Source organism: Ambystoma mexicanum, chromosome 6p, assembly GCF_040938575.1.
Source record: "Ambystoma mexicanum isolate Mex_15411 chromosome 6p, UKY_AmexF1_1, whole genome shotgun sequence".
Classification (NCBI taxonomy): Eukaryota; Metazoa; Chordata; class Amphibia; order Caudata; family Ambystomatidae; genus Ambystoma; species Ambystoma mexicanum.
In genome coordinates, this window is record NC_090935.1 from 443,888,046 (window position 1) to 443,960,134 (window position 72,089).

The following is a 72,089-nucleotide window of genomic DNA, read 5'->3' on the forward strand; positions in this document are numbered from 1 at the left end:
ACAGCAGCAAAAAACTCCAGAAGATCATCTCCGAATTCATGGAACCCGCTTGCACCTCCAACCAATCCACTCCCACACAATCACTCTGTGACTCCCTCTCGCTACAGCTCTACAACATCGCAATTGACCGGACGGCAATCCTTCACTCCAAACTGTCCTTGCTGATACCCTACCCTACCCTACACTGATGCTTCCTGACCCATTGCCCCGACGCCCACTCAACCAATCTTTTACTCTTTCAAACCCATCTCAAGAGATGAGTTCCTTGACCTACCAACAGCCAGCAGACCCTCCGGATCATCCCTCGACCCTTGCCCCGCCTTTGTGCTGAAAGAAATATTCTCCTCCACTTGCGCAGGAGAACATGCAAGAGCTATACTTAACGACTCCCTCCCCTCTGGCCTCTTCCCAGGAGCCTTTAAAACAGCGCACGTCAAGCCACTTCTAAAAAAGGCATCCCTCGACCCACTTGAACCCAGGAATTACAGACTGTTCTCCAACACCAGATTTCTAGCAAAACTCATTGACCGGACTGCATACTCCCAGCTCAACTGCTTACTCCCAGCTCAACTGCTTTGTAGAATCAAACAATCTCTTTGACCCTGCACTATCTGCCTTTAGACCTTGACATGGAACAGAAACCACTCTGATCTAGATCTGGGATGATCTCAATGTCACAGCAGATTCTGAGGGATCTGCAGCACTGATACTCCTCGACCACTATGCAGCATTTGACACCATTTGACACCATTAACCATTCAATTCTCCTTGACCGCCTCCACTCCCTAGGAATCCGTAGCTCGGCATTCAAATGGATTGCCCCTTCCTCAGCAACAGGAAAAAACCAGTCTTCCTTCCCACTTTTGTCGCAACTGCTCGCCACATCAACACTGGAGTACCCCAAGGTGCATGCCTCTCTGGTCTCCTCTTCAATCTCCATCCAATCTACCAGGAATCATCTGCGTGCAACCTCTCTTGCTACAACTATGCCGATGATACCCAAGTTATCCTAAGAAACCCCAAGACTAACACCAACCCATGCCCTGACCTTGAGGCATCTCTCTGTGATATTAACCGATGGTTGACTTGTAACCACCCCCTTTTGAACCCCGATAACACCAAAATCATGGTGTGCAGCAATACCCTTCTCTCATAACCGCTCCGATGGCCCCCCTCCCTCGGCCCACCTCCCTCCGATATAGCCAAAAACCTACGCTGCACTATGGACTCAGGCCTAACCCTCCTGGTGAGATCAATGATTTCTCAAAATGCTGTCACTATCACCTCAAACTTCTAAGACACATTTTTCCTTACCTCCCCTACCCCAACAGACTCGCCACTGTTATGTCTATTGTTATGTCGAGACAAGACTATGCCAACTCCTTATACCTGGGAGCACCAGCATACCAACTCAACAAACTACAAAGAGCCCAAAACACTGCCGCCAAACTCCTCCTCGTCCTGGGACACAGAGACCACATCTCTCCCGCTCTTCGAACCCTCCAATGGCTCCCAGTCGGACAAAGGGCCACCTTCAAGACCCTATGCACCACCCACCGATCAGTGAACAAGACCGGCGCAAAATACCTACAAGAAAAGATAAAACCCTACCTCCCATCACGCACACTTAGATCAATCTCTGCCCACTTTCTAGCAATTCCAACCTCCAACTCTGCCAGGTTCGAAGGATCCGCATTTTCAACCTTAGCCCCTACTCTCTGGCACTCTCTCCCCGCTCATATTCGACACACCCACAACTACATGGCCTTTTGCAAAGTTATAAAAACCTGGCTCTTTCCATAAGGCTGAATATGACCATCTAAGACTGCTGAAACCTTGCTACCGGATGACAAATGTTCAGAAATCGTGAGCAATAACGCCACTGAAGACAGCTAATAAATTACAAATAGGTTTACTCTGAATGCTGCAATTGCAAACGCAGTCCCTTAATTCCGGAACAGCGAGCCCGCTAGATCAAACCCTCCTCCCATACACTCACCTCGCATATCGCTACACTCACTCTCTTCTCTACACCAACACGCAAATAGAATGCAGTTACACCCCTCGATCAATTTCGGCTCACATACGAACATAATCTCATGAACACCTCAACACTTTGATAAAACGCTGATATACCCCTCGAATTTGGTCTAGCTGCACACATAAGTGTCCTAAACATGCCTAGGGCAGGTAGAACCCAGTCCTGGTCACCATTGCGCTGACTGTGCACATTCTACCGATATCAAATGCCACCACACCTAATGCTAGGATGCAGCTACCATCGCGCAGTCGCTTCAGTTGCACACATAATAAGTGCAACCATGCACCCAGTGCCACCTTACTCTCTCAACTGACTTGAACCCACGGATCCCGAGGGCTTTCAACCTACCAGCGCTTTGAGGTCATACCAATGATATATAGAGCACTATATAAATGCAAAATAACATAACATAACATTAACAAAATTGTCACATCCTACATCAATTTTGAAAATGTATCACTATATATACACAACTCGATATATTGCCCAGCACAACATAGTTTGGCCTTCACCATCCTGCAATAGCAGTTGTGCCAAGGCTGTATTATCCAACGGCTGTCTCAGATCAAAACAGAATGCTATGGGAGGAAGGCAGTATTTCATATCTTGTAGGAATAGTGAGGGTGTGGGAAATTATTCTTATGGAAAGGTACACTGAATTATAGCCCAGATACATTCAAAACTGCACAAAAACACTGCAAATCATAAATGTGCTCTGTGACGGGATCAACATGTTTTTAATTGAAAAAATAGACAAAATCCGAGAGACCATCGAATCAACCTCTGACAGCATTAGTATCCCCTGCACACTGCTACGCACACTTCCACTTTGCGCCAAATTCTCTCCTCTCTTTCCCCAGATCTCCTAAAAATGATTGCCTCCCTCAAACCTACTTCTTACTCTGATGATATAAACCAGTCTCTATCATTAAACAACTGATTGGCCCAGTGCTCAACACGCTCAACAGCATCATCAATGCCTCCCCGCTCGAAAGAACATTCCCTCACGACTGCTCTCATACAACCGCTTTTGGAAAAAGAAACCTTAGATCCAGACAACCTGGCCAACTACTGGCCCATTACAAACTTTCTGTTTATTGACAAAATCTTGGAAAAAGTAGTTGCTGCACAACTACTCACCAGAACTGGACAACAACTCCACCTCCTAAATGTATTTCAGTCAGGGTTCTGCCCCAAGTGTAGAATCGAGATGGCCACCATCCAGGTGGTGGATGATGCCCTCCAAATCATGCATACAGGTGACTTTTGCCTCCTCATCGACCTCTTGGCTGCATTTGACACTGTCGATTCCCTCATCCTTCTCTCCCTCCTCACTGACAGGATGGGATTCCCTGAATTGGTTTACAACCTACCTCTCAGGCAGACACCAGGCTGTCCATTTGAACTCATTTCATTCTAATCGACTCCAGATCTCCTGCAGTGTCCCCCCACCGCTCCATCCTCTCACCAATCCTTTTTAGCCTTTACATGGAGCCTCTGGACACTCTACGCAAATATCCCAATATCCCAATATAGCCTTCCACCAATACGTGGATGAAACTCGGTTGTACATTAGAGTGAATAGCATGCAGGACATCATTCGTCACTGGAATTACCTAGCTATCATCCAATTCTGGATGTCGACGGTCTACCTCAAACTAACCCCATCCAAGACAGATGTTTTCCTCAAGGCTCAGTGATATGCGCCTAGAAGGGTTTTATCCACATATCTAAGACTCAGGACGCATGGGCCACATCAGTGGTGCGGCCGGGTGAAAGTGTTGGGCCAGCCCTGTAGAAGAAGAGCACCAGAAAGCGGCAGAGCCACTAGTGCAGAAGTCCAGGGGCCCACTAAACCAATCAGAAGCTGGTCCAACCATACCATACATTTATGGTATGAGATTTGTCTCAGATCGAGTAGATTTGGATCCAAAATGACCCACTGTACAGAGCACAAGAGCTGCTATCAATAGTATTCACAGAGCTTCTTATACTAGCGGTGACCCAAACTTGTAGGGTCATGATCTGAAAACAGTAAAAACTCCTTTGTCAAAGTTGACCTCATAACATCTACTTACCTTTAGAAAAAAGTACAGATTTTACAATATGTAGCCACGCCTTTGCCCTCCCAATATTTAACCTGAACTACTCAATCACGTCTTCAACTAGAGTTACCCAAGGAATGCTCATGGGATGCACTGTACCCATGTGTGGTACAGTGAGTCTCTCTCATCCCATGAGCACTGGATAGAGACATCCTAACAACATTGCATTATCCCAGTAAGCCATCTATTATGCAATGTTTGACTTTCTTTAAATACTTGCTTGGATTCTTTGGTTCCAGAAATGATCTGAATTGAAAAGGTCTTCTTAACAAAGACATACAGAAAATGATGTTCTGCTTTGGAGCAAATGCTATATTTACCCTTCAGTGAAGGTGTGGATTAATGTCACGGTATAATCAATAGGTAGTAAGTTTGCTATATGGAGTTCAGATTATGACAATAAGCAGCAGGAACAATTTGGAATTTAAAAACATTTTATAAACGCTATCAAGCCCCATTAACCTCTACACATTTTTGGGAAAAGGTTTTGTTAAAAACCAGGCAGGTAGTTTAAGACTTCCAAGACCTCACTTTGAGCTTCACCTTTGCCACAAAAGGTTCTGTTCAATGTTGTCAAGCCGCAATATTTGTCATTGTCAACTAGGAGATCCATGGCAGCGCTATCTGCTCTCCTCGCTTTTGCTCCCTCTATAGGTTATCCTTTGCTAAAGAATGCTAAAGTATGCTGCAGAGAAGAAACACCTGTGGCTGTAGGGATAATCTTTTGCTCGTTGCAAAGCGCAGAAAAGTAACAATGCCTTAAAAAGGTAAGGAATTCTAGTCAAAGTTGTGGTAAATATTACACATTCTCTAGTGCATACGCTGAAGGTGCTATCAAGTGATTGCAGGTATGACATTATCTCCACATTGTGAAAAGAGTGCTGGTAAGGGACTTGGTCTCCAAAGATAGCGGTTAAGGAAAATGTTGAGATCAGTATGTGAAAAGGGAGACAATCTTGATGCCAATGGGCCTCACTATGGATATACATTTGGATTCTTACCTCAGGGCCAATGGATGAGTTCTCTGTGGATTTATGAAGACAACCGGGGTCCCACCAACATTGAAGTGGGCATTGTTCTGTTCCTGACCCCTGCAAGTGCCATAAAGTAAAAGAGAGTAAAATAACTGCCTCCAGGAGGTGCCTATATCATGGTAATGGATATTTGAATAATATGGAATTCATGCTGGACTGTGGCAGAGTGGCGGATGGATGGGAGGGAATCTTGGAAGAAGATGTTATGGCTTACTCGCATCTGGGGATAGGAGGGGGGTTCCTAATGCTTGTTTTTAGGGTTTACTGATGCACACTACAGCCAACCAAACTTCTTGCTCACAGTTATCCATGCCAAGACAGCTTCCAAATTTCTCCACTCAACCAGTTTTTTGTATGGTTTTAATTTTGCTGATTCACATTAACTTTGAAGTCCCTACTAGTCCTGACTCATGCTAGCAGCTATTCAACATACAGAAGTGAAAAGCCACAGCACTTATTGAATTCACAATGTTGCAGTGCAGCCCTCAACTCAACTCAGTGCAATCACATAAGGCCCAGCTCAGGCAGCTCTCGATCATAAACGTAGCACTAAAAGGCTCATCTCACTGTCTTACCTGGACTACAGTTGTTGGTAATGTGGCACAATGGCAGGTTGCAGCCACCCCTAGGATATGACATTATGTAGTTCCACCTTCAGTTTCGGTACTCTCCTTTGCAGGAACAGAGAGAAAGTTCAAGATATAGGCAGTGGCATTGACAACAACACAGCATGCATGTAAATACCTTTGCACAAATCGGTTGAAAATGGAAAAGTGTCCGTTAGGCATTTTAAAGGGAGAAGCCCAACACTGCTTCTTACAACACAAATCCACAAATTAGTGATGTTGTAATACTGCCCTTCTCGCATTTTGGGCTAATAGCCTTGGTTCATATCAAGATGATTTACCTGCAGTGCTCTCAGTAAGTCTACTGTCTGCTGAGGTAGTTGGAACTACATGGGTTAGAAGGCATACTTCAGTGCCATGTACAGTGTTATTGAAATCTGTTTCAGTAATAGTTTGTCTTACTCAGCCCATCATTGTATGCGATCTGCTGAATTACAAGTTGGTGTTTTCTTCATTTGCCCACTAGGAACGCTCCAGGTTTCTGCATCTTTGCACTCTCAACTCTCACTGATTTCTCCAAGGACACGTTGCTCTCGTTGTGTCAGGTGCCAGTCATGTTATGGCACTCATGCAGGACACTGGATGACATGCCAGTGATTCCATCACTCTACTTCTCCTTTACTTCAGGTTCAGCAATTTTCATACTCCAGAACTATCACCATGTTGTGATTGTATCCGTGTAGGTTGGGTTATATGGGGGGCATTGGTTACCCACTATCAGGCAGGTATGCACCCCTTACTCCACATCTCTGCATACAATAGGAGAAGGCAAAAGCATTCACTTACATCGTCTCTTCTAAAAGCGGAGTCTCAAACGAAGAGAGATTGCAAAGTCAACATTTACCACAGCCCTAAATTACATCCACATATAATGTCCAATCTTGAATTTCAAAGCATATGCATTATACCATTTTAGCACAGCAAAGTTCTTATGAGCCATATAAATGTTATCGAGAGAGAAAGAGACATAGATTGAGAGATAGAAAAGGAGACTTCCTGGGTGGTAAACAATTGAAAATAATGTCTCTTACAAAATTATTTTAGGTATGTTGCCTATACACTTTTGGGAAACAAAGATGTAGAGGTTATGCCATATATTATTTGCACAGTACCTCTTCTTGCTGTTGGATCCACTGCAATTGTTTGGATATGATGTGGTGACTGGGACTGTGACTGATTGAGATGGTGCAAGGCCGCCTCAGTGACCAGTGCACACGCTCTGTGCTTTAGAGTAAGAACGCAGGTTTGGCTGGGCGCCATGCGGAAGGAAAGCATGCAGCGCTGGACAAGCCCGTGGTGGTGCATGGAGAAGCCTGGGATGCGCGCGTGATGGTCGGGGAGTGGTGTGGGAGATTTTGAATGAGGCGACTTGACAGCTCTGCTGGAAAGCCAGTTAATCCAGAATTGAAAAAAGAGCAAAGCGAGTACTCACTTTTACCAGTGCTTTCTACTTCTACCCAGTGGGTTGGAACATGCAATGTGTGCGCCCTTGCTCTCTAGATTTCTGTGTAACACCCTATCATTTATGAATATAGATGTATTTATACATTGCACCTGGGAAAGAGATCTTTGCAGCAGATGTATTAACAGGCTCAACTATGCTATTCGGAGGTTACACATACATAACTTCACCCATGGCATCAATACATGTAGCGTAGTGGGATGGGAATATGTCATCTGAATGGTGCATAGCAGTCTCATTGACAGGTTATGTTATGTTATGTTGAATTATATCACAGACCACTACCACCCAAGGGCAGTCTCCAGGTTCTCATGTGGCTCTGCAAGAAAGAGGACAGGGTTGGTTAGTGAGGGACAAGTGATAGGATAGGTCCAAAACCTGGAGAAACTGGCATCTGTGTGTTGGCTTGCAGGTGGTTGGTTGCTTGCACTGGCTTTTTGTATCATATGGGTAAGGTCCAATGCCTGGGTTGTTTCTATGTGACTGGTTGTTATGTAGGAGTATGTCGGGGGGTTTTATGTGTAGATTTGATGGTAATTCAGGATGTGTGCACTGGCTTGTATCTTTACGGGTATGGTCCAATGCTTAATTTTTTTCTATGTGACTGTTATGTAGGAGTGTGTCTGTTTGTTTTATGTGTAGATTGAATGGTCTTTCAGGTTGTGTGTACTGGCTTGTTGTATCCGTATGGGTAAGGTCCAGTGCCCAGTTTTGTTGTTGTAAGCTTTTGTTACTTGTGTTGAGTGTGTGTTAGTGTATAGGTTGGCTAACCCAGTGGCAGTGTATAGTGTTTGGTGGTGTGTTGGAAGAAGCAGGAGCGGGGTGACAGTAGATTGGCATCTTACTAAGTTATTCTATGTGTCTAATCTACACAATTGTATATAGTGAAACGGGCAGTTAATTTTACAGTTTAAGTGTGACACGCGGCCAATCTTCACAATTCTATCTAAATGTGCTGCATGGCTAATCTTTACAATGCATGGCTACTCTTCGCAAATCTATCTGAATGTGACGTGTGGCTAATCTTCACAATTTTATCTAAGTGAGACACATGGATGTTCCTTACAATTGCTAAATGCAGAGTGTGGCTACATGACACAATTTGGCTAACAGCAGAAGATTGCTACATGACAAATTTGGGCTAAATGCATAATTTGGTCAGCTGGCGCAATTGGGCTAACTGAATGTAGGCATATGATATTAGTTAATAGGCGAGGTGACGTTTTACAAAAATAGGTTAAGTTTGAGATATGGTTGACTAACATAAATGGGCTATAAACGAGGTGAGGCTACCCTATACAATTAGGATAAATGCAAAATATGGATACCTTAGACAGATAGGCTATATTTATAATAGGTAATAAGAGTGGTGAGGTTTTAATGAAGTACAGTAATGGCTGTACTCCCCGCCCACACCACACTTACCTTATCAGCTGCTTTTGGTTGACGGCGGCAGGCTTCCCAGGCAAACACAGACTGGAGCTGCATCTTACGGAGCCGCCCTTTGTATTGTGGGCCTTAGCCAAGGACTGCCCTCGGAGGGTGTCTTATAAAGAAAATAGTGGGCCAATCACAGGGTGGTGGGAGAGCTAAGAGGTGGGAGAAGTGCACAGTAAGGAATCGGTTGGGAAAAGGGGTCAGGAAGGTGCAAGAAGGTGCCTGAGAGCGCGCCGAAATACGCAATTTGCTTAAATATCACTCTCAAAGGGAGGTGGGCCATGGATGGATAAAGGCAAATTTACCCATCGCACCTGGAGCAAAGGACTGTGCGCAGGGAGATGCTGAAAGGCCTGCACCTTTGCTGGGAATCAGTAGTAGCAGGCCAATCACTGGGTGGTGAGAGGGCTAAGAGGTGGGAGAAGTGCACTGGGAAAAGGGGTTGGAAGGTGCAAGAAGGTGCACAAGAGCACCAAAATACACAATTTGCTTAAATATCACTCTCAAAGGGAGGTGGGCCACTGATGGATAAAGGCAAACTTACCCGTCAGCACCTGGAGCAAAAGACCGTGCACAGGGAGTTGCTAAAGGGCCTGTACCCCACTCCGAGTCGTCTTGCAATAGGGTGACAATCACGGGGTGGTGGCAGGGCTAAGGGGCAGGAGAAGTGCACAGCAAGAAAGCAGCTGGCAAAACGGGTCCGGAAGGCACAAGAAGGTGCACAAGAGCACCAAAATACACAATTTGCTTAAATATCACTCTCAAATGGAGGTGGGCCATGGATGGATAAAGGCAAACCTACCCGTTGGCACTGTGGGGAGTTGCTGAAGGGCCTGAACAATTGCTGACAATTAGCCTGCAATAGCGGGCTAATCACGGTGTGTTGGGAGGGCTAAGAGGCGGGAGAAGTACACAGCAAGGAAGTGGCTGAGAAAAGGGTTCCATAGGGCACACAAAATTGCTGAAGTACACAATTTGCTTAAATATCACTCTCAAAGGGAGATGGACCATGGATGGATAAATGCAAACTTACCTGTCAGCCCCAGGAGCAAAAGGGCAACAGCCATTTTAATATCCTTCATGGGTAATAGTGCATGTTATGTGCAGATCCAATCCTTGCAGCTGATACATTGACCTGCTTATGGGTTGAACTCATACCTTTTACAGGTTACACACAGAGCTCCAAAACATGGGCTTTCCCCAATTAATTTCTTCTGGTGACTTTATATTCTGCACGTTTCACCTTTTGCATAGCAATGATTTCATTTAAGCATGTTCAATCTTTCTGGAAGGCAGGCAGGTCGTTCATCACTAACCTTGATCCTTCTATTATCCCTTATCCCCGATGTCCCTATAACCCCCATCACCTCTCTGCTACTTTTCACAGATTTAGGTTTTATACTACTCTACACTTTTCTGTCTCCCCATGCTTCAGTTGTTCTGCTTCCTTCTCTCCCCATTCCCCAACACTCCTTTTCCAACATCCGCCAAAAATCTCACAATCAGTCCCACACTTTGCGTTTTTCTGAATACATACCTCCAGTTGAATTCCCTATATGTAAGCCCCAACTATGCAATACTTTTCCCTTACCCCCTCCACTCTCCATTCCTTTCACAATAAGCTCTTTGTGGTCCTATAGGACTTCTGAAAGAATCTATAACCATCTGTAATGCTTTTTCAAAAACAAAGATATATCCATTTAAAAACTGATATAGAATGTATTTTCCCAGCATATAAACCAAAGAGCAGTCAGCTACTAGGGACTCAAAGCATTTTATGTGGCCAGACATTTAGCACATTAGCATCCTAAACTTTGCAAAAAGGTCCCACTTCACCTTTTGATACTAGCGCCAGGAGTGGATTGGGAACCAAAAGGGGCCCTGGAAATCATTTTAAAAGTGGTCCCATTTTACCCATTTTCAGCAAGCCCATACCTTTTTGGAAATACCACACAAAAGAGGCCCAGGGTGCAGGGGCCTACCCGGAAATCTCCAGAGTTCCCTATGGCCCAGTCCACCCCTGACTAGCGCCCTAGACATTTCAAGTTTTATTTTAAGAGTGACATTTAGCAACTGCATTACTCTTCCTGTCCATCAAATGTGCAAAGCAAATTGCATACAGTGGCACTGGGCAAGCAATAAAAAGAAATATAGAGGGCACAGCATACTGGTGTTTTTGATTAGTCATAAAAAAAACATACAATGTCACAAAAACAGAAGAATCATGACTCACTATGTCTGCATGCAGGGCTAAAGAAAGGAAACATTATTCAAACATGCTCGTCATATTCTGTGCTTTTTTGAAGCTTTTCAAGTACCCCCTTCCTACCATACTCTCCCATGCAGTGTCTTGCATTAATGCTGGCCTGGAGTTTGTGGACTGTAAGGATATTTGGCGTGTTACAGCACAGAGTACAGCACTACTACACAGGTAGCAAACAGCACAGAGTACAGCACTACTGCACAGGTAGCAATTTTTTTTTTGCAGCACCACCACAGGGGTGCGGTGCATTGCTATATGTGTTACCAGATTAACAAGGAAAGACAGGCCATTCAGTCAAAAACGATTTTAACATATAAGATGCAAATCTATTTTTACAGTTAAAAGTACACGTGCACATTCAAAAATGCACACTATTTTTCACCTGAAATGCCTATGGTGCGAGAGACACATTTGAAAATAATAACTAACCTTACTGACAACTAACCTGACTAATGAAACATAATCCACTAATAAAAATGTGTCTCCACTGCAGAATTAGGCCTATTCTGAAAGTGAACTTTTAAACGCACATCCATTTTTTTTTTTTCTGTTCTCTCTGCTGCCCTGTCCATATAACTACAGGAAGCAAATGGGCTCGAAAGAACAGGAAATCAGTTGGTTACAAAGTATTACTATAAAAATGAGCCATTGTGTAGAGAAGGAGGAGGTGGCGTGATTAATTCTGATTGGATCAGCATCATAGCAAGTATCATGCTAGAGGGAGTGATCAGGCTTTTTGCTGGGGGAAGTTTGAGGGAGGAGAAAGGCAGTCAAGATTGGGGAGAGCTGAAAGAAGGACCTTTCCCCTGGCTGAGGCATTCCTATCTGCAAAAGCTGAGAATTCCAGGCAATGACCCCGGTTTGAGAAGGCAAGCGTTCCTTTTTACTGGAGTTAATCTTCAAGGGAGCCACATTCAGAAAGAGAACAGCCAAAGAGAAAAACTAAAAAGATAAGGTAATTACAGAAGTGTGGGAGCTGAGTGTGTACGATAATATGCAGTCAGTGTAGGATTCCTGTGCATGCCTTAATCAAATGCTAATGTTGCAATTTGAGTTCTGTTCTCCGCCACTCTCTTTGCAGTGTGTCATAGACAATGCTTTTACTGTACCATTTTATTTATTTCTGTAAAGAATGAGATCGTGTTTAATTGCAACTTTTATAATACAGAAAAATATTTGAAAACAGACGGGTGGTGTATTTACTATTTACCATTACAATGCTGATGATGTGGGGAGATTTTAAACAGTGCAATGGTCATTTTAAGACAGATGTGTGCATGTCAGATTCAGTATGAACAGTTGTGAGTGACTGTAGCATAGCTCGTTGGAGGTACATGAGCCAACGGGAAGAGAGACTCTCTGAACATAGCTCCCTACCGTATATAAGGTAGTGGAAATTACCATAAGATTACCATATATAGCTCTCTGTCGTAAATAAGTCAGTGAGATCGCCCATGGTGGCACACTAACACTAACACTGAAAAATGTGGTATTCCTAAAATGTAGGTCCGAGGTCTCTCTAGTGATTACACGAAAAATCTAAGCAAAGATAAGGGATTCTGGACATTGGGGCCACAAATAAAACAAGGGAATTATGCTCACCAAAATACCACCAACCACGCCTACCACCCACGCATACCAAATATGCATGCCTGAATAATGCGTGTTCACTGTGTATTTAGGGTATTTTGTGGAGATTTGGGGCCTGACGGTATTTTCTTACCGCCGAAATATAACTTAGCAACAATCACTCCTTGTATTCAGATTGGGCCATGTACAACAATAATACAGTGAACATGCATTATTTCAGCACCCAGGCATGCATATTTGGTATGCGTGGGTGGTAGGCGTGGTTGGTGGTATTTTGGTGAGCATAATTCCCTTGTTTTATTTGTGGCCCCAATGTCCAGAATCCCTTATCTTTGCTTAGATTTTTCGTGTAATCACTAGAGAGACCTCAGACCTACATTTTAGGAATACCACATTTTTCAGTGTTAGTGTTAGTGTGTCACCATGGGCGATCTCACTGACTTATTTACGACAGAGAGCTATATATGGTAATCTTGTGGTAATTTCCACTACCTTATATACGGTAGGGAGCTATGTTCAGAGAGTCTCTCTTCCCGTTGGCTCATGTACCTCCAACGAGCTATGCTACAGTCACTCACAACTGTTCATACTGAATCTGACATGCACACATCTGTCTTAAAATGACCATTGCACTGTGTAAAATCTCCCCACATCATCAGCATTGTAATGGTAAGTAGTAAATACACCACCCGTCTGTTTTCAAATATTTTTCTGTATTATAAAAGTTGCAATTAAACACGATCTCATTCTTTACAGAAATAAATAAAATGGTACAGTAAAAGCATTGTCTATGACACACTGCAAAGAGAGTGGCGGAGAACAGAACTCAAATTGCAACATTAGCATTTGATTAAGGCATGCACAGGAATCCTACACTGACTGCATATTATCGTACACACTCAGCTCCCACACTTCTGTAATTACCTTATCTTTTTAGTTGTTCTCTTTGGCTGTTCTCTTTCTGAATGTGGCTCCCTTGAAGATTAACTCCAGTAAAAAGGAACGCTTGCCTTCTCAAACCGGGGTCATTGCCTGGAATTCTCAGCTTTTGCAGATAGGAATGCCTCAGCCAGGGGAAAGGTCCTTCTTTCAGCTCTCCCCAATCTTGACTGCCTTTCTCCTCCCTCAAACTTCCCCCAGCAAAAAGCCTGATCACTCCCTCTAGCATGATACTTGCTATGACGCTGCTCCAATCAGAATTAATCATGCCATCTCCTCCTTCTCTACACAATGGCTCATTTTTATAGTAATACTTTGTAACCAACTGATTTCCTGTTCTTTCGAGCCCATTTGCTTCCTGTAGTTATATGGACAGGGCAGCAGAGAGAACAGAAAAAAAAAAATGGATGTGCGTTTAAAAGTTCACTTTCAGAATAGGCCTAATTCTGCAGTGGAGACACATTTTTATTAGTGGATTATGTTTCATTAGTCAGGTTAGTTGTCAGTAAGGTTAGTTATTATTTTCAAATGTGTCTCTCGCACCATAGGCATTTCAGGTGAAAAATAGTGTGCATTTTTGAATGTGCACGTGTACTTTTAACTGTAAAAATAGATTTGCATCTTATATGTTAAAATCGTTTTTGACTGAATGGCCTGTCTTTCCTTGTTAATCTGGTAACACATATAGCAATGCACCGCACCCTTGTGGTGGTGCTGCAAAAAACAATTGCTACCTGTGCAGTAGTGCTGTACTCTGTGCTGTTTGCTACCTGTGTAGTAGTGCTGTACTCTGTGCTGTAACACGCCAAATATCCTTACAGGACCCTGGGATGGTGCTGGCCAGCGTGTTGCTCTGTGAGTGAAAGATGGAACTCGCCTCCATCCCCTTAACACTTTGGAATCCTGTTCCGAGCAGCAGCAACGACTCTTCCCTCGGCTCCTTCCTTTTGATTTGTAACATACAGCGCATGTCTTGCACATGCTCAGTAGAGACGACAAGCAGCATGTAAACATAGGAAATAGCTGTCTGTGAAACCAAGCTCCTGCGTGTATATGAGCACATGCAGTGTAGCAAGGAGAGCAGAAGAGCCTCTTTTACTTGTATAACAAGTAAAAGAGGCTCAATGCCGTTTAGATTCTTCTGTTGTAAGCAACACTTAATCCAACGTCTAGCAAGAGGCATATCAGCAAATTGCTTTCTTTAAAGTTTTAGTTTGTAGAGACATTCATGTGTTAATTGTATTAAAATATATACAATCTTCCTTTATCATAAAGGCACATTTTCGACAGCAGAGTGTCTGTCCACAGAGCCACAGCTAACAGCTTGTAATGTAAAGGTATAAAACAAAGTGAGCAAATGAAAGATTGCAGAAGGGTGGAACAACAGAAAGGCTGAACCATCCTATGTTATGTACCCTTCCCCTCAAATTCCAATGCATTTATTTAATCTTACCACTAACATAGCTCTCAACCATTTATGTTGCAAAGGTGGGTGAAAACACCCGATTTTATTTTTGGCGGGTGAGAGGCCATTGAAACGAATGGGCGTGAAGGTGGCTTGGCGGGTGAGTCAGCTGTTCGCAAGGCGGGTGTTACCCGCCAAAAGCTTGTGAGTTGAGAGCTATGCACTAAACACCTGTAATAGCAAGCATTGGCAAAGCCTACAAGTCTGCCTTTTTTTTTATATGTGTTAGTACTTATATATGGATGAATTGATGGTTAAATGGGTGAGTTTCAGCAGGACGGATTGTTGGGTGACTAGTGTAACTTTTTGGATGGATATTGAATGTCCCTGCTTGAATGGATTGGTGGACGTGTTGATGGTGTTTTGTGCAGCACATGGCAGTTCCATCACACTTTGCAGACGATGGATATCCTGCACAGGGTTGGATTGTGTAGGGGAGAATGAGGCAATCAGCATAGCTAGCGTCTTGGCCCCGGACAAGCCAAACAGGTTTTGCATGAAGGTGGGAGTAAAGGTTCAATGGCACATGGCACATGGTGTGGTGTGTGTGGGAGAGAAGGTGGCTGTGTTGGGGCCATGCAGTCATTCTATAGGTGGTTGTACATACAGGGTGTGGGCATGCTGCTTGAGTGTGTGTCTATATATGTGTGTGATTGGGCAAAAGGACATGCTGCATTGTAGACCAGCGCAGCAGGTAGTGTTTTTATAGACTCTGGGGACCATATGAACTGAACTTGGTCTCATGGTTGACCCTAATCCTGATGTTTACTAGACCATGGATGCTTGCAACTGAAGACTTCGTACACTGTGTACCTACATTCCACTACACATAAACATCTAGATACCTATCTGCAATAAGATATCATTTCGATTGGCTAATAATAGTGATGCATGTAAATATATCCTATGTAAAGTGCTTTAGATGAATGTGCCATATAAAAAACAAATTATTATTAATATAATTTAAAAAGAGGTTATTGCGCCACTCTGCAAGAAATAACACGCATGATAACTTGTTCTGTGGGAATGTGCTCACTCAGAGTCCGCAGCCACATCTTTTAGCTCGCTGTACCTTTCACAAAGGAGTAATATTCATTTGTAGATCAATCTTTGTCCTGCCTACTTCAGCAGTCCAGCACCAAAATGCTATGGCAATCCTCCTTTGATGGAGCTTAAAGAACCCAAAGCCTACCTTTATGGGTAGAAAACACATGCGTCAGAAGAAGTGAATTCCTTGCCCCGGACACACAATTGTTGAATTGTTTGCTTGGGAAGGGCAGGAGGGGGGATTAGAACTTCTGACCCATGTGTTTTCTATTTATGCTCTGTAGCTCAGCAGCAGCCAGCAGCCACACACCATCCTGATTCATGAAGTATGGCCCTCTTACTTAAACATGAATTACCTATATAAGTAAATTAGGGTGGCATGGAAAGCTGAAAGTAACATGCCACTGCTGTGATTAATGGCCAGAACATTCTAATGGCCCACCTGTATCAAAGGAACTTTCTGTAAACTTCCATACAACTGACACTATCACCTACTCAGTTTGCAGGTTTCTTTATAGAAGTTATTTCAACAAAGAGAATCTTTCCAAATGATGAAAAAGGTTCTATGTTCATTCATCCCGGTTTTTTTCACAGTTTTTTGGGCTGAAAATGTGATGCCGAATAAAATCATCGAAATAATGGTGGTTTTGGTCCCCCCAAACCACCATTTGCCTATTATTTATTCCCAATACTCCACACCACCCCACCGCTTATATGCCCTTCCCCCACTCATTTCTTGCACATTTTTTGCAGCTTAAAATGTTCAGCAAAAAATGCGACAAAAAATGCAGGCCATGAATGAACGTCGTACCTATTATGAAAAAGCATTTAGTCCACATCTACATAAAGGGAAATAACACACTTGCATATTATATGATATGATATGTTATGGCATTTATAACACGCCTATATACAAATGTTTCAAGGTGCAACGAGGCAAGGGAGGAGGAACAGAGGGAAGGCATAGACAACGATTTTTCTAGGCCCGGTGACATTGAGATCATGCAAGTGCAGATGAAGGGGGAATGGGGAAGGGTGAAGGGGAAAAGTGCGGCGGGGGGAGGACGGGCAGTGCAGTACATGATATCGACAGTGAAAATAAATAGAATAAATAAACCAAAAATCAAAAGTGCAGCCTGCTGGTGGCAACTGCAAGGGTAAGTGCAGACATCAGCTGTCAAGTGCTGGTAGGGGACTGTAGGGATACAGAAAACAGTTCCCAAGTGTGGAGGTTGCCAGGGGGGCAGTGCAGGTGTGCAACTAGCGGGGGAGGGGACCTGGGCCCGAGATCAGAGTGTAGCCAGGTGACCAGTGCAGTTCAAGTTTCAGCCGGGAATTCACCAGGAGAGAGGAGGAGAGAAAGCAGAAGCAAAGAGGAAGATTTTGAGGTGCTTCCAGAACCAGTGATGCTTCTCCTCAAGATTCAGGGAGGCAGGGAATTGTTGTTCCAGAGGGAGGCACTAGCCGAAGAAAGAGATCTACCGCCATTGACCCTGAGGGAGTTGGAGGCGGATGAGCAAAGAGCTTAAGAAGGAAGATATTTAGGAAGAGAGAGTTGGAGGTATTGAAGCCCGGGCCCCAGAAGGCCTTGTGGACGATGCAGAGGGTTTTGAACATAATCCTCGCAGCCACTGGGAGCCAGTGCAGAAATGTCAGTCCTTGAGAGATACGGTCCCTGGGCTTGAGGCCAAGGACAAGTCTTGCAGTCCTGTTCTAGATGAGTTGCAGAGGGCGAAGCATAGAAGAAGGCAGATTTAGAAAGGGGCTGTTGCAGTAGTCAAGCCTAGAGATAACCAGAGCTCTGGAGACAGTGAGCTTCTGGGGGAAGGAGAGGAAAGGAAGAGTACCTCTGAGGAGGTGCAGCTGGTAGTTTGACTTCTTAGAGACGTTAGAGATGTGTTGAGAGAAGGAGAGTGTGGAGTCTAAGATGACCCCAAGGTTTTTAGCCTCACAGGTGGGAGCAGGAAGAGGGCCAAGAGAGGCCAGCCAGAGAGTGACAGGAAAGGAGGGAGCAGGTGTGCCGATGAGGAGAATCTCTGTCTTACTGGCATTAAGGCAGAGATCATTAGCAGCACACCACTCCTGAATAGCAGACAGACAGTCAGAGATGATAGAGGGAGAAGAAGTGACAGAAGTGTGCCTGAAAATGAGTTGAGTGTCATCCGAATAGCACTGAAAGTTGGGGCAGAGAGCAGCAATGCGGTGGTCAAGAAGTGCCAGGTATTGGTTGAACAGCCAGAGAGAGAGGTTATACCCCTGGAGAACACAACAGGTAGAGGTAGAGATAGAGAAGAGGAAGGACCCAATTTGGACCTGCGAGGGTCGATCGGAGAGGGCAGAGGTCAGCCAAGCCAGGGCCTGATTGGTGATACCCAGGTTATCATGGATACAGTTGAGCAGGATGGCATGGTTGACCGAGTCAAAGGCAGAAGAGAGGTCAAGTACAGGGGCTGTTGGAATTGAGGTTGGAGGGCGGGTCTTCATCGATGTTCAGGAGAGCAGTTTCCGTGCTTCTGGCAGCTCTGAAGCAAGACTGATGGTCATGGAGACAACCAACAGATTCAGTGTGAAGATTAAACTGGGAGATGGTCAGCTTTTCCAGGAGTTTACCCAGGAAAGGAGTGATGGAGATTGGGTGATAGATAGCAGGGCAGGACGGGTCGGTAGAGGGTTTCCTAAGAAGAGGGTGCACAAGGGAGTGCTTCAGGGGGGAGAGGAAGACTCTGGTGACGAACGAGTGGTTGCAGAAGTCAGCCAGAGCTGGGGCCAAGGTGTCGATGATTGATGGTTTTGAAGGAACAGGGGTGAACCTGTTTTGACAAGTCTTTCATAGATCTGATTTGTCTAGAACCCTTGACTGGGGAGAGCAGGGGAAAGGCAGAGAAGGTGGGAGGAGGGGTGGCCACAGAAGGGTCAGAGGAAGAGTGGGGAATAGAGGGAGGAGGAGGAGAGGAAGAGAGAGAGGACAGGATGTCCTCAGTTTTAGAGATGAAATGAGAAGCCAGAGCCGTGCAGAGGACCTCGGAGTGAACAGGAGAAGTAGCGACTGCAGCAGGATTGGCCAGCTCCTTGCAGATTTTAGAGAATTTGTCCGAGTTGTTAGATGCCGCAGAGACGCGGACTTGGATGTGGGCTCTCTTCTTGGTGCGGACAGAGAGCCGGTAATGCCTTTGGAGCAGGCGGCAGGCCAGTTTATCGGAGGAATGTACCAGAAGAATGGCATTGCCTCCCTGCCACCCTGTAATTGCATTTAAGGGTGGGGAGGTCTGAGTCGTACCAGCAGTTACACTTGCCTTTGGGCTTCAAGCGGATTCTCATGATAGGGGCAAGAAAATCGAGAGTATCAGATATGGCAGAGTGGAGCAGAGAGAGGGCTGTGTCAGGGTGTGAGTCAGCTGAAGGGTGAGGGGGTGAGAAAGTGGTGGCGAAAGCTTCAACTGACACATGCTTCATGGGTCGGATAACCGAGAATGTAGGTGGCAGTGCTGGGGTTGGCTTGGCCTGAGAGGTGGAGAGAGTGAGCTGGGAGCAAAGGAGAAAGTGATTACTCCAGGAGAGAGGAGTGGTGAGAGGGATAAAGAGGGGAAGGTCTGTAGAGATCAGAACATTAAGAGTGTGCCATGCAGAGTGAGGCGGGCCAGAGGGGAGGATAGAGAGTGAGAGAGAGTCACAGAGGTCACGAAAGAGTCCAGAGGAAGGACAGGAAGCATCCAGGTGAATGTTGAAGTCTCCAAGAAGGAGGAGTTGAGTGGTCGAGAACAGGAGTGAAGAGGAGAGGTCCGCCCACTCAGAGAGGAAGGAGGAGATCTAACCAGGTGGCCAATAGATGATAGCAACAGTAAGAGAATGGCCAGGAGAGAGAGAGAGAGCCTGCAGACGAGGCCTGCGTAGGAATGACAGAGGCAGGAATCCACTCTGGGAAGATCAGAGCTACACCCCATCCGGAACTGTTGGACCTGGGCGCAGAGAGGATATTGTAGCTGTCAGGGATGTGAGTGTCAAAGGTTGTCACAGAGCTTCCCATGAACCATCTGTCAGTGAGACCAAGGACATCGAGGTCAAGTTCTTCAAGGAGGTGGCAGATGTCACAGGAGTGTTTGACAGCTGAGTGAGAGTTAAGAGTGGCAATATGCAGAAGGTTGCCATTCTTGAAAGACTTTCAGGGAGGGTTACAAATCAGAGGCATGCCCTGCAGAGGTGTAGAAGAAGCCTGAGGGGGGACAGAAGAGGAAGGAGGAGGGGGCAAGGTAACCAGGGAGGAGACATCAGGGGGAGGCAAGGAAGCCGTGGAGGGAAGAGAGGGGACAGCAGGAGAAGGAAGAGAATTGATGAAGTGTGGGAAGCATCTATCAAAGAGGAGAAGATTGGCCTGAAGGCCTTGGACCAAGACGGTACCATTCAGGTAAACATTAATGATGACCTTAGAGGAGTCTAAGGAGGCCAGGATGGCCTCCAACCGGGTGCCCCCATTAATGGGAGAAGAAGAGAAAGGAGAAAGCACAGAGACCATATGAAGAGTCCATAGGTCTGGTGAAGGAGCGACAAAGTGGATGTCGGTGAGGGTTTGCCTAGAGGAAGCACTGGTATAGGTTTCACCGATAGGGAGGCCTGGGTTGGAGACCAGTATGTCCTTTTTAAACTTCTTCCTACCAGATTTAGTGAGGAGAGCAGGATAGTCGATAGAGAAGCAGTAAGAAAAGACAGGAGAGAGAGTGCACCATAGAGTAGGTGGGCAGAGGAGAGTAGAGGGAGGGAGAAGGGAGCGAAACTAGGGAAGGACGCAGGGAGGGGTACAAGCAGACGAGACAAGGAGAGACAAGACAATAGTAGATAATTGAACAAAGGACGTGGACAGTAGTAGAACAGTTTACTAAAGACAGCACGACTTTCAAAATGTAATTTAACACCGGGGCAGCACACCTAGGTCTAAGAGTCCTGTATAGTGGAAGAAAAGACCTAGGTTTCACAATGCAATTTAAATACTTTCTCTTTGCAAATAAAGAAAAACACACTTAGGTCTAAGAGTCCTGTATAGTAGGAGAAAAGGCCTTGGTTTCACACTGAAATTTAAATACTTTGACTATGCGATTAAAATACCACAGACAGCTCAATTATTATAGTGTAGGTGAGGCTGCTATGTGGCAGGATTTTGAGGGTAGAGTGATGGCTCTATTCTGCAACTGGCCACTCCTACCTTACTAGTCGCTGATGGTTGATGGCTGGCCACTGGCTTCCGCTGCTGACACCTGCAGACACGATATAGAGCTGACTCTGTAGGAGCTGGCCTTTTCCTAGGGGCCCTTAGCTGCAGGGGCTGCCGGGCAGAGAGCTGCCCTGGAAAGGTCGGCTAAGAGTGGCATCAGGGGAGGGGGGAGGGGGAAGACCTGGGAGGCAGGAGCAGGGAGGGAAGGAGGAAGCAGGCGCGGGCTGGGGGCCTCAAAAAGATTTAACAAGTGCAATTTTACAAGGCCCAGCAGGGTCTAAAACAAAACTCACTCACCTCAGTGATGCCATGAGCAAGTGGCAATCGCGGGCAGGAGCCACCCACAAGGCCAGGCACCAGAGGTGCGCCCAGCCTATCAGGGGAGAGGGAGGGCTGGGAGTCGGGAACAGGGAGCGATGGAGGAAGCGGGTAACAAGGAGAGGGTCGGGCCGCATGGAAGCAGGCGCGGGCTGGGGGGCTCAAAAAGATTTAACCAGTGCAATTTTACAAGGCCCAGGAGGGTCTAAAACAAAATGCACTCACCTCAGCGATGCCACGAGCAAGTGGCAATCGCAGACAGGAGCCACCCACAATGCCAGGCACCAAAGATGCTTGCAGCCTATTCAGGGGTGGGGGAGGGCTGGGCGGCGGGAGCAGGGAGGGAAGGAGGAAATCTTGGATCGTGCAAGTGCTGAGATATGAAGTTGGAGAGGGGGAGGAAGGGAAGTGAAGGAGGGGTAGAGAGTAGAGAGGTGCAAATGCAAGATAAGTTTAAAACAAGTGCAAGTACAAGTAGGTAAGCAGCATTGTGGGGGGAAAAAACAGACTGCAAACACAATGGGCCTCATTCCGAGTTGGGCACAAAGGGATTACTGGTAAGGACACCCGGTGCCGGTAAACCCTTTGCGCCTTATTCCGAGGTCCCTTAGCGGGTCCCTCCCTTAATGCCTGGTCGGACTTCGGAGCTAATAACGCTACCACAAATTGGTTATTAGCTACTTCCCCATTCCCATTGGGCTCAAATGGGAATGGGGAATGGAATTTTCAATGGGGACTTACCAGTCCCACAAAGGTCAGACAACACCGGTAAGTTCCCATTGAACCAGGTCGGAGTCGGTACCGGTATGGAAGGTAGTCATGGCGCAAATAGCGCCATGACTACCTCCATACTCGGAATGAGGCCCAATGTCTCAAGGCATGAGGGGCTACATCAGGCCAGCAGACAAGTAGTTATGCCTAGACAGGTATGGCCGCATACAGGCTGGAAAAGCCGCACCACGTAGAGCGCGGGGGTCCATCCGGTGTAAGGTTACAAGTCATTCAGTGGTTGTGGGTAGGTGAAATGCAGGGCACAGCTAGGTTCAAGTCATTCAGTGGTTGCAGTTAGGTGTAGTGCAAGGCACAGCAAGGTTCAAGTCCTACAGTGGTTGCAGGTAGGTGAAATGTAAGGCAAAGCAAGGTTTCAAAGTCAAACAGTGATTGCAGGTAAGTGGAATGCAAAAACAAAGCAAGGGCTGTGCAGAGACAATCCAGTGCAAATGATGGACATTTGTAACACAGAGCAAGGATAAGAGGAGTGAGCACAGTGGTACAGGGGTGGCTAAAGGGAACAAAGTGCAGGGATGGGAAGGAACAGCTAAGAGGCTGTGGGAGGCTGGGAGCACATTAGGTAGCTGATTGGACAGAGGCGGCGAAGGAAGAAGCAAGGGGGAGTGGAAACATGAAAGAGGAAGCACCACAGACGAGGTATATCGAAGAGAAAGGTTAGGTCAAGATGTAGCAGGGAAGTAAATGCAAAACATAGTGCAGGGAAGGTTAGGCCAGAGTTGAAGAAGGTTAAGGAGAAGCACAGCTCAGACTGCGAAAGACAGATCTGTAAATTGCAGGCAGGAAGCAATAAGTAATGAACATTTTGGCAAGCCACGTCTGAGGGTGCGGAGGAAACCATAATGTGCAGACTGGCAAGGGCACAGTAGTTAGGAACGGAAACAAGCAATGCCTCACCAAGAGCTGGACAGACTGGTGCAGGGGAAACGCTGGGGACCACCAGGTGGGCCGGTGAGTTGGTCTAAAGTGGCCCACAGAGGGCGGCGTAGAGGAGAGCCAAGGGTCGCCAGCCAGCATGGCCTCAACCAAAGGCTCAGGGCAGCGCCAGCCACCACTGGCATAGTGAGGGAGAAACGGACAAGGACAAGGATAATCCGAGGCAGATTCTACGGTGGGCTGCAAGCGGCAATGAGCATCAAGGAGATTGTGAAGATTAAGGAGACAGGGGGAGAGGGGTAGAGAGGAACGATGAGGCAGAAATAAAGGAGATTTGAGTCTTGCCTACCTAGTGTGACAACATTACCAGGATAGTAGCGAGGCAGTCACTCCAGCTGTTGCCAGAGAATGAGTGCAGGGCAGTGCCCCTCCAAGCCCAGACAGGCCCATGACAGTGAAGCAATACTTTCCCTGGGATCCTTTACACACGGGCCTACTTTTGCTCGCTGGTTCCCCGCCAGTATATGTTTCAAGAAGTCATCTGCCAATCAGATGCAGGAACATGATCTGAAACGAGCCCTTTATTTAGAGCGGACACAACATCTGCCATCTTGGTGGAGCAATCTGCTCCAATGAAGTAGAATGGCCACTGCAGGACCACAATCAGGGCAGCTCCACCACCATGAATATGGATGATATGTAGCCGCGTGCTGGTGGAGCTGCGCAGCAAAGCACAGTCGTGTGCAAAAGTCTTTAGGAAAATGTTCACTCAACTTCTGTGGAAAAACAAATATTGAGTTTGACAAACATTTTGAACATTGTACTAAAGTGCTGTAAATCGTGTTTTTGTGGTTTACAAACCTTGGACAGAATTATAAACCTTGTTTTACTATGGTTTATGAATATGCAAAATATTGTAAACATAAGTTATGTTTATTGTTTGCATCCATGTAAACATTTAGTAAACACAAAGTTCACTCATCGAAAATGTGTGTAAACATCAAGTAAACATCAAGTTTGCAAAGAGTTTGCAACATTATTGTAAACAGTTGTAAATCTATGGTTTTGCTATGGTTTAGAAATTTAGAAAAATGTGTAAACCATTGTTTTCATGCAGTGTGCTCCAGTAAAGAATTGTTTTTGTTTGAAGAATTTTTATGCACATTCATTGTTTTATTCATCCATTTCCGAGTGTCAATTTTAGCATTGCCAGGGTTTAAAATCAGTTTTTCTCTCTTGTTTGGGGAGGGAAGGTTGGATTTTAATTCTGTTTTCCATTTGCCATTCCTGCTTACCTGCTGCTTCTGGTTATACACTTAGAATTGATTATTTGTGGGTTGAGGGAACATTGCATGGGGAAATTCTAACTCAAATGCTATTTTAACTAAAATCAAAAAGTGCTCCTATTCCCTGGTGTTTTGTGGTTGTGTCAATAGACGGTTAAACTAAATGCATTGCTTACATTCCTATTGTTCTTATCACCCCATTGGTGATTGCTGCCCCATATTAAAAATTGTATTTCTTTTGAATTTTAAAATAAATTAATATTAGTTTTTTATCAACCAGCCTGGTTTATGGTCCATTGCGACCCAGGGTATTTGAAAAGGGGGTGTGATATGAGTGGTGTACCATCTCAATATTGAATCTAACATAAAACATAAGCATTTCAATCACGTGCTGCATACTGGGCCGAGACTAAGGTGTGTGTCACCTGATTGAAATCCTTAACACATATCTCCCCCAGAGCACAACGACACACATGAAGTGCTGCCATACAATTAGCGTGATGATGGCAGGGAGGGCCGACTGGAGTGGCACGCATTGCTAGACAATGGGCCTAATCACAAGTTTGGCTGTAAAAAAGTGCAATTACGGCCGGGTGCAAATAGTGTTACTGCCGGGCTGTACAGGGCAATTAGTGCTATATCGCTGCCTGGCGTGCAGGCGCTGCCGACACCGACAGTAACGCTATCAATGCCAGGTGGTAATTGTGCCAGAATAAGGGCAACCGCCAAGGTTGCGATGCTAATAGCACTACCACCAGCACACCCAGTGCTATTAGAGCCGACTGAAATTGCGTCATCACCGGAACGGGAAGCATTGTGGTGGCCATTTTGAAAAACACAATCCATTGATTATCTCCAAAACGTGCAGCCATCTGTTTTTTTAAATCTGCAAATATGTAACAGGAGAGGCTACGAGGCAAGTGGGCTGAATCGCCTGAGAAGGCCGACATTTAGAGAGGGGGGGCTTGTGGTCCTCACAGATGAGGTGGTGGTCCACTGTGAGTAGCAGTACGGAAGCAGGCAGAGGAAGACCAGTGGCCAGCGATGGATAGTAATCTGGAACACCATTGCCCAGAAGGTGTCAGCAGTAGGCAGTGTAACCTGTGATGGTTAGGACTGCCACAAGAGGAGGAACGACCTGAGGGTAAGGGTAAGGGGACTGCTGTCCCAACACCACTGTGAGTCCCTGGTGACAGGAGGAGGCACCATGAGCCACTGGCACTCACCGCCTGGGAGGAGAAATGCAGCACAGTGCTGTACCTTGATGGGATAGAGGGAGTTGGCAGTGCAGATCTAGTAGTCAACAACCAGGAGGCAGGAGGTGAGTGACTTTCCCCGTAAGAAATGCATGTATAAATGACAACCCAGCATATGAAGCCAAAGCGGACAGGGACAAGGTCAGCAATATGTCACAGGAGAGGCTATGAGGCAAGGGGGATGAACATCGCCTGGTAAAGCTGATATTTAGTGGGGGGGTGTTTGTGGTCCTCACAGATGAGGTGGTGTGGTGGGCCACTAAGATGAGCTGTACGGAAGCAGGCAGAGGAAGACCTGTGGACAGTGGCGGATAGCGATCTGGAACACTATCACTCAGAAGGTTTCAGCAGTTGCCAGTGTACCCTGTGATGGTGATGACGGCCGAAAGAGGTGGAATGACCTAAGGGTAAGGGTACAGGGTCTGCTGTCACAACACGACCATGAGTCCCTGGTGACTGGATGAGGCACCATGAGCCACTGGCACTCACCGCCTGGGGGAAGAAATGCAGCACAGTGCTCGAACTTGAGGGAAAAAGGGGGTTGGCAGTGCAGAGGTGGTAGCCAGCAGCCAGGAGGTAGGAGGGGAGTGACTCCCCCCTAACAAATGCATACATATATTACAACCCAGCATAAGAAACCCCAGTGGACAGGTACACAAGTCAGCAATGTGTCATAGGAGAGGCTATGATGCAGGGGGCCTGAAAATCACCTGAGAAAGCTGGAATTTAGTAAGGGGGAGCTTGTGGTCCTCACGATGAGGTGTTGGCCCACTGTGAGGAGCTGTATGGAAATAGGCAGAGGAAGACCAGTGTCTAGTGGCAGATATCAATCAGGAACACCATCACCCAGAAGTTTTCAACAGTTGCCAGTGTACCCTGTGATGGTGAGGACTGCTGCAAGAGGTGAAATGACCTGAGGGTAAAGGTGCGGGAACTGCTGTCCCAACAGTGCCATGCGTCCCTGGAAACAGGAGGAGGCACCATGAGCCACTGACACTCACTGCCTTGGAGGATAAATGCAGCATTGTGATGCACCTTGAGGGGATAGAGGGAGTTGGCAGTGCAGAGGCAGGAGTCAGCAGCCAGGAGCCAGGAGGTGAGTGACCCCCAGAACAAATACATGCATAAATGACAACCCAGCATAAGAAGCCCCAGCGGACAGGGACATTAGTCAGCAATTCTTTCCATTCTCTCCTGGTGCTGCTCTCCTCTCCCAGATAGCATTGAACATGTGTTGTGGAACTGGGCTGTGAGTGACATGCTGGTGCCTTCGATCCCCTCAGAGATAGAAGCCTCTTCTCAATTTACATCTTCATTCTCAGTAGTTGATTCAGAGTACTCTAGATGGTGTCCATGCAGTCAGGCAAGATGATAATGGGGAGGGACTGGTGTGTGGAGGTGAGATGCTGGGCAGGGGAGAGGCATCCATGGACATCAGGCTCACTGGGACAGCTGAAGTGGCTGTGCTTGATTTCTGCATACTGCGTAGGCTCCTTTCCTCTAGCCTTCCGGTGTCAGCGCAGAGAGTGTTTCGGCGTGATCACCTGCAAGGAGTGCAGGGTTGCATGGGTGGTGGCAGTGGTGTCGGCCACGCAACATTTTGAGCTTGGTGCTTCACTTAATTCAAAGTCCCGGGAGACTCAGAGTGCCTCAGTGTGCCTGACCAAGGCCTGTTGCTCTTTTACATACGTGTTGCCTGTTGAGGCAGCGTTGGTGGCCTATTAATCACAGGTCGCTCTGTTAACAGTGCGGCTACTCGGTGCTGATGCCAGCGCTGTGCTGTAACGTGAGTAAGAAGTTTCTATTTGCTCCAGGATAACCTTAGTCTTAGCTATGCCAGTTGCCAGATTGCAATCACTGTCAAGCAAAGACATGGACATAGTCTGCTCTTTAAAGGCGGAACTGGTCTCCTTTCTGCAGCTGTTTACTAATCAAATGAATGCAGGGGAGGGTGTAGTTCATTCATCATATCTCTCACCCTCTTCCACGATGGACCACCAAAGGAGAGGCAAATGTATCTCGGAGGTGTTAGCCTTAAGTGCTAAGAGACGTCAGATGCTCCGAAAGGAATAGAGTCTCCTCTCGGAGCTGCTATGTAATAATAAACAGCTCAATAGTAATATTAAAGGCATGGTCTAGTAAAAACTTTTATTGTCCATACGGGTCGGCCATGTTTTTTTAAGCCTAAGTGGCTCGATTTTAGAAAACTTTCCTATGGACCTTACCCGAGTTTTCGTCCATTAAACGCACGCGAAAACAAGCACCAGGGAGTCGCCATTTTCTGATAATCCTATCATTTCCCCCATCGCCCTGGCTGACCTGCTTTTGCGGCACTAAATCAAATCCCCCGCCCCTGAGCCTGTCATCAGCAGACTCGTACCGCCCATTTCCCAACGCCAAAGCACGTCTTGTGTCAACATTCGCTGCGCTTCAGCTAATGACGTGTCGCCATGGAAATGGCAGGACGCCTCTTTCCTCAATAAGTATAAACAGACCGTTTCACAACACACAGCAGCAGATTTTCGATTCCATTCCTCTCTCTGTGTTACTTTGAGTATTCTGTGACTCGTTTCAGTGCTCTGGTCAGCTACCTTCGCCGCTTGTAGCTCGTGTGAACAGATACCAGTACCACCGCTATAAATTATTTTAGTTTGTTTAACACACAATGGCTACAATAATGCCCTACATGTACGAGCCCGAGTATACCGAGGAGGAACTACTGGAAAGGGAAGCACGCGAAAACGATGGGGATTCAGACGGCAGTTGGCAGGACGAATCAACAGATGAAGAGCCTGGGCCTAGTCGCATGGACGGCGTCTCCACCTGGTGCACATGTAATCGGTGCAAGCTAATGCCAACTGAGGACGAGAACTGCTGCTGCCGAAAAAACTCGGGATGCCTGGCCTACATTTCAGAAGGCGAGCCACGACCGCAATGCATCACCGAGCTGCCAGACTTCAGGGCAGCCTGCCTCACACGAGCCGTGTTGAGAATAATGATGGTGCTTATGCACGAACTTCGCGCAACTGTTCGTCCTCGTAATCCGAGTAACAAGTAAGTATACTCTGCTTGTCATGCCACTCCTATTATATGTTCTTCTACTATATCCAAAATTGCATCTACATATCATTGTAACGCATGTAAGTCGTTCAATAGTGTGCATTGTCTAGATATCATTTGTCCGTGCAGAATGCCATTAGTTACAAGAATTGTCATTTACAACAAACGTTTATTAAACTTATCTTGGTCATTTAAAAACAGTTTGTTTCATTCCTTTTCACAGGTGGTGCAAGCTGGTGGCCTATCGTTCCTTTACATGGTGGCTCCATGGGAGGCTTGGACACCGTGTTCGAAGAGTGATACCCGCCTGTGCCGTTCGTGCCATTAGAGAAACGTTCCCGAGTGACAGCGGTCAGTACAGGGGATTTTCTCTCGCTGTGCTGCAACCTGACCTGTATAATCTTTAAAGTCTTGTATTTTTGTGTCATGAAAATAAGATACAAAATAAAACACCACATATATTTTAACAACGGTTGTTTCGATTTTTTAAATCAATCAAGTGTGTCTCCATTCAGGATGAACGTCAGACATCTGTGCTCCGAATGGGTGAAGGTCTGGTCGCTGTGAAGCAGGGTGGTCACTATCTATCTAAGCTAACATAACATATTCTCGATAATGCATGCACTAAATAACACTTGTTCAAAGTCTTTCAGTAGGTTATGTCTCTATATAAGTCAAACATATATCTATACTAACAATTACCATTGGATTATACAGGCCTTAGGGTCTTGACCACTGTAATACACCGGTTGAAGTGTGGGTCTGTGCTCACAAGAATCTCTGGTATGTGGCATTTGTTATTGATAAGCAACAATATACTATCATTGATATAAAGGCGATATACTATATATTGATATAAAGGCGGTTCGTGCCAGTGGATGAGCGCTGGCACGGGGGGCTGTCAGGGGCGCGAAAGGCCAAGGTACCAAACTACATGTACACTTCAAAAGGTATCCCACGCCAAGGGGCCATCAGTCACATGGCCTCCTCAGACCCTGTGTCTCCAGCCAGGCCTCCCCTTGAAGCAGGCCGCCCCCCTAGCAATCCACATAAGTGTGTCTCCATTCAGCAGTCTTCCTGTGCCTTATCTGCACGCCCCAGGCCCATCCATCCCACCCACCCTCTATCAAAGGCGGTTCGCGCCAGTGGATGCGCGCTGTCAGGGGCGCGAAAGGCCAAGGTGCCAAAGTACATGTACACCTCAAAAGGTATCCCACGCCAAGGGGCCATCGGTCACATGGCCTCCTCAGACCCCGTGTCTCCAGCCAGGCCTCCCCTTGAAGCAGGCCGCCCCCTGCAATCCACATAAGTGTGTCTCCATTCAGCAGTCTTCCTGTGCCTTATCTGCACGCCCCAGGCCCATCCATCCCACCCCCCTCTATCAAAGGCGGTTCGCGCAGGTGGATGAGCGCTGGCATGGGGGGCTGTCAGGGGCGCGAAAGGCCAAGGTGCCAAAGTACATGTACACTTCAAAAGGTATCCCACGCCAAGGGGCCATCGGTCACATGGCCTCCTCAGACCTCATGCCTCCAGCCAGGCCTCCCCTTGAAGCAGGCCGCCCCCCTAAAACCACGACATACATACGTCATTCATTCACAAACACACCCCTGTTTCTAATACTTTATAAACCACCTGATGTCTCATGAGAACATCTTTGTGCTTTGCAAGTCAACTCCTGAACGTGTTACCTGGCAACCACTGAGATCTACGCTAATCTGCTCGTCGTCGTGCTATCCGTGAACTTCTGTGATCGCTTAGAGCAAACCCATCAGTGTGCTACCTGTGGCCACCCACCTATTCTCCTGCAACATACTGCTCTGCTTGCTGAATCCAACTGTTTGTTGGTCAAGGTAAGGCCATGTATCCTAGTCATATTTCGCAGATTTTTAAATTTCTATCTATTTGCGAGTTGAGTACACAATAGTGCTATGTTCATTGGTCTCATTGCTATTGATTTGAGTTTCCATTGCTATGCTATCAATAGATCTATTTATTTTCATCTGTGTCTATTGTCATCGAATTGCATCCTTGGGGGGTCCAGTCTATAATGTAAGCATGTTTCCTTCTCGTGCAATACAGAACATCCAAGGGATGAGTCACATGTTCAGATTTTAGTCACATCATTTATACATTTCTGCAATTTATGCAAATACTAAGCCGCACATAATGAAGTGGTATAGTTCCTGCGACCAAAACAAACCTTGCATTGATCATTGTATGATTCATTTACTTTTGTATCAAATCTTTATTCTTGAAGATTGTATATGTGGGATGTTTTTACCCATGCATCCGAGCCCTACCTCAAAAACTGTGCAGTACTGGCATTGAAAACATTATGATGGCCAGAGATTCCCAGAAAATGCCCAGGGAAGTGCATGAAGAATAGGCTGCCACCCATTTTGCCGATGTTTTGGGCACAGAAGGGCACTGCCTAAAACCACCATTGGACTACCCACACAGTAGCCTGAAACCATTGGGAATGGCAATGCTGATTGCCAAAAGCAACCTAGAATTGTGGGGAATTCATTTTCTTAAATCCCAAAAATGGGTGCATTACCAGTACTCACCACTATCAGAAATCCGGCGTTTTAAAACAACACCAGCCTTTTTTTGTGTAAAACTGAATAAATGAACCCAAAGCAGGTCAAAGAAAGACTTACTGAGAGGTGGATACAATGTAAAGTTATATTCTGAAGTGACTTGAAGGTTTATAACAAGACTGGCTGAGCTGTGGATTTCAGCAGTTTAAGTAAATTTGGACTGAAAGACACTAAAAATCTAAATGTTTAAAAGAAATGAGTGACCTACTTTGAGTGTCACATAGGTTGCAATTGTTTAGATGTCATAGTTTTAAACTTAGAATCAGCATTCTAGCTGCATATGTAAAAATTGTTAGTTTTATTTGAATGCAGAAAACTAGGTAACTAAAAGTGACATTAGCTGGGGCCTGGCTTAAGGAACTGAATTCTGCCCACCAGCTACCCCCGACAGGAGTTGAGACGTGCACAACAGCTGTGTTCCCAGGCCTAGCTGCCTTTTGCTGTTCCCACCAAAAGGGATATGACACTTCTCTGATTGAATTACCAAGGGACTGCTAGAGACTAAACATAGGACCCAGGCAGAGGGTTTATTGGGAGAGGCCATAAATGGCTTCCTCTTGAACAATGGGCCTTCCAGGACCCAGGCAGATGCTTTATTGGGGGGACCGTAAAACAGCTTCCTCTTGGCAGAAGCTGGGAGGGGCAGGGTCTCTGAGCTTGGCAGAACTGGAAAAAACAGAAATTCAACCTTGTGCTGGGGGGAAACCAAACCCCTTTGGGGCCAGAACATTACTCTAAAAAGATGGATCATTCATAGAGCGGACTTGTGAAAATTATTTAAATGATACCATAATTCTTGTGATTTTTCTGCCCACATTTTAAGAGGTTTTTACAACCGGTGGTATGATCTGGGGGCAAGCTAGCAGTTAAGAGGGTATTACTTAAAATGTATGCATGTTAAAAATCTGATACTTCATCAATGAATGTCCATACTCCTTGCGCACATGTGTGTAAATTTGGGTTAATGTCCGATATTGCAAAACCAGTTAAAAAGGGCAAATGTTGCCATTTCTGAATGCAAGCCCCCAGGAAGAGCAGATTTGGACAGGGTATACCTCCTGTGATATGTGATGGGTGCATGTAATTTTAAACAAATGTGTACCTGTGCAAATATGTCTTTTGGGTCAAAATATAGATTGTGTGTAATTTGACAGGGGTGGGTTCTCTGTATCATAAACAGACCTCATCATGATGACACTTCATTTCATTCCCCCAATCAAGGGGAAGAGGATGAAGTGGCCAATGACAAGTGGAGAAGGGTAGGGTCTAGAAAGCTAGCCTCTCCACCCACTTTCAAAACACATAAAAGCAGACAGTCAGGACAGATAGGGACATTCAATTCCATTTGCTGCAACGCGCTCTGCCGGACCACACAACATCCAGAAGATACTAGATTCAACACTTAGACTTTAAAACTCCAAAGAACTTGATTCAGAACTCAAAGCAAGGGCCTAAACCCACAAACTGAGAACTCTTCTCAGTGGGCCTCAGCATCCAGCAAACCTAACAGCGATAGCAGCATCCAGGAGCCGTGCAGATCAGGCTGGGTCCAGAGAAAGCTGTGCAGAAAGATCCAGAAGCAGTGCTGTACCCAGAGAAAGCAGAGCAGTATCCAGAACCAGAGGCAGAGCAGAGCTGACCCAGACCGCTGTTCGCAGAACCAGAGAGCTGACCCAGACCGCTGTGCGCAGAGACCGTCCGTGGCGAGTGAAGAAAACCTGACCAGATCCGTGGCGAGGCCCATTCTATTTCTAAATATATTGTGAGTACCTAGCAGAACTGTGCAGAACCAATCTCTTAGTTAAAATAATATAATTCAATCTATTTTAATCTAACCAGAACTGTCTCCTGTCACCTGTCATTTTGTAAAACCGTCACCTGTCATTTCTAGCTGCTAGCTGTAACTTGTCACTTTGAACTTTTAAAATTTCAATCTGAAAAATGACCTTTACCATATTGCTCATATCTCCGTGACCGTTTGTCTTGGAGACTTGCAGTAACTTTCCTCTGAAAGCTGGGAATCTTGGCTTTTCAACGAACCTAGAACCGCATTCCTACTCCCTATACTTTTGCCGCGCTCGCGAAAAACGCACTCGCGAATTTGCCGCGATTTGCAAATTTCTCCACGTGTGAAAACAGCAGCTTCCTTGCTTTCATTTGCCAAAAATTCGTTTAACCTGCCAATCATTCCTAGAACATTGCTAAAGTAAGCCTGAACTAATTTAAACCAACTAATCCTCAACCTGAACCTCCAGAGGGAATTAAAATCATTTTAGCACATTTCCAATATATTGCTATCACATTTTAAAGCATTTTGAGCCTGTGTAAAACTCATATCTATTCTCCTCTAAGCTTGCTGGGAAACTGGAACTCTGTATTACATTGTGATTGTATACCTGAACTGTGTGCTCTTCCTTCCATCTCCTTACATTGTATAGGGGGGTGAATTGCCACAAAGGGAAAGTGATTAATTACCTTGTCTTTTGTGAAACCATATCAGTTTATCTTCTATACTGCATTTCATTCATTCAACCTTGCATTTCCTTGAACCCTATAAAGCATTCTCTACCACATGATTCTTCTGTCCCTAGTTACCAGTGTGCTACCTTATCCATTTCATGTCAACTCATTAGTGATTATAAAGAAGTGTGCTAGTGCCAGATTCTCCATTGTTAATCTTTATCATATCAGATTAAGTGTGATATTCAATTATTAAGTTATTATAAAGTGTGATATATATATATATATATATATATATTGTTTCAATTCTCAAATAAACCTTTTAACTTGCAAAACAGAACTACTTCTTGGCTCAGTGGGGTCAGGGGGATTCCAAGAGAGGGGTGTTATATAGGGGTAGTCATCCAGAACGCATGAACTGGACATAAAGATATATCAATAAGGGTTTCCATTCAGTATCCCAGACTAGGCATTGACTTAGCTGTAGTGTTGAATTGAATCCTCTTACAAATTGGGGGCTTGTAGCCGGGGATTCCGGATGAGATCTATCACTTGTGCAGATTAATACAGTGTGCCAGCTGACCAGATACACATATCCGGTCGGATCACCAGGCTGTGTTACGCTGTAAAGCACTCCTCAAAGGAACGCTCTAAGGAAAAGGTCTGTTTTACAAAAATAAAATACAAACTTCTGTAAGTCAGGAAGGAACTCAAATTCCAGAATGACGACCTTGGTAGATATGGAAATAGCCAGAGAGCACTTCTTACATAAGCTATTTGTGAGAGGTGAGTGGACTCATCAGGACCAGGCGGTCTGGTTGCAAGCAATCGCACCCCAGATCACGGAAACAGGGTCAGATATATGGAGAGACCAGTGTCCCTTACATGTGGCCCTGAGTGAACTATATATGTCCTCTAAGGCCAAGGATGAGCACAACAAGATTGCCAGGGTAGCCGCATATTTATATTTACATATGGGAGCCATGCAGGACAAATGTGCTGAAGGCCAAGATCTGGCGAGTAGGCAACTGCTGGCATTACAGGAGGCCCAATCTGATCTGGACTCTTCTGAGCAGAGGCTGCAGAGGAGCCAGGAGTCAGAAAATGATAGTAGGCAGTATATCATTAAAATAAAAGAGGACAGGGATATACTGCAACAGGAAAAGGCTGACCAGGATACTAGACTTCTGGCTCTGCAGAAGGAGCACCAAGACAGTTTGGACTCCTTACTGCAGAGCCAGAAAAAGCTGGAGCAACAATTAGACTTTAACAGGGCATGCACGGAGCAGGTAGCCACCCTGCAAAGTCATCTAGATAGAGTGAAGGCAGAGAGCAACAAGCTGATTTTGAAAGACCTGGATACCCAGGCAGAGTTTGATGAAGAATGCCAGAAAGCTGGTGCCTTTCAAAGGCAGAGGGACGATCTGGCGGCACAAATGCAGGCTCTTAGTCAGGAAAGGGACGCCCTAGGCCAGGAAGTCTGCCATTTAAAAAGAAAAACAGAAGAAAATCACTTGGCCCTCCAGGGGCTGGGTGACCTCCAAAAAGAACACCAGAACTTGTTAGAACACACCAGGAGGGTGGAGGATGGTCTGGCAAGAAAGGAGCAGGCCAATAGGGACAAGGCTCAGGAGGTAACCCTCCTGCAGCAAACACTGGCCCAGTGCTCCAGGACCAATCAGGAGGCACAGAGAGAGAATGAGGCTCTCTGCCAGCACAATGATAGACTCCAACAACAGGTAGCGATGCAGGAGAGACTGATAGAGTCTAGTAAGGCCTTAACTGAGGAGCTGAAGGCGCAGGCTCTTGCATTGCAACAGGGAGCAGGGGCGGATAGAGATGAGGTTCGCTGGGAACGAGAAACTCCTGAGCATAACCGAAGGAGCCATAGTACCAGAGGCCTTTATCTCTCTCAGTCCCTGGACTCTGCCACCCCCATGTCTCCTGGTGCACATGAGCACAGGACCACAGGGATGGCAGATTACTATCCAGCCAGAAGCATGGGGCTCATAGGCCAGTACCACCCAGTAATGGAGGGGCGGGCATCCGGGTATGGGCACCGAAGCACAGTGCAATTTAATGGGGAACCCCAGGAGAGTAGGCCCATTAAGGGCATCCTGAAAACCTCTGCCCAGTTAGGTCAGTGGGGGGGTACCCATCAAATCCCGGCAGCAAGGAGGGATCTGAAGACTCCTCTGAGTGGTACAGGACACAGGAGACCAGGTCCCCACATTCTGCCAGCCATTCCCAGGTTCGCAGAATCCGGGAAAACCTGGAAGAACAGACGGGAACCTCTGGGAGCAGTGCCTCTGAGTCAGAAGATGAATGGACCAGGGTTACCCGGACCAAAAGGGCCAATAAAACAAAAAGGGCCTTGCTTAAGGACCCCTTAAAGCAGATTAAGGCAATCAGGAGCATCATCACGCCTTATCATAAGAACGCCAAGTATTCTGTTTGGGAGCACTTAGAGCTGTTTGAGCAAATGATGGAGACTTTCCATTTGAAGGACAGCCAAAGCTGTATTCAATATATAAAGTGGACCTTCTCCCCGGAATATTCCAGTTTCTTTGCGGGGCTGGAGGACCAAAATCATTTAAGATGGTCCACCTATAAGGCGGCCATCTTGAAACATTTTTCTACTCATAGAAATCGTCAAGAGGCTCGCAAGGCAGCCTACAATTTACAATGTGGGGAGGATCAGGCCCCACAAGAGTTTGTGCAGGAGTTAAAGCGTGCTTTTGCACAGACCACAAGAAGGGTGCGCACGGATAGCATAGAAATTATTAATACGTTTTTCCATGCCTTGCCCAAATACATAATGACCCAGCTCGTGAGGGATTTTCACGAGAAAAGATCTTTAGACTGGGTCATTGAACAGGCGACCCGGATCTATGAGGTGCAGAAGCCAATAGAAAATAAAAATAATGCGCCCAAAAACCCCAAAGCCAACAACACCCCTGCTGCTGCCAAGGTGGCAGAGGTAAAAGGTCACCCCCGTTTTAGATTTGGAGATGGGGGGGCCTAAAAACCTACCTGCACCTAATAATGCTAGGCCCAGAAGGTCCTCGGGCCAGTCACAGACAGGGAGTGAAAGAGGTAGTCCCACAAATGGGGTCCCTCGCTCTCCTGACTATGTAAGTCCCCGTTACAAGGGAAATCGACCCATCCTGGGTTATGTGTGGACTCCTCCAGCCCAAGGGGGGGATCCAGCCAAGCACCTGACCCGGGGAACTTCCCTTCTAACTTCCCCCAGGAGGGCAGAAATTCTCCAAATCCTGGGCAGAACTTTTTCCCCAGGTATCCACCCAATTTCCAGCCCCAAAATCATCCATCCTTCTTTCCCCAATTCCCTGAGCCCAGACAACCTAATCCGGGAGAGGGGAGGCCAAGGGTGGAGGGGTACCAAAATCTTCCCAACCAGGAGTACTACCAGAGAAGGGATAGCTACCCTTCCCGGGATCAGCCCAGGGGAGAAAATAGAGCCCCGTATCAGCCTGAGCGGGTTTCCCAGTTAGAGCGCCAGGTCCAAAATATGGCACGGGATCTGGGTCACATACTGAGGGTGCAGCAGAACCCTCAGATGGGCATCCCGGCACAGAATGCCCCAAACTCTGGGCCTGGTGCTCCAGAGCAATGAAGGGGGCAGCACCCCGATAACACACCGGTTCCCAGGGAGGAGGCACAAGGGGAAGGGGGGTGTATAGCCTTGGAGGAAGCTTCCTTCCCAACTTGTAAACAGCCCCTGGAAACCCAGGAACCGGAAACAAAATCTCTTGCCCCTGAAAGTCTGCCTCCTAAGGAGCAGAGGGGGGGTAGGAGAAACAAAAGACCCAAACAGACTCAGTTTGAGGAGGAGGTACAGATCTTTCAATTTGAGGGAGAGGGATCCTCAGAAGATCCTGGGAAAAGGACCTTCTACTTCAGAGATGGGGGAACTCCTCCCAAGGAAAAATGGGCCCCAAGGGATTCCAATCCAGACTGGGGAGATATGGAGACTGAGCTACCGCCGCCCATCATCTCCTCCAGAACCCACAATACCAAAATCCCCTGGTTCAAACCCATCCTGATGACTGCCTCCAAAAAGGGGGGGGCGGCCCAAAACCGGAGCCAGGGGAACCCACAATGGCTCTGATCTCCAGTTGCCAACTTTTTCTTTGATTCCCAAGGCTCTCCACAGAATTCTGCCAAAATCTCTTCGCTAGCGATGTTCAAAACCAGAAAGTTAGCCCACCAGTTGTCCAAAAATGTACATTATCTGTGCCCCCTTGAGGAGAAGGAGGGAAGATACTATGCCCCAGTACAAGTACAGGGGCAGGGTACAATTTTGGCACTGGTGGACACTGGATCTCAAGCTACCCTTCTGTCCAGAAGGGCCTTTGACGAACTGAATGCAGGAAGGGGAGAGAATTACCAAATTCCTCTCACCTCTCTTCCTGGACAACTGCAGAACTTTGACAGGAAGGAAATTCCCATTGAGGGGACTGCAGACTTGGACATTAAGATCGGGCGACACAAGGTGAAACACCCGGTCATAGTAGTGACTCCAGAGGGCACCCCTTGTTTACTGGGGAATGACCTCCCGAGGAGGTTGTTACCCTTAATAGATTGCGTAAACAAGGTCCTCTGGACCCAGACTAGCCGACCAATAAAATTAAAACAGAGTGTCAACCATGTTAGTTTAAACGGCACCTGCTACATGGTTGAACAAAAATCTGACCAAGCAGAATTTCACTTCCAGAACAACCAAATCCCAGACGTGACAGTAATAGCAGTAGGACAACAGACTGGTGATGGGGGGTCCTCTCTATTTCTGAAAATCAACCTTCCTTCCAGTTTAAGGTGGTATTCCACACTGGAAGGAAACACCCTGAAATTCTTTACTAATCCACAATCAGAAACTCCCACTCCTATAGTCCAGAAAGATGTGAAATCAGCTCAGAGCCTGGCTGAGATTCAGCAAATTGGAGAGCAGTTGTTCATCCATGTTCAGTTAAATGATGGGAAGGACTCTGTTCTCGCTCGAGTGTGTGTGAACAACGCTAAGAGCTTCATCAGCGAAGCCATGTTTTGCCAACTCCCAAAAGATCCAGCCATTCCCACCTTCAAACTGATAGACAAATGGGAAATGGACCTGGAAGCACCTAATTCCAAACATCTCCTGGCAAGCAGGTGTATGCTCAAAATCTCCATTGGCAAAAAGAGCATAGTCCACAATTGTTGGGTCGTGCGAGACGTCCCTGCCGCCTTTTACTTAGGCAGTGACATTCTCAATCGCTTTGCCATTAGTTTGGACCTAATAAACTTCAAAGCTTGGTCCCGATTAGCGGATAATCCCATGGGCTTTGATGATCCAGAAAAAGCATTTAGGTCAGCTCAATTGCTACCTTATGCAGTTGAAATTCAGATCAAAGAGGAGGTCACCATCCCAGAAAGGACCCGACAATTCTCCCTGGAAGTGAAAGCTAAAAGAGGACAATATTTGCAAAACCCTGATGCTTACATACATCTAAATGCTTCTCTCCAACAGCAAGGGTTAGGGGTAAACCCAACACCATTAGTCAACATAGAACATGACACCATTCTAATAGAGGTGGATAACAGCAACTTAAAGAGTATTACTCTAGCCGCAGGCACCATTATTGGAATGGCGGTTGATGACCAACATTTTTCCATCGATTTAGGAAATGAACTGTTAGGACCAATCCCCAAGGACTGTTTTGACGGTGACAGTGAGGACAATACCACACCAGACAGGATTTTTACCCGGCATGGGGGGAACTTCCTGGTGTACACTTCCTGCCCCTATGGTAAGGAAGATGTGACTTGTGACTTCAGGAGGGATGAGGTGATTTTCCAGGTCCATGAGGGATGCCTTTCCCACCTGAAGCCTCCGGTCCAAATCAGCACTCTGACCAGGGACTTCTCCACCCAGCTGGAGGAGGCCGCGGAGATAGCCAAACCAGAAGTCTTTCCAGGCTTCAGGCAGATGGTGGAAGAGAGAGTCAACCTAGCTGATGCCTGTGTGACTCTGGAACAAAAGCAAAAGTTGAAACAAGTTTTCTTGGATTTCCAAGATCTCTTTGCGGTAGACTCATATGACTGTGGTCGCACTGACATCCACACAACAACAATCCCCACGGACCCTGGCATGACTCCTGTGTTTGTGAAGCAATATCGCTTGCCTCTCACATCAATGGAGTCCCTTACTGAAATAATTAAGAACCTTGAGTCCCGGGGAATAATCCGTCCAGTCCACAGCACCTTCAATAATCTGGTGCTGGGAATATTGAAGCCAAACGGCCAGTGGAGACTCTGCGCCGACCTCACGGAGCTCAACAAACGGGTCCATACTTCCCGATGGCCTCTTCCCTACATTGACCAAGGGCTGGCCCAGATTCAGGGGTCACAGGTATTCACTGCAATAGACCTGACCAATGGATACTGGACCGTGCCTGTCAGCAGGGAGGACCAATACAAACTGGCTTTTACCTTTGGGGGCCAGCAGTACACATGGACCCGGACTCCCTTCGGATACCTTAACTCCGGTAATGAGTTCCATATTTTCCTACATAAGGCCATGCCCGACCTGGGTGCGAGGGGTAACCTGGCTTATGTAGATGATGTCCTCATCAAAGGTTCATCTGTGGAGGAACACATAGCGGAGATCTGTTATGTTCTGACGCAGTTGAGGGCCGCCGGAGCAAAACTTTCCTTTCAGAAAGCACAGTGGTGTAGAACCCGTGTTAATTTCTTGGGGCATGAGATTACTCCTCAGGGTCTCTGTCCCCAGGAAAAGAAAGTGGAAGCACTTCAGAAACTGAAAGACCCCACAACTCTGCGGGAACTAAGGAGCCTCCTTGGACTGACTAATTACAGGAGAAAGTTCATTGAGGGCTACGCAGAGATCAGCAGACCCCTGATTCATCTCCTGAATGGGGGGGTCAAGTGGGAATGGGGTCCAGAACAAGCTGAGGCAGTAAAACAACTCAAAAGAAGCCTCTCAAAAGCGCCTTGCCTAGCTTACCCTGTCAGAAACAAGGAGTTCTTCCTGGAGACGGGGTTCTCTAATACGTGCTTGACGGCAGTATTATACCAAAAGCATGACAAGGTCAATAAAGTAATCTCCTATGCGAGCAAAACTTTATCCTCTGTGGAGGAAAAATTCAACGATTGTGAGAAGGCACTCCTGGCAATGGTGTGGGCATTGAAGAATTACCGCCCGTTTATCCAGGGGGAACACATCATAGTGGAGACTCCACACCAGCCTCTGCAATATCTCCAAAGTGACAGAATCCGGGCCGGAAATGTGTGTAATTCCCGAATTACTTCCTGGATTCTCTCAATGCAAGGCTTTCCTGTGGAGGTCAGATATGGCCAAAACAAGAAGAGTCCCCTCGCGCAAGGTCTGGCTGACTTGCATGATTGTGCCAGAGAAAACTGTCTCGAGGACGAAAGTCTAAAAATAAAGGACAACATGGAGGCATACCTTAATTCCCCTCACAAAGTCTTTGAAGAAGACAAGTGTGAGGGAATGCCCACTGTCTATGTGGATGGATGCTCTTACCATGTTGACAACGACAGGGAGAAAGAACTGGTGGCTGGCGTAGGGAATGCATGGGTGAAGGAGTTTCCAGACCCCTCCGCTGGATACAAAATTGGTCCCCGAAGTAGTCAGGTGGCAGAATTGATGGCTGTGCATCAGGTCATCCTCACTGCTGTCCAGCATCAACTCCACGAACTGGTCATAATCACAGATTCGGATTATGTACGGAACGGGTTCGTGGAGCACCTGGTTAATTGGAAAACCAGAGGCATGTTATGTGCTAACAACAAACCCTTGAAACATGGGAAGTTGATCCAAAACATTGATGATCTGGTCACCTCGAATGAGATGACCATCTATTGGAAAAAGATCAAGGGTCATTCCAAAGTAGAGGGACCAGACAAAACTGGAAATGACTTAGCTGATCAGCTGGCCAAAACCGGGGCCATCCAAGGGGATCTAATTGAGATTGAGTCCCTGTTGGGGGAAATCCAGGTCACTGCTATCACTAGGTCCCAGACAAATGCTCACAACGACCTTTCAATTGCACAATGGAGTAAGGAGACCCCTGATGCTGATTTGATTACCGCTCAGAAGGGGGATCCAATTATTGGTAAGTTTTACCAACACCTTGAGGACCCTGAGAACTTTCCCCTGACGGATACCAATTATATTGGGAAAGAGGACCTAAGAGTGTTGATGAAATATCCAAAAATGTTCCGAATCCAAGATGGTTTGCTGGTAAGGAAATCCAAAGCTGGCCACGATCAGTGGGTGGTTCCTACCTCATTCCGAAGCCTGATGTTAAGTCACGCCCATGATGCGGCCACCGCCGGTCATAGGGGGTTTCACACAACACTGGAAATCTTAAGAGAGGTTGCATACTGGCCACACATGGGGCAGGACCTTGACCAATACTTGAAGGGGTGTCTTGTGTGTGCGCAATTTCAGCCGACGTCCCTCACACACCGCGCGCCTCTCCAAAAGCGGGGGATGACACTGCCATGGTCAGATTTGCAAATCGACTTTGTAGACCCTGTGATTCGCTCGTCTAGAGGAAACAAGTACATGTTGACCGTTACATGCTTGTTTACCAAGTGGGTGGAATGTCTCCCAGCCCCAAATTGCAAGGCAGAAACTGCAGCTGCCCTGATGATTAACCACATCTTTTCCCGTTTCGGCCTACCTCAAAGGATTGAGTCAGACAGAGGTAGCCACTTCACCAGTGAAGTGATGACAAAGATGTGGGAGATACTGGGGGTCAAAAGGAAGTTGCATATTGCTTACCGGCCTTCTTTTTCTGGGGCAGTAGAGAGATATAACCGAACCATTGTGAGCATATTAAAGAAGTTTGTGGCAGATTCTGGGCCAAGATGGGATATCCGATTACCTCTGGTCCTAATGGCCATCAGATCTACCCCTTCATCTGCAACCAAAATGTCACCATTTGAGTTGATGACTGGGCCCAAGATGGTGCTTCCTCAGCATTTCGTCTATAGGACCCAAGTGCAGACATTGATAAATGCCTCCACAACTCATGAGTATGTGGAGAATTTAAGGAAACACCTTCAACATGCTTTTGCTTATGCTCAGCGGAATCTAGAAAGATCAGCTGATAGCATGAAGACCCACTATGACCTGAAAACTTCCAGGAAGGAATATCAGGTGGGGGACCGGGTCTATCTATACAATTTCCAAAGGAACCAGGCCAAACAGCGAAATTTTTGCCTACATGTAAGGGACCCTTTGAGATTATAGACAAGATCTCCCCTGTGGCCTACAAGATCCGCATCCCCAAAGGCGGTTTGGCAGAGGGGGAAGACAAGTGGGTCCACATTAACCAGTTGAAGTGTTGCCATCCCAGGCACACTCTGCAACAACTGGAGGAATCCTCTGGAATCCTAGAGGGTACTGTCTCAGATTAATTCAGTTCTAACTTAAAAGATCCTACATATCGCCTATCAAATTCTGAGTTTCTCAATGTGGGTGTTTTCGTTTTTGAATGCAAAAAGAAATGTGCATGTTCATATGTTTTGACTATAAATTTATATGCCACCCCACTATATCAATGGTGGGGGAAAAATGTCTATGAATAGGTATTGCCGCTCTTCCTTTGTCGTCCTAGGAGAAGGAAAACCTGCAGGCTGGCCAAGGAGGACGATCTGGAGACAGGGAGCAGAGACGCAAGGGGCCCAGTGTACCGCCCAATATTCCAATCAGGCCCGGCGAGGAGAACCGAACGATCAGTACCGGATGGAGGAAAAGATGCTGAACTGTGCCATCTATTGGAAGAAGATGAGGAAACATCCCAGGTCTTGCGAGTTCCATCAGTGAAACAGAATGGCCATCGCAAGAGGGGGGCTTGTGGGATGTTTTTACCCATGCATCCGAGCCCTACCTCAAAAACTGTGCAGTACTGGCATTGAAAACATCATGATGGCCAGAGATTCCCAGAAAATGCCCAGGGAAGTGCATGAAGAATAGGCTGCCACCCATTTTGCTGATGTTATGGGCACATAAGGGCACTGCCTAAAACCACCATTGGACTACCCACACAGTAGCCTGAAACCATTGGGAATGGCAATGCTGATTGCCAAAAGCAACCTAGAATTGTGGGGAATTCATTTTCTTAAATCCCAAAAATAGGTACATTACCAGTACTCACCACTATCAGAAAGCCGGCGTTTTAAAACAACACCAGACTTTTTTTTGTGTAAAACTGAATAAATGAACCCAAAGCATGCCAAAGAAAGACTTACTGAGAGGTGGATACAATGTAAAGTTATATTCTGAAGTGACTTGAAGGTTTATAACAAGACTGGCTGAGCTGTGGATTTCAGCAGTTTAAGTAAATTTGGACTGAAAGACACTAAAAATCTAAATGTTTAAAAGAAATGAGTGACCTACTTTGAGTGTCACATAGGTTGCAATTGTTTAAATGTCATAGTTTTAAACTTAGAATCAGCATTCTAGCTGCATATGTAAAAATTGTTAGTTTTATTTGAATGCAGAAAACTAGGTAACTAAAAGTGACATTAGCTGGGGCCTGGCTTAAGGAACTGAATTCTGCCCACCAGCTACCCCCGACAGGAGTTGAGACTTGCACAACAGCTGTGTTCCCAGGCCTAGCTGCCTTTTGCTGTTCCCACCAAAAGGGATATGACACTTCTCTGATTGAATTACCAAGGGACTGCTAGAGACTAAACATAGGACCCAGGCAGAGGGTTTATTGCGGGGAGGCCATAAATGGCTTCTTTTTGAACAATGGGCCTTCCAGGACCCAGGCAGATGCTTTATTGGGGGGACCGTAAAACAGCTTCCTCTTGGCAGAAGCTGGGAGGGGCAGGGTCTCTGAGCTTGGCAGAACTGGAAAAAACAGAAATTCAACCTTGTGCTGGGGGGAAACCACACCCCTTTGGGGCCAGAACATAACTCTAAAAAGATGGATCATTCATAGAGCGGACTTGTGAAAATTATTTAAATGATACCATAATTCTTGTGATTTTTCTGCCCACATTTTAAGAGGTTTTTACAACCGGTGGTATGATCTGGGGGCAAGCTAGCAGTTAAGAGGGTATTACTTAAAATGTATGCATGTTAAAAATCTGATACTTCATCAATGAATGTCCATACTCCTTGCGCACATGTGTGTAAATTTGGGTTAATGTCCGATATTGCAAAACCAGTTAAAAAGTGCAAATGTTGCCATTTCTGAATGCAAGCCCCCAGGAAGAGCAGATTTGGACAGGGTATACCTCCTGTGATATGTGATGGGTGCATGTAATTTTAAACAAATGTGTACCTGTGCAAATATGTCTTTTGGGTCAAAATATAGATTGTGTGTAATTTGACAGGGGTGGGTTCTCTGTATCATAAACAGACCTCATCATGATGACACTTCATTTCATTCCCCCAATCAAGGGGAAGAGGATGAAGTGGCCAATGACAAGTGGAGAAGGGTAGGGTCTAGAAAGCTAGCCTCTCCACCCACTTTCAAAACACATGAAAGCAGACAGTCAGGACAGATAGGGACATTCAATTCCATTTGCTGCAACGCGCTCTGCCGGACCACACAACATCCAGAAGATACTAGATTCAACACTTAGACTTTAAAACTCTAAAGAACTTTGATTCAGAACTCAAAGCAAGGGCCTAAACCCACAAACTGAGAACTCTTCTCAGTGGGCCTCAGCATCCAGCAAACCTAACAGCGATAGCAGCATCCAGGAGCCGTGCAGATCAGCGCTGGGTCCAGAGAAAGCTGTGCAGAAAGATCCAGAAGCAGTGCTGTACCCAGAGAAAGCAGAGCAGTATCCAGAACCAGAGGCAGAGCAGAGCTGACCCAGACCGCTGTTCGCAGAACCAGAGAGCTGACCCAGACCGCTGTACGCAGAGACCGTCCGTGGCGAGTGAAGAAAACCTGACCAGATCTGTGGCGAGGCCCATTCTATTTCTAAATATATTGTGAGTACCTAGCAGAACTGTGCAGAACCAATCTCTTAGTTAAAATAATATAATTCAATCTATTTTAATCTAACCAGAACTATCTCCTAACTGTCACCTGTCATTTTGCAAAACCGTCACCTGTCATTTCTAGCTGCTAGCTGTAACTTGTCACTTTGAACTTTTAAAATTTCAATCTGAAAAACGACCTTTACCATATCGCTCATATCTCTGTGACCGTTTGTTTTAGAGACTTGCAGTAACTTTCCTCTGACAGCTGGGAATCTTGGCTTTTCAACGAACCTAGAACCACATTCCTACTCCCTATACTTTTGCCGCAATCGCGAAACACGCACTCACAAATTTGCCACGATTTGCAAATTTCTCCACGTGTGAAAACAGCAGCTTCCTTGCTTTCATTTGCCAAAAATTTGTTTAACCTGCCAATCATTCCTAGAACATTGCTAAAGTATGCCTGAACTAATTTAAACCAACTAATCCTCAACCTGAACCTCCAGAGGGAATTAAAATCATTTTAGCACATTTCCAATATATTGCTATCACATTTTAAAGCATTTTGAGCCTGTGTAAAACTCATATCTATTCTCCTCTAAGCTTGCTGGGAAACTGGAACTCTGTATTACATTGTGATTGTATACCTGAACTATGTGCTCTTCCTTCCATCTCCTTACATTGTATAGGGGGGGTGAATTGCCACAAAGGGAAAGTCATTACCTTGTCTTTTGTGAAACCATATCAGTTTATCTTCTGTACTGCATTTCATTCATTCAACCTTGCATTTCCTTGAACCCTATAAAGCATTCTCTACCACATTATTCTTCTGTCCCTAGTTACCAGTGTGCTACCTTATCCATTTCATGTCAACTCCTTAGTGATTATAAAGAAGTGTGCTAGTGCCAGATTCTCCGTTGTTAATCTTTATCATATCAGATTAAGTGTGATATTCAATTATTAAGTTATTATAAAGTGTGATATATATATATACATATATATATATATATATATATATATATATATATATATATATATATATATATATATATATATATATATATATATATGTTGTTTAAATTCTCAAATAAACCTTTTAACTTGCAAAACAGAACTACTTCTTGGCTCAGTGGGGTCAGGGGGATTCCAAGAGAGGTGTGTTATATAGGGGTAGTCATCCAGAACGCATGAACTGGACATAAAGATATATCAATAAGGGTTTCCATTCAGTATCCCAGACTAGGCATTGACTTAGCTGTAGTGTTGAATTGAATCCTCTTACATATAATAATGTTGATATTTACTTTTCGGATTTATCAACAATGCCTGCCTGTTGGATTAGCGGTTGCCCTTCGAAGACCCATGCGAAATCTGAAGGCACTAAAATGCATGTATTCCCGAAAACTGTTGATCGAATAAGAGAATGGGTCAGACATTGCGGATATCCACTGGATGAGCTGGAAAGTAGAGTCCAACAAGTCTTACAGGACATGAGGGGTGATCGATACCGCATCTGCAGCTAGCACTTTTCCTTGGACATCTACACAACATCTTGGGTAACAAAGAAGAATAAACGGCGAACGACACAGAAATAGCTCGAAAAACGATATTCCCACTCTATTCGTCCACATTCTGCCACCAGTGAGTCAAGTGTCCAGATTTAGCTTTAGGCCTTGCGGTAGTGTGTAGGTATCCGAACGGATTAATTGATATTGTAGGTGTTCTATCCCTTGTAATAATTTCGATATTGATATGAGTGTATAGTTTTTTGAATGACATTTATCAATATATTCTTTTTCGATTTCATAACCCACAAACGCAATGTATATATATGGGAACAGGGAACTGTGCTGTATTGAGCATTTTTCCAAGTATTCTGTCGCCTTACATGGCTATTTTTAATATTGGCATTTCATTATCAATCATTAATTTACCTTTACAACTTCTTGACTATCCCTTGAATCTGAAGCAAGAACATTCTTCACATTTGACGTGGTCGCAGTTATCAACCACTTCTAGCGCGTATCAGGTAATCTTACTAGGCTAATCCGCTACAGACTTGTTTTATGCATGTCAAGTAATAGTTTTATTTTATTGTGTATTAATTTTACCGAATGTTTGGTTAGTGCTTTCCAATTGATATACACCTTAGTTATCGTCCACTGGTGTTTGTTTTCAGTTATAATTAGTGTTATCCATACTAATGCAAGTACTGTCTTTCAGGGAGATGCTGAAGCGTCTACCACATCTACAACATTTTTAGATGTTCTTCACCAGCAGGAGGTATGGATACTGACAGCTCCATCGAGCGTCATCATCAGAGCTGGAATTCTTGTCGTTTGATTGTTCTACACAATGTTTCATTCGTGGTTAGCCATTGATATGTACCTGTGCTGTCGACCCCAGGTGTGTGTTATGTTTTCACTATTGTAATCCACACTAATGCAAGTACTATGTTTCAGGCAGTTGATGGAGCGTCAACCCCTGCACTTGATGCAGAGCCTGACATTCAAGTAATTCCAGGGGAAGTGAAAGCGGGACCATGCATATACGAATCGGCGCAACAGCTTCCGGAAGTGCGCACTACATTTGCAATATCCATAGATATTCTTCAGCAACACGAGGTATGGATAATGACAGCTCCATCATGCGTGATCATATAACGTGATTCCGTTTGCTATACTTTCTTCCCTATTAACGCAAGTGCTGTGTTGCAGGGAGACGACGAAGCTTCCACTACAATCACAACATCCAATTTAGATGATGCAGATGTAAATAAATTGGAGAAATAAGTCGATGAAATGTGATCATATTTAGATTTTCCTTGATTCTTTTGGACAATGCTTCATTTGCGGTTATCTCTTAATATGAACCTGTGCGTTCGACCCCAAGTGTGTGTTATGTTTCCAATATTGAAAACCATACTAATCCAAGTACTGTGTTTCAGGGAGACGACGGAGCTTCCACCACAATCACAACATCTCATTTAGATGATGCAGATGTAAAGGAATCAGAGAAATAAGTCGATGAAATGTGATCATATTTAGATTTTCCTTGATTCTTTTGGACAATGCATCATTTGTGGTTATCTCTTTATATGTACCTCTGCCGTCGACCCCAAGTGTGTGTTGTGTTTCCAATATTGAAAAGCATACTAATGCAAGTACTGTGTTTCAGGGAGATGCCGATGCCTCCTCTCCAATACAACCATTCATGGCAGTCCATGCAGAGCCAGAGGTATGGATACTGACAGCTCCATCGAAATAGATCATCACTGGTCGAATACTTGTCGTTTGATTGTTGCACACAATGTTTAAATCGTGTTTGGCTATTGAGATGTACCCGCGTGTTCGTCCTCACGTGTGTTTTATGCTAAAAATATTTTGATACATAGTAATTAAAGTACTATGTTTCAGGGAGACGATGGAGCCTTACTCTGTGCTGTCTATGCGGATACAGAAAATATAGTCGTTGCAGCGCAAGAGGAAGGGAGGACATGCGGAAACTAATCGGAGCTACAGCGTGCAGATGTTGAAGGTCGAGTCAAAAAAGTTGCAAAGAAAAAAAAACAAAAAAAGGTTAGTTGCAAACAGTTCATAACTTTAAAAAAATGTTTGCGCTGGGGACTATTTTATGTTTTTTTCCAGTCAATTGTACTACACTTTATCGTGTGTTTAAACTGAACATCCCTTTTCCAATCTCTCCTCCAGTTACCCGTGGGTGTCAGAACTATACATACACAGACAGCGAAGCGAATGAGAGATGTGGCTTGCCAGACCGTGTACACTATGGAGGAACTATTAATTGAGGTGAGGCGTGTTCAGGCTCGAGATGCTCATGTCCAATGGCCAGAACATGAATTAACTGTGTTTGGAGACTACAGCAAAGTTGCATTGGACCATAGCTACAGTGCGACTGCACCACCACAAGAAGATGTTATTGAATGTATTGAAGACAGCTCTGAAGTAGTTGCAGATCAATTCACACAATCTACACCCGCCAAAAATTTGCCACCAAAAAACCTGTCGACATTGTTGTGTTCTCCCATCAATGTTGAAGTAATAGATGTTGAAATGACAGAGAATGAACCAGCCGCAGCATCCATAGACGCATCAGAACTTGATATCAGCAATATTACTTTCCAATGTGTTGAAATCTCCACAACGTCACAGGCCGAAAAAACGTTGACGCAGGATGACATTCTAATGAAAGAGAGCAAATACATTGTATTCAATAGTTGTTTGATGGAAATTATAAGTATGCTGAAATGTGTGCATTACACTAGAGGGAAAGTATGTGGGAAGCCATTGATTAATGTGACTCATCAAATAAAAGGCAGTAACGTCAAAATAAATGCTGCCTGTAGATTAAATCATAGGTTCTCATGGTCTGCACAACCGATGCTGGGGAAACTGCCAGCAGGCAATCTACTGTGTGCAGCTGCATCACTTTTTAGTGGCTCCAGTTTTAGAAAGTTAGAGGCTTTCTTTCAGTTTGTGGGACTCCATTTCATTTCTAAAGCGCTGTACTACATATACCAACGTGATTATCTGTTTCCGGCCATTAGTGATGCTTGGAAAATTGAACAATTGTCTCTAGCAAGTACATTCGAAGGCAAACGATTCAGGCTAGCCGGCGATGGACAGTGCGACAGCCCTGGATTTTCTGCCAAGTACTGCACCTACCACTTTCAGGACATGGATAGTAAGAAAATTGTGAGTTCGGTGGTCGTGCAGGTAACACAATGTACATCGTCAGTGTCCATGGAGAAACTAGGATTTATAAAATCAGTGGAATATCTACAATCAAGGGGAATGCACATCGACCTCATAGCCACGGATAGACACGTTTCAATTGCCAAGACAATGATAGAGCAGTTCCCACATATTAAACATCAATTTGACGTATGGCATCTTGCTAAATCAATCAATAAGAAAATCTCGGCTGCAGGGAAAAAAAAGGTTTTGAAAGTATTTTGCAGTGGTCCCATTCTATCACCAACCATCTTTGGTGGAGCTCAAAAATTTGTGAAGGGTCAGTGGAAATACTACTTGAAAAATGGCGGTCACTGATGCACCACTGTACCAACGTTCACCGCTGGACAGCAAATCAACATTTACACCAATATGAACATGGCCCTTTGTCCCCAGAGGAGGCACGGAAGAAGAAGTGGTTGATTCCATCTTCACCGACACACAAAGCCATTGAGAAGATTGTTTTCGACAAAACTCTATCAAAAGATTTGAGAGGACTGACAGAATACTGTCACACAGGAGATTTGGAGGTGTTCCACAATATGTGCCTAAAGTACAGGCCAAAGCGCTTGCATTTTAGCTTTTGGGGCATGAAACATCGCACTCTAACTAGCGGTCTTGGCCCATAACAGCAATGTCGGACGTGAACAATCTAGGACTAGGGGTAAAGTAAGGATGCCTCGCTACACTAAGGTGTTTTCAAAACGAAGTAAGCAATGGGTGATCAAACCAGTCTATGATGAAATGCAGTTCGACTTTGTGAAAGGCCTTATTGTTGCTGTGTTAGAGAAGCACAGATATGGAATTTTGGACGTTTCTGTGCAGAGCAGTGATCCATTGCCACCGAACATTGCGACTGTGCCATGCCCACCCGAAGCACAGCTGATTGTGAAGTACAAATCCCGGTTTAAATAATTGCAATACGATTGTCTTTTTGTAAATAAATGTTATTGTACAGTGTACCTGTAACCCTAACCCCTACCTTCACCATCATGGGTGGCGAACAAGCTGGGTGTCATCTTTGAATTCTTTCTATTCACCTCATATATGTGAATGTATATATTTTTCTCATGTCTCATCTCATGTAAATGTAAATGCTGTGCACTGTTAACGGAGGGGAGGCTTGCGTATTGCAAATAATAAAACAAACAAACAAACAATAAATCTCACTTTTAACTCAACTCCTGTGGTACTTTATACTTTCCCTGACCTTCCGCCAAAAATTAAATGTCTAATTTGGGCTGCAAAGCTCGCAGACAACAGGAACAAAATTGGGGCACTTAGAATGCGCCAGCCAAGCGGGCCGTGGCATTTGGGAGAGAAGCCAGTTCGCATTTGCACATTGAGGCGCACTACATAGACGGATTCTAAACTTCAAGTTCTCACAAATGCCTATACTATGTGATGTTGCAAATAAAGAATGCGAAGGACAGAGGCTTTGATTTTCAGCTCGCGCCCAGATGAGGCCCACAAGTCGCACTGGAAGTATAAGGGTCTATTGTTTTTTGACCTTGAGACAGGGACCATGACGAAAGAACTACATTTGAAGGGGGTGCGCAATAACGTAAAAGACGATAAGGCAGAAAATTCAGAAACTAGACCGAGTTTCATTTTACTTCAGTATACGAAAAATCGTTGTCAAGAGCACGGTCCGTTTTACAGACTGCATTACGAAGAGACACAATGGAAATTTCAAATATAATGTAAGTAAATCTTTACACGCTTTTATACCGGAATGAAGATTTAATGAATGGATGCATGAATAAATGAATGAATGAAGAGCTAGGAAAACAAGGAAAACGTGTTTGTAGTGGGCACATGGGCATGCAGGTCCACTGGTCTCACCGGTCTCGGTCCTTGGCCCAGCCACTTTTCCCTGCACTGCCTACCTGCACTACGGGACTGTCTCTGTATCCTTCAGCCCCTTCTCCCGGCATTTACCTTGCACTTGCCACAAGCTGGCCCTATTATTTAATTTGTATTCAACTAACCATGTACAGCACTCCCCCCCCCTTCCCCATGCGTGATCAGAAAGACACCTGGCCTAGTAGGATCGTTGTCTGTCTGCCCTTGTTCCCCACCTGCCTTGTTGCGCCTAGAAACACTTGAGTATAGGCGTGTTACAAATGCCATATCATATATCATATCATTCCTCACGCATGTAGACTAACTGTCGTTTATCATTGTGTGTTGGCCTCGATTTATTTTGTTACTTTTCGCATTGATTTTAGAGCAGAACATACTCCATTGAACTATCCTTGCAAGCAAATTGTTTCTGATCGGCTGCAATAAATAAAATAAGTAATATCAATGAAGATCGGCTGGCGAGACTAATTATAATTTTTTTTTCATAACAGGTATTTGCTCCCCTTCTGCTACTGCCATCGGTTTGAGACACCAGCAGATGGCTTTTACAGTAGACACCTGCAGCTTCGTGTGAACAACTGGAGCACACTGCCAATTTTATGGGACGATCGCCAAGGGTCCACATGCCCTTACGCTGTACTAGTGGCTAGAAGCAACATATCAACCTTTACGATGGACTAGTGCCTAGTTGATGGAACTGCCTTGCGGTTCACCGTGCTTCCAAAGTGCTTCTTTTAACGAAAAGCAACACCCTGTGTACCATGGCGGATACAGATAAAAGAAAATAAATGGCTTTCGGAGTTCATATGGCAATTGCTGAATATTCTCTAAACATTTAATGTAAAATAAATGTACTTTACCAAATGTACCGTGTTGCTGTTTGATTTTAAAGTACAGTTTCATATTCCGAATTGTGGCGCGCTGTGTTGTGAGATGGTCTGTGTTGGTTTCCGGGTTCTGTGTGGAGTCGCGTAGAAGACGACTGGGCGCGTTTGCCTACGCAGCACAGTAACGTCACGGAGAGAGGCGGGGAATATGAATGTTTGGATAATGTCAGGCTTAGGGGTGGGGGAATTGATTTAGTGCCGCAAAAGCAGGTCAGCCAGTGCGATGCGGCAAGTGATAGGATTATCCTAAAATGGCGGCGCCCTGGTGCTTGTTTTCGCGTGCGTTTAATGGACGAAAACTCAGGTAAGGTCCATAGGGAAGTTTTCTAAAATTGAGCCACTTAGGCTTAAAAAAACATGGCCGACCCGTAGGGACAATAAAAAGTTTTACTAGACCATGCCTTTAACAATTGCCACAGAGTTACATCTCCTCCATCTTGCACTTCTCCTGAACTGCTCCACCTCTCTGAATGGCCCCACACATTGGTGTCTCTGAGTAAACAATTAAGTAACAAGACAACAGTAAGCTCCAGTGCTGGGGCATATGCCCACATGGCTCCCTTAAACTGGACTGCCCATAAGGACCAGTTGTTGCAAGATCTTGGGGCATGGCACAACATGCAGGATCTCATCTCCTGGGTGAAGGTCGTTGGGAGGAATTTATCTGAGTCTCTGCTGTCCAAACCATTGCTGCCCAAATTATTAACTGACGAGGCCACCAGGACAGGAAAGCCTCCCGGCCATAAAGAACATCACCAAGGAACTCAAACAGATCCCGTGGTTGCTACGCACCTGATACCGTCCTGTCAAGGGTTTTGACCCATGTTGAATCAATAGACTGGGTAGATGTGGGGATGAGCTGTCGCCGCCCATTATTCTATCCCAGAACAAACTAAATCAATAGACTGGGTGGATGTGGGGATGAGCTATCGCTGCCCACATTCACGCCAGAATAGGAGAACTGCGCAGCTGGCACGAGACCACTCCAAAGATACAACCTTCTTGTGGGGGGTTCCACATCACCACTCTACTGTAAGGATGCCATCAAAACAATGCTAAGCAAGGGTCCTATACTATCAAGCAAAAGACCATTCTATTGAAATGCAGTAATTCAAGACAACTCAAAAATGGATGCAGTACCGACAAATTCCCCAAGGTGGCACTAGCGGTCTAAACTCTGACAGGGAAACGGTATTTAGGAGTTGAAAGAGGGGCAGGGACTTCAAAGCTTGTTGGTTAATTGGAAATCTTAGCCACCTGCTGTTCCCAGAGGCCAAGAGGCTGGGAAACCTTAACACCTCAGTGATTCCACACCAGGAGGCAGGATATCACATGACCCTGTTGATTGATTGAGGAGAGACTTCCAGGCAGCCTGCTGGAGCCCACACAAAAGGCTCTTTCCGTTGAATGGGGTATGTTAATTTTGAGTGTTTCCTGTCAACAGCCCTCTGCCAGCAAGGAGAGACATGTGATCACTGACCCACCCAGACTCCTGGAGGCGGACCCAAACACTGTGGGGAGTTGAATTGCAACAAATATATATTTTATAGAAACAGTGCTAATTTATTGTAACCAAATTACAGGAATGTGCAACTTTGAGAGTCTAAACTCCAATTTATTCCATGTTCTGGGGCAAAACCACGCTAATTATGATTATTGTAGACAATGTGTTTAAGCTAGAGACATGGAAAGTTACTGGGATATATGTGGAAGGGAAATGTACCTTTGTATAATTTTTGATGAAAAACCAATGTTGCAAAACCCACAGAAATCGAAAATAAGTTGCCATTTTTTAATGCAAGCTCCTAGAAATGCCAGAGTCGGGACAGGGACTATCCTTAGTAATATATGATGTGTGTATGTGATGTCAAACAACTGTGTACCTGGGAAATATGTATTTGGATCAGGTATAGATTTGTGGGCAAATTGACCATGGGAGGATCCTCTGACCCATAAACAGAGCTCATCACTCTGACTCACAACCCAATTCCCCAATCCTGGGAGAGGGGAGAATTGGGCCAATGACAAGTAGAGAGGGGCAGGGTCAGTTATGCCATGCACACACCCACTTCCAAAACACATAAAAAGAGACTGCTGGGACAGGTAGAGACATTCAATTCCATTTTCTGCGGGACGCTCTGCCGGGAGACTCCAGACTTCACATCCATCAATCTCCAAAGACCAGAACTTTACTTCAGAACTTAAAGCAAGGGCCTAAACCCACAAACTGAGAACTATTCTCAGCAGGCCTCAGCATCCTTAAAATCATTTGCAAACTATTCCACAGCCGGGCAAGCTGTTTGAATTCTTTGCCAAGAACAATTGCCAGAGACCAGACCAGAGATTCAGAGAACCACAGGCCGCTGTATCCAGAGAGCTGACCCAGACCGCTGTGAGCAGAACCAGAGATCCAGATCGCTGTGAGCAGAACCGGTGCCTGATTGACCCGCCGAGCAAAGAGAACCGAAGTCCAGTCCAGTTGACCAGATCCGTGGCGAGGCCCATTCCTGCCCAAAATATATTGTGAGTACCGCCAGAACTGTGCAGAACCCACTCTCTTAGTTAAAATAATCTAATCCAAACTATTTTAACCTAATTAGAACAGCCTCCTAGAAATCGTGGCATCTGTCATTTTTAAAGCTGCACAACTGTCACCTGTCAATTCTGCAGCTGCAAGCTGTCACCTGTCATTTTGAGTTTTACTTTAAATCCGAAAATCTACCTTTATTAAATCATCCGTATCTCCGGAACCGTTTGTGCTAGGAACGAGATTTAACTTTCATCTGAAAGCTTAGAATCTAGGCTTTCCGACGAACCTAGAACCTACTCCCTATACTTGTTCATTAATCGCGAGACAGGCACACGCGAAATTTACCACGATTTGCGATTTTGGCTCAATTTCTCCACTTGTCAAAATAGCTGCTCCATTCTTTCCTTTGTTAAAAATCCGTTTGCAACCTGGTAATAACTCATAGAGCATTGTTAAAGTGAGCCTGAACTAATACCAACAAGCATCTCTCACTCACCCTGAACCTCTAGAGGGAATTAAAAGAAATTTTAGCACCTTTTCACTTCCTTGCAAACCACATTAAAGTAATTTGCCTCTGTTTAAAACTCATCCCTGTTTTCCCTAAGCTTGCTGGGAGAACTGGAACTGTGTATTGCATTATAAAGTGTGATTTGTTGGATTCTTGAAGACTGTGTGCTCTCCTTCCATTTCTTGTATTGCATAGGGGGGGAGTGAATTGTCAAAAGAAAGTGATCATATTACCTTTTGCTAAAATCATAACAAGTTATTTCTGTACTGCATTTTATTCCACCTTGCGTTTCCTTGAACCATATAAAGCATTCTTTCCCACCTTATTCTTCTGTTCCTATTCATAAGTTTCCTCTTGCTGACTACTGCTCATATTCACAAGTGTAATATCCATTATCAATTTATTTATAGAAGTGTGATATATATATATATATATTGTTTACATTTTCAAATAAACCTTTTAATTTGCAAAACAAACCTACTTCTTGGCTCAGTGGGGTCAGGGGGATTCTAAGAGGGGGGTGTTATACAAGGGTTGTCATCCAGAGTACTGAATTGGATATAAAAATATATCAATAAGGGTTTTCCTCAGCATCCCAGACTAGGCATTGGCTTAGCTGTAGTGTTGATTGAATATCACTTCAGTCCGCACAGAAGAAGGGAGAAACCGCCACCATTAGCCCTGGTCCTGAAGCCCCATTGAAAGAATGTCTCATCGGTTACCAGCCCGGTGGCACCATTGATCGATACTTCCCATAGGGATCCACGTCTTAAAAAACCTATAATGGCAAAAATCAACGACCCCACTTTGAGTGGCTTTGTACTGGACTCCAGAAACTTCATAATAACCAACATAGTGAAATCAACTCATCATGAAATAAGGGAGGCCATAAAGAATAAAATCCAAGCCTGGCTTAACATAAAAGTGGCCCCTAATTGTGTTAGCCCCTCAGACTTTAGGGTCTTTTAGAGAATTCATATTGATGATTGGTGCAATGTGGATATAATACTGACTATATCGTGGTGGGATGCGGATCGAGCAGCTTACCTATGTTCCTATATATACTCTCTTAATTGAACCACCTATCATCGATCTCAAAGATGAACATTGTACTGGAATTGATTTCTCAGATGTAGTCATGTGTTATTGGTCCTCTTCACTAACTTTGCACTGTATTTTTCTGGATAGTAATAGCGCCCTTTTATGTTTATTTGTTATTCATGATTCTCTGTACTCTATGTTTGTTTCACCATCATGCCTACTGGTTCATTGTGCGTGGTATAAATACAATAAAGTAAAGGAGTTGTGGTGGCAGGTAGGGTGTCTGTGTCCTGCACAGTGGTTAGACCAACAGCCTAAATGGTGTCTGTGGTTGGGTAAGCGCTTTGCGCAACAGACTCTGTGCCAAGAGTGGTAGGAGGTGGCTGGGTGGGAGGGACTCCTTTAGGCTCTCCAATGGATGATGTTGGTGCCACAAATGTAGCAAGTGTGCTTGTACCGCCAGTGGTGGCTGCAGAGGTGCCTATGGGCTAAGAGCTGCTGGAGGTGTCCTTGGGCCCAATTCCCCTCCTGGGGCTGGAATAATGAACCATGCTACATGTGCTGATGCCTTAAAGCCACTTCCAGGAGCAGGAGTGCCAGATGTTCTGTTGGGAGTCAGGACACATGGCATGATTACCCATGTTGAAATGTTGTCGGGTGGTACTGCGAGCACTTGGCGGGAAGGGTGCAATTGTCACATGAGGGACTTGTTCACAAGGCAGTCAGTATCAGAGGTACCTAGCATGATGATTGGTTTAAATACTTAACTGTTGGAAATGTCGATCTGTGGTCTCCTAGGCATTACGGTCGTATAACGTCCTGGGTGCAAATGTAGAGCGGGTCACATTTTACATTTGGAATGTGTAATCCTAACAAATGAGGGCCGCCCTGCTACCCATCATGGTGTGAGTGCACCATTTGGTGGTGTAAACTGTTCATAGAGGCCTTCCTGCTACTTATCTGTTACACATGTTGTCTGTGGGGTCAAGACAACAACAGATGTTTGATATGTAACAGGCGTTTCGTGGGTGGTGGTCTTTGGCTTACATGTGGTGTAAATGCATGGGTGGGGTGCATACTGCCATACAGGGGTTGGTAATGCACTATGTAATTCATTGTCAGTCCATGATACCTTTTGCTGAATGTTTGCGATGTAAGTCTTAGATAAAGGGCCTCCTGCTTGTATATGAAGGGTCTTTTTGGCAGGTTAACACCTGCTGTGCCTCCTGAGGGATAGTCTTTAGGTGTTAGATGTGTTGCTTGTGCATTGGCTGCCCAATGAGCCACAGGGTGACTGCAATTGTGTATGTTGACATTCTAGTGGGGTTGATGTGAAATGGGCCCTTGGGTCACCCATGTGCTTACCAGCATCTTCCTGGCTGCCAGCTCTGACCTCTGCCGATCCGACAACCTCCTTGCCCCGCAATGTGCAGTATGCTTCTCACTCGCTTCTCCCAGAGGGTGAGTTGCAGCGGCTCCACTGATGCTCCTCCAGTGGCTAATTTCTTGCGACAGTGGGTGGATATGAGGGTGCAGACCCTGCCTGTGTGGCCACTCCACCTTTTCCTGAGGTCCTCACAGTCCCGTGGAGCATTCCCAACATCTGCCACCTTGCCACAGATATCTTGCCAAATGGTGTTTTTATGTTGTTGGGATGTCTTACGGTTTTGTGATCCACAGAGCCCCTCTAAATGGACCACCACCTTTTACATTTTTGGATGGATAACTACCACAGTCGGATTGCAATTCCAAAATGGTGATTTCGAGTGGATTGGGTTTCCCATTTGCGTCATGATGGTTTTCCATTCACTGCTAATTTTCTTGTAACGTAATGCCACAGGATTATGACGTAACAGTAATTCTGCCAAAAACGGTCACAATTACTGCTGAATTCCCATTACTGACGATGGTTGCTGTGTGCACCCATCAACTCCTGATTTGGTGGTCATTCCGCTGGACACCACGGCCGTGATGGTATTTCCATTTGGTGGAATTACCGACTATGTTACATATCTAACTTGTAATGAGGGCCAATGACTATCAGTGGTCTGCAACATAGGGCCTCATTACGAGTCCGGTGGTAACCGAGGCGGTAAAACCGCCTGGTTACCGCTGGACTCGTATTACCATTCCACCTCCGTGACTCCCGGAATTACCGGGGCATTACAACCCCGGTGTCCCGGGAATTCCGGAGGCGGAATGGTGTTAAACCCCATTCCCATTGAGTCCAGTAGGACTCAATGGGGATGGGGATCATGGAAACACCAGCACCATCTCGTGATGGTGCTGGTGTTTCCTCGTCCACCTGCAGGCGGGCGGTGTTAAACCCGCCAGGTCAGACCTGGCGGGTTTGACGCCTCCGCCTGCAGGAATTGTGATCGCCCGGCATGGAAACAACGGTGGCGGCGGGTTTACCGCCACCGTTGTTTCCATACTGGGCGAGTTATAATGAGGCCTTGTTTTACTCATTCCTGTACTGAGAGGGCGTCAGAAGGAATTATAATGAGATTCAAGGTATTATATTAACAGCCAGTGCATGGAATAGCATTAAACTTTTCTATGCAATTGTACTTCTCAACACTCTTCACGTTCTCTCACCTATCTGAGGCATTGCTTTGTTCTCAATGTAGTGCTTTAACACCACCAGATATGTAAAAACGAAACAATTGGTTTCACACATAAGCTTGCTGCATCCTGATCAATGTAATCAATAGCAATTCAATGTATAGCACACAGTGGTCGAAGTGTACAAAAAGACGTAATGGAACTATGTTCCCTGCTGGTGGGTCCCTGCTCCCCAAAAAGACCCTTGCCACGTCCCCTCCCACACGCCATACACACCACTAAAAATGCGTGTTCTGTTTAAAGGAGCATTCGATGCAGTGCACTACAGAGCAAGTTTCAACTCCTTCCAAAACGTTTATTTTAAAGCGAAACTATGCCGGAAAGGGTTCTTTTTCAAATAAAAGTATAGGTTCAGTAAAATTAATTAATTTAATAAAAGTAGAGGAGCACCGTTCCCAAACGCTTGGTCCACTGATAACAAGCATCCAATTCAAATCATTCTAAGTCAGTCAACGTCCCCATAGCCAGTGCTTTAAGTGGGGTAAGAAATTGAGGGGGGGCCCTCGTTTCGGGGCGTGGTTTTCATTGTGGGCGTGGCCTAAAAGTGCACAAATCATAGTAAGGTGCGCAAACAAATATATAAATGTATGTGAGCATTTATATGTTTGTATGTGTACTACTATGGTGTGTGTACTTTTCAAGCCATATTTTATAAACATAGCTATTTGTAAAATGTTTCTATGTTTCTAAAAGATGGCTTGAAAAGTGCACAAACCATAGTAAGTTACGCACACTTGTGTGCTTACCTTACTATGGTTTGTGTACTTTTCAAGCCACCTTTTATAAACATAGATATTTGTAAAATGTTTCTATGTTTCTAAAAGATGGCTTGACACGTAAACAATTCAAGGCATCTTTTATAAAGCGTTGATGACGGCCAATACAAACCGCAAGGTGGCTTTGTCCATCGACAAAGCTTTATAAAAGATGCCTTGAATTGTGCACGTTGCAAGCCGTCTTTTATAAACATAGAAATATTTCTACCTTTATAAAAGATGGCTTGAAACGTACACAGTTCAAGGCATCTTTTATAAAGCTTTGCCAACGGAGAAAGGCACCTCGGGCTCTGTGATCTATCTGCTCAGAGCACATAGATCACTGAGCCCGAGGCGTCTTTCACCCTCTGTGAACCCGCGGGCTCCGTGATTTAATCTGCATATTAGATCACGGAGCCCGCGGGGGTCAGTGACCTGGGGAGGGAAAACAAAGGGACAGTAACTTCCTCTGATGACCCTGATGAGGGGTCATCAGAGGGAGTTACACTAACTGACAGAAGTGCTGCCAGCCTCAGCATCGCTCTGGCTGGCTGGCACTTCTGTCAGCTTGGCCGACATAATGACGGGCGCATCTCCCGTCGCGGCTGCGGCCGCGGCGGGATAATGCATCCCGCCAATGTTGTGTGGGACGGGGGGCCCCGGCTGGGCCCCGGCTCAGCCCCACTTTCTAGAGACTGCTGGGGCCCGGCCCCGGCAGGCCCCGGCCCACTTAAAGCACTGCCCATAGCCATATGTGTTAGAGGTCGTTATCTATCTTTCAGACATTTGTAAAAGCATAACCTTCACCAGTGCCATTAAGGTGCTAAAAGATATGGATAGACTAAGAGTTATCTAAATAAGTGGGGTTTCCAGCTAATGCATCAGAGAGAAAAAGGAAGCAAGTTCCAGAGCTTAGGACCGGCTACAGAAAAAACATGTCCACCACATCGCTCACGTGATAAAATGGCACCGCCAAAAGCAGTGAGAAGTCAGAATGCAACAATCGGCCGGACGATAAAGCAAGATGTGTTCCTGTAGGGCTTCATAGCCTCTCCTGTGATAGGCACAGTGGATAATACACAGTGATTTGAACAGAATCCTGCCAGTAACAGAAAGCCAATGAAGGTCATGTTGGGCTGAGGATACCGGCTGACTGGGAAATACCCTTAGCTAGGCAAACCGCAGCATTCAAGAAATAGGACGGCTGAGAAAGAAGTGTAGCGTTACAATAATGAAGGTTGCCATTTACAGTAGCCGCTATGGCCAGGGCACGGAAACAGTCTGCGATGTATGCAAATGTGTCTTCATCTGTTTCGGTCCCAAGAATCCAGCACCACAGATGGAGCTAACCTGGGCTTCCATGGAGAGTGAGGCTGAACACCTTTTTCTCTTTCTTGCCAGGGGTAGGTGAGGGCCCAGGGCTGGCAGCCAGAAGTCAGTAGTCCACAGAAAGGATGAAACTGGGGAGCCCACTATCAGGACCTCGGTTTTCTTGCCAGTTAGAGCCCATCCAGTCTCTAACCGCCTCAATGTTGTATAGCATGAATGCACTACACACAATGATGAATAACCATTTCAAACAAAAAGCCCATTTCATAATGTATGACTAAAGATACAAGTAACTAATAATGAAAAGAGCTCAGTATGTTAATGATTGTTTTTATATCTGCATTTACTAACTTTATGCCGTGTGGTGTATTTCGTCTTTTGTCAAATTTCCCTTTCATGTTGGTATTGGCAGGTTCTCTTGTCTCTGCTTTTCTGTCACGCTCTCTACGTCATTGCATTTCATTGCTTTTAAAGTGATTTCTAGACAATTCTCTTCCGGGAGGAACAAATGGACATCGCTTTAGCGTAGTGCAGCAGAACAGCTCCGTAATGGATCAGTGCATTATGAAGGTGTTGAGTACTCGGTAACATAACAGACTTAAACAAACAGAGAGGAATCCAACCTTGACATCAAACGTTGATGTATATGAATAGAACACATGTAATGCAACTGTTGATGTAAAAGATGTGCACATAGTTGAACGCACAATAGTTGTAGTCACTGTAAAACCTCTGAAGGAAACGCCAGCACAAATGTATTCTCTTCTATGGCCAAGTGCATGACAAGGTGATGTTGCATCTAGCCTCTCTGATACACGTGCCTGCTCTTTTCTGAATACGCTCATCTTGTTAATGTTTTCCTTGTCTTTGTTGCATTTGTGTCCAAAACATGTATTTCATTTACGGATTTTCTCACAGGATGATTTGTTCTTGCTTATCAACGATGTTAGGTCGTAGTGAGTTTTCTCCACTGTCCTCTGGCGAGTGGGCCTAAAAAATCATCTATGTTAACGGAAAGACAGGGTTCAGACTAAATGTTAGACCAAACTCTCTTGTGGGTAGCTAAGAAACAGAAACGGAGTTGGGCCCGAGGATTGGAACCGTATTTGCTAATCTCTGTCTATTTTTGTGATGTCCTTATTATTGGTGCAAGGTGATGTTGTTTGAGGTGAAGCCTCTTTATTGGTACAATAGGTTTTTTTTTTCCTCGATACCTCACAATTTTTTGTTGTTGACAAAATCAGCTGACCACAATTGGGTCCATGAACCCACACCATCATTGATGAATAAAAGCTACACTTATCACTAAACGCAAACAGCGTGGAAAATCTACTTTTTCAACAATAAATTACCAGTTATCCAGGAAAGCACCCCCTATAGCTAACAAAGAGACTCAGGCTCCACTCAAAGGAGAAAAAAAAAGACTAGTGGATAAGCACAGTTAGTTCTAAATAGACATCCCCAGAGAATAATACACTACATAGTTTGAAAAATATATACGCCCTTTCAAGAATTACACATATAACAACTATCAGTTCAAATTAATACTTTCTGTTGGACATAACAAACAGTAGGACATACTGTATGCATACAAACAGAAAATAAATTGTTCTCGCTCCACAGATAACCCTGCAGAGTGCTTCTTGGTCAATGCTGGAAATGTGTGCCTAGGCAGCCTATCCAGCAGCCAACTTATACAATTTCCTTGTGTCCTATTGAAAAGGGGATTCTGAACGTGCCAATGTCTGGGCTGGTTAACTGGGTGAGGTGATTAGTTCTGGATGCTGGCACAGGTGCTTTAACAATGCCCACTTGACAAGCATGGATTTGGGTCTGTGGGCCTCTCAGACTAAATTACTTTTTAGGACATATTGGACACCAGAACAAATGTTTAAGAGACACCTTTCAGAGAGTGACTAATGTTGGAAATGTAATCAGGCAAGGGTACCTTGAGCCACTTACATTGGTTTTGCAGGAAAACCAGAGACTTCTGGGAAGGGGTCTGTAAGAGGAGGGGCCTAGTGTTGGAGTGTGCAATACCTAGAAGGGCTTCCCTTTTGGTTCTTGGGGATGTCACTCTATAAGCAAATCTGTCATTTTCAAAGAAAGTTTGGCTACTACAGAGCTGCATGCTTGCCAAAAAGATGATCTTGCGTGCTGCTCACAAATTCTGCAATTCCTTTTTAATCGATGATTGGGTGGAGGGATTGTTGACCTTGTCCACATATGAAACATGGGCAGTATTTGTATTTAGTTATGTATTTCACTTACTGAATGCGAGTGACAGGTTGAGCACACTTGTTTGTATCCAATCCCTGTATGGCATTATGCCCCCTTGCCCTCACGGGACCCGCTCCTGGTAGCAACATCTAATTCAGTCATGTTCTTTTGTCTTGTGCCTCGGAAACAGTTTCATACCTTACTTCTAACAAATAGCCTTTTGCTGTGTAACACTATCTCTAATGTTTTGAGGCTTACTAAGAGTTATGTAGCTATGAAGCATTAGTGTATAAACGTAAATATTACAAGGCCTGCGGTTGGAGCCTTGCAGTTATGGTTAAGTTGATCAAACAATAGGAAGAACAATTTTTTGGAGGGTTATAACTTCACACCCCCCCCGTGATGAATCCTCACCAAACTTTGCAAAACAAGTACATGGCCCCCTTGGATTGATGCAAGGTTTGGTGAGGTTTTGTCCAGGACGGTCAAAATTATAGGCAGGGTCCCAAAATGTGTGGTTTTCTGCACAGCCGCAATGGAAAAAATTTGCAACAGGTGTGGTGACTTGGTCCCAAAAGTGTACTTTTGTAAATCTGTCAAATATGTATTTTTTAAATGGTAAAAAAGTTGGTAAAAGAATATTTGTGATATCTGGGTTCGGTTTGCGGACTCACTTCCCTGTTCAGTCCGTGGACAGGCCTTGGTTGGCTCAGGGGTGTCGTGATGTGATGTCCGCATACATAAGACGCGCCCGCTGATTGGATGGTGAAAAGCTTGAGGAGCGTCATATTTTCAGAAACGCCTGCTATGCTGGATTCGCGGACAGCCCCCTTTGCGAGCATCACAGTAAAACCATATTAAAAAAGCAATATTGCATTTGTCAAACTAATGAAACAATCTCTGGTGAGGTGAGGGGTGATGAGGATGGGGGCAGCCATACGCATTGTTGCATTACAGGTTTTGTGAAAAGCAGTTTATGGATGGCGTATAACATAGGCGCCACTCTATGAAACTGCCTGACATGTTGTGATATCATTTTAGACCTGACCCTGAATTGATCTACAATGTTTAGTGCTGTTTTGCTAAGAGGGAACAAAATTAGAAGGTGGGGTATGAAAATATTTCAAAGGCTTATAAATCTGGTGCCGTTTCATATCTGCACAAAGGTTTGCAAAATGTTTTTGCAAAGTCTGGCGGGATTTTGTGAAGAGAGGGCAAAATCAGAGGGGGTTTTCAACATTTTTAGATGGCTTATAACTCTGTTGCCATTTGACGAATGTGCAAAAAAGATTTTAGAAAGATTACAGACCCAACATTGAATTTTTCTGCAGTCTGATTCGATTTTGTCTATTTTATGTATGTACATTTTGACACTTTTCAATATTTAAAGCACAGATGGATCTGTAGGAAAGTTGTGCAAGGAGCATTGGCAAGGACCTGAAAGCATGTTTTTGCAAATGTGTCCATGTTTTATTTTTTGAAAAGTGTCATAATGTAGGTACACAAAATAGTGTTGTACCTTTGGTGACTAAGGTATAGCCGATGGCCATGGCCAGTGGCCAGATTGTCGAAGTCATGGAAAAAGGCCATGGACAGTGGATAATCTGGCTACTAGCCATGACCCCAAAGGACTGGTGGGCATAGCCACCAGCGACTGGCTATGCAGTGAAGTTTTTCAAAATTGGGATAGGTTTGAATGGGAAAATAAATTCTGCCTGTGGCTAAAACTCTGTCCATGGCTACAGCCCAAAGTGCTGCACCCTAGCTATTGCTGCATACACTCTGAGACAATGACAATCAGCAGATAATTACGAAGCACACCAAACCAGGTGCCCACATATTCACCAGGCCACACCTTGAAATCATTACCCATCCTTTTTTGCGACCATAGTGGGACAAGATATTGAAATTGGGTGCTGAACTCATTTCCACAACCTCGCAGCAATGACTGGTCTACAATCCACATGCCTTGAGAAAGACTCTAGAGAGTCAAATTACATGTCGCCTGCCTTCTAACAATAAATATAGTATCAAGAATGGTTTTGAAGACTGCTTAATTATGTTAACAGTTACTTATTGAATAACCCAGTGCTGAGGTGAACAGGGCTCACTCTCCTATTCGAAACCTAACACTTGAGGATTGAAGGACACCTTCAAAAAAGAACCCCATTACCAGCAGCAGGGTAATCTGTTTAAAGTAGTAGATGAAGCACAGTGATCTACCCATTCTACCACCCTGCAATTACTTGATAATCGTGTACTCTGATTTGATTATTGGGGCATGCAGCATGACAAAGCCTAGTCTTGAATGGGAAGAAATATTGTGCTTGCGGCTACAGCCTGAAGTGCTGTACTAAATTGCAACAAACCTGTGTGAGGAGCATCAGCAAGGATCTGAAAAAACAGTTTGTGCAAATCTGTTTTGTGCTTTATTTTTCCAAAGTGTCCAAATGTAAGCACACAAAATAGTGATATAAGTTTGGTGCATGGACAATGGGTCTGACCCTCGGCAACAACTAATGCCTACTTTGAATTACTTATTGGGGTATGCAGCATGGTCGAAGCTCTAGGTTGAAATGTTAAAAAAGATTCTGCTTGTGGTTGCAATCCTGAGAGCTGCACAGGATTGCAGCAAACTTGCGTGAGGAGCATCAGCAAGGACCTGAAAGAATGCTTTTGCAAATCTGTCCTGTGTTTTATCTTTTTGAAAGTGTGGAAACGCAAGTACAAAAAATAGTCATATGACTTTTCTGCCGTGGGCAGTGGCACAATAAATAGTGTTATAGTTTGGTGTATGTAAAATGTGCCTGGCCCTTTGGCAAGAACGAATGCCTACTGTTATTTACTTATTGGGGCATGTGGCATGGCCGAAGCTGTAGGTTTAATTGGGAAAGAAAATCTGCTTGCATCTGCAGCCCAGAGTGCTAGATGGGATTACAGCAAAGTTGTGCAAGGAACATCAGCAAGGAGCTGAAAGGATGCATTTGGAAATCTGTCCTGTGTTTTATTTATTTGAAATTGTTGAAACGTAAGTACAACAAATAATGATATAACATTACTGCCATGGGCAGAGGGCCTAGGATTCAGCAAGGACAAATGTCTACTCTGATTTGCCTATTGGATCAGTGCCATCTTTACCACTTTTGGGGCCCTGGGCATGGATATCTTTGCCCCCCCCCTCCACCAAACCAAAGGAATTAAGTGATCAAGAATATCTGGTCGCACCCCCCACCCATCTCATCCTGATCACAACCTATATGTTTACTCCCTTTATGTCCCATTACTCTCTTCATTCTTGCTCTAACCAGAAAAATAAACAAGTACATTTGAAGACCAACATTAGTCTACGAAGAGGTTACATCTGTTCTAGTATAGATACAGGATACTTTTTATCAATAGCATCCAGGAAGGTATGCAGCCTGTAGTATTAATGCAGGACCATATGTAAAAGGTACATGTAACCCAGAATAGACAGAGCGCTATATAGAGTGCTATATAAAAGCCAAATAACATAACAGAGAACTCACATTAGCTGCCTCACAGAATGCAAAAGTGCTCAAGCATGGAGAAGAGACCAATTGGAAGGTAGGCAAAATCTACACAAACCATGGCATGGATAGTGGATGCAGATTAGAAGCTACCAGGAAGTTGTCTGAATCCAGACAGACTGAGATAAAAAGTGGGATATGGTTTTCAAACAGTGTTGCCATCAGAGATCAAAGGAACAAGTGCTGTGGTGTGCAATATATCAATGCCCACTATTATAGTGGAAGTAACCTATAACCTGTGAACCTATGATTGAGGCTTTTATGAAGACCATACCCTGAGAAGGAAATCACTGTGAAGGGCTGACAATTTTGAAAGGTTAGGCAATGCAAGATTAAATGAGATGCGCAGGATCCCACATTGGTTAAGGCATGGATTTGTGCCACCTCTGCAATTTCTGAATTTAAACACTTTCGTTTCAAGTTCTTATCATGAGCTAACACAATCTCATTTTATAAAATTGACTTAGTACACCAATCACATTACCAAATATGACCATTTATAAAAAACAAAATATTATAGAAGGGTGTTATGCAAAATGGGAATGATTCTAGCTTCATTCTCTCCATCATGAAGGGAAGTATATAAGTACCAGCATACCAATCGATGTGATTTAACACAGTTAATCTGGGTTTTTCTTTCGGATTATAAAGCTCTAAATACTCCCAAAACAATATCTTGTGACATTGACATTTATAAACGTGCATAAAAACGTTGACTTTTACAAAAAAGCAAACCATTTTTTGTGTGAAATGAGCAGACCTTAAAATATGCTTGCTTGAGTCTGTTCTCTTCTGTCAAATGCCTTACATAAGAATAAAGATCAAGTAAAGGGCTAAATAATGTCAATGTATGCAAGAAGGCAAACCTCACATAAGACAGCACAGTAATGTAAAAGATACTAGATGATTTGACCAGGATCACTGTATCGTCTGCTGACAAAGCCAGGATACAAGCATGAACACTTTTGTTCCACAGTCTTGAATTTGGATACTTATTCACCTCTTGGACTAACCATACATTGGAGGTGTTTGCCTAGGTTTTACAACACCCCATCTGAACAAACCTATCTCTAGACCTTCACCACACAGATGATATGTTCGTTTTTATAGCAACCCCTGTTTGGTGCAGGTACATTGCTGATAATATCACCTGTTGTTCTATAAAACCAATTACATATGCAGGAAGGTTTGTAAACTTCAAACATAGGAAAGGCTCAGCTGCTGGAATGTGCTATTATAATCTTGGAATGTTGTTTCCTATTCGAGCCAATTTCTCAAATTATGTAATGGATGTGAGATACACACTCGTTGGTGTTTTTCATGCAATGTTATCACTTTATTTCTTTTGTTTCACATTCATCTTGCAGGCATAAGTTATTTCACCTAGTCTTTCTTAGGTTCGTTTTAACATTCATCATATAGACAAAAGTTACTTCACTTAGTGTTTTTCATCCTATAAGAAAAGCATTCTTATAGGATGCCAATGAACAGCGTATAATTTTTTACCAAAATGTTTGTGCCAACATTTCACACATGCTTATTGTTTCATCCTTCCTTGGGATTTGTCAAGTCCTGGGCAGAGCGCCACAGGCTGATTCTATTCACCAAAAGCAATATACTATTCTAATCTTGCTTATGAACATATATCTCTGCAATGAGTGTTTGACACACTGAGCTAACTTCTAAACATTTGTGGCATTCAATTTATCAAAATGCATTTCAGCTTTAGCTATTGCACATCATAAACATAATTCCCACAGTAAGGAAAGAATGCCACAGAGTTGTGCCGTTAGGAACACACAAATTATGTATACCACAGTGAACACAGAAGGCATTACATGATGAATTGATCAAGGCAGAATATACTTGTCAACAACCGGCAGGCAATAGGATTAAAACCTCAGCAGCATGCCATACAATATCCAGAGATGTGCTATTTAAGAATGGTGAACAATGAAATCTTACTTCTCTAGATCAGTGCCCCTTTTGCCCTCCCACAAAGACGTCTCTGTATTGGGTTATGCACTGCTGATAACGACTCACATAATTATGCATTGCAAAAAATATGTATGTTTATAGTTGTTTCATATATGTTAAAAGTGGAATTATTAATGACTTATATACAGTGATATAACATTATGAAACATTTTCTCTTATGAAAACACATTCAATTGATAGATAAAACTTTGTCAAAGGGACATTACGGTTAAGATGTACCACATCCATGGGACTCCTCTTCTCCAGCAGTTAGCTAGTGGCCTCCCACCTTGGCATCCCTTGGCACTTATTTTTTTAATAGGACATTTAACCATTTAACAATCCTTGGCTTTTGTGGGTATGCTGTACACAGCTTGTGTTTCATACCCAATCATTTTGTTATCACATTGAAGAATGTGTTTACAAAATGACAGCCATTGTCAGAACTTTATGAAACAAAAGGGGGCTACTCCTACCACATGGTAAATTTGGGACAGTACATTACTAGTAGTCTTTCCATTATAATTTGCAACCAAGTTTTAAATGTTGCTTCAAAAAGTACGCTAGATGTCCCTTGACATAGTGGTTTGATGTGGGGACTCAATCCATACATATAATATTGAGCAACAAATTAACTCATAATGCAGCTTTATTAATTTAGCTGATCTTTTTGTCTGTTTAGTAGACAGGCATCTTGATTAGTCTCAGTTCATGCTTTTTGACAGTGAGGATATATACAAAATAATCTTGACACAGATAGGGTGTAGAATGAGGCGTACATTATTCCAATCTCATGTGTGTTGTTATAAAACCAGGCAAATATTACATCATATTTGATAATCACATATATATTCTCAAGCAGAAGTTAAATTCTGGAGGGGAAAAAAAAGAAACAAAGACTCCTGTATTTCCTTAGTGCATTAGAACAAGTCAGTGCTTAAATACGATGTGTAATTAAAAAAGAGAAACCAACTACACATAGGTTAGTGTCCTCTCTAGTGTCTGTTTCCTACCTTAAAGTACCAGGCTGTGTGTCAGCTTGATACTGAATAAGCGGGCCAAACCGTAGGACACTAGATATTCCCCACCTTGGAAAGACCTCCCTCCCCAGAGACTTGTCTGCAGATTTTACATCAGAGTTAACACAGGGTCAACCTCAATCCAACAGGAAAGTAAGCATATAACAACGATCATCAAGCTATATGTATGTCACCTGTTCACCATGTTGATAAAGTCTACATGGAGCTCTTTGAAGGGTTGTCTGTAGGTTATTCATGGTATAACCTGGGTAAAACATGCAGTATGTTATGCTGTTGGCCACAGACCTATCCACTTCTTCTGAGAGGTTTGGTACAAACCAATCCTCACTGATGTCAGCAGCAATGTACTGCTTTGGTGCATGTCCTGTGTAATGGAGCTATTTCATTGCAATGTTTAACAGTACTAAAGGCATTACTACTTTGCCTATGTGGTTTTGTCTCCACATCGTGTCGGTGGGTTACAGTGTGCATCTTCTCTTCACCCATAGTGCGTTTTCCTCTGCTTGCACTTTTTCCTGTAGTTCTACTATATGTGCCATAGACACTGAAGTGTATTATTCTGGTAACTGTTCCTGCTGTACTGCTAAAACAGGCATGTTGCTTGCCATTGGAAAGAGCATATAAACTGCCTGTATGGCAGCTGCATCCGCAGTTGTATTTCCACATGAAATTGCATTTCTTTCCTTTGGTGTGTGCTGCACCCTTCACGATTGATACATAAAGAGGACATGTCAATGCATCTATTAATCTGGCTAATAGCCCAACATGTGGGATGGGGGATCCATCAGATCTCCTGTACCCTATCCTTTTCCATCTTGATAAACCCATATGAACTATGGATGTTACATAGGCTGAATCTGTGTATATGGTGATGTCATCATCCTATGACCCTTAAAGTGCCTTTATAAGTGCAACAAGTGATGTTGTCTGTGCTGACATGTGTGAGGGCAATCTTTTTTGCATTACTATTTGGTATTCCTCTTCCTAATCTTTCGAATATCTCACTACTGCTGCACCTGTATGCTTTTGCCCATCCTCAATGTTTATTGTTGAGGAACGGTCTACATAAATTACTTCTCCTGTGTTGAGTGCATCCTCCCTCAGTCTACTTCTGTCTTCTGGCTCCCTGTCATGCACTGCACAGTCGTGTACCT